The 58,268-nt window shown below is 33.6% G+C and overlaps 1 protein-coding gene across 1 annotated transcript; it reads right to left on the bottom strand.

Annotated features, from left to right (window-relative positions):
• Window positions 1-13,397: 13,397 nt before the first annotated feature.
• LOC132554769 (uncharacterized) lies at window positions 13,398-23,595 on the bottom strand. The gene is made up of 9 exons (XM_060219080.1): window positions 23,522-23,595; window positions 19,975-20,099; window positions 18,032-18,414; window positions 16,818-16,871; window positions 16,449-16,587; window positions 16,095-16,210; window positions 15,003-15,081; window positions 13,956-14,314; window positions 13,398-13,418 (listed from the first exon to the last, which is right to left on the bottom strand). Exons 1-9 carry the CDS (start codon window positions 23,593-23,595, stop codon window positions 13,398-13,400), a joined length of 1,350 nt encoding a protein of 449 aa, XP_060075063.1.
• Between the last annotated feature and the right edge of the window lie 34,673 nt (window positions 23,596-58,268).

Raw genomic sequence — 58,268 nt, 5'->3', positions numbered from 1 at the left:
GTACAGTTGATACACATATTTTAGAAACTCATTGGTGACCTACCTTTCAATAAAGATAGCTATGGACACCAAAACAAACACTTTAAAGAATTCGCAAATTCAAATACGATCATGTTGCTGAGTGCTGCTGATACTCAGTGCAATGAAATACGTTAATTACATATCTACGCTGATCAGTGAATTGTTCACATTGATTTCGGTAAGGAAACAATAACCGAGATATGTATATAACAACATATATACCTCATACAGACTTGCTTGCATAACAAACATATCGCTGTAGAGATTTACTGCACACAACGACTGTATTGCTTCATAATAACATCGGGCTCAACACATGGCGATCTCAGGACGTTCAACGCAGACACAATAATCTTTTCTGAAGCCGGATATTTGTTTGTTTCTAGAAATTTTATTATAATGCAATTGGTAACATCAATTAAAAATTAGGATTCTTTTAAGAGATTATCAAACAGGTCACAAAGACCTTGCAAAGTCGCTTAATTTCACTTTCAAACACATTGATGGCGTTTGTTTCTTTAAATCACAAGAGATGTAAATCCTATATAACCAGTAGAATTGGAAATCAGCATAACGATTTTTCCTACAAAGAAACCAACATGGATATTTTTTAGCAAAGCTATATGATACGCTTGATGATTTTAGTTTCCCTTCTGTGAATTTTCCCAATTTCTGGATAGCAAACTCCTGCATCCCCAACCTATGGTGTTTACACGTCGATGTGGATTCGATATTTAAGGGTCTGTTCCCATTATCTCGGTTTTCGTGCAAGAAATCGTCAAATGACGGACAAACTCGTAACGCCGGGCTTTAAAAGATACAGACTGATGAAAATTATGGGGAAGTTTTATGGTCGTCATAGTGACATCATCGAGAAATATTTTGTTTCTTTGTATGCTGTAAAGCTCCACGTGTTTTATGCTCATTAGTTTTCTCGTTGGTTCCGTTGTTGTTCACATTGTTCTCATTTCAGAACGTGACATTACGTACTAGGATTGACAAAAAATTACATAGCTAGTATCTCGTCGATGAAGCAGAAGACGATAACTCTTCCGGAACATCTGGTCTTGATTTCCTTGTACTTTTTCAGCAGTTTCATGGTAAATAATTCTTCTGTTCATATTTTGCAATAGTTTTATTGAATTTGAGTTTGGATTATGACAAGTTTTTATTGTTTATATTGCGTATAATGTCAATGTAGCATTAGACGCTTTCCCCTCATGAACACCTGGTCGTATTATCCTTGTCGTTTTAAGGGTATCCGTTATAATATCTCCATTGTTCATATTTTGCCATTGTTTCATCGATTTTGAATTTGAATTAAGACTCTGAACATGCCGTTATTTTCTTCGTTCTTTTTCCAGAATCAATCAAAACCCTATTCACTTTGCATTCACTGAAAATTAAAATCTTCAATCATCAAGTTTCCGTTTAAAGCAGGCTATAGGAAGAGAGTTACACATCTCTCGGAGTCTTATGGCATAAACGCTAATAAATTATTGCTTCTCGCAGGAAATAATAATCTTTATCATCCTCTAATAAAATGTTCTTTCCCGAATGAACCCGATGTTGACAAAAATAAAAAACAGTGAAAACTTTAGATGCCTTATTTGTTAATTAGATTATTCAGAAAAATGTTATGGAGTTGAATAATGGTTAGAAATATGATGTAAAAACGAATTAACATCTTATATGGTCGTATATGATGTATCAGTCAAATCCTTCTTGTCTCTTGTTTTTCGATGTCGGTTTTGTTTACGTGTTATTGTTTTCTTGTTGTTTAGAAACCAAACAGTAAACAAAGTATATAGCATTTACACACACACACAATAGTACATGTTAAGATATGCACGTAAACTATCTACAATTTACAAAACTACATGCACAATAACCGTAACATCAACAGTCGTACTGGCTTGTCAGACCAGAGATCATTATGCTAATTTTTTTGTCAACGACAAGCATGTTTTGTATTTATTCCTTAATTACAAAATATCAAGAAGTATTGATAAAAGTAGTTGAATATCCCTGATTCAATTAATTTAGATTCTTTCTATTAGGCTGATTATTAACAAACATTTTTCATCTTAGTTATGAAACAGATAAAAAAAGGAGCAAAAAAGTTTTCGCATAAATCATAGGGACATGTCCCTTAAAAGGAAGACAACAACATTACTGTTATGAGTAATAAGCTTGTCAGTGTTCTGAGCGGTTGTTCACGCAGAAACTGCAGACTCCTAATACAAAACACGCAAATAATTACCTAACAACATGGAAGTCTGCCCATTGCTGTTGACTACATAAATCAACCTGTTCAAGTTGGAATTATTCCTGTACTTTAAGTAGTAAATACAGTGGCATACAAACTAAATGAATCAACAACTGCCTTCCAAACATCTTGCATAAAATTTATAATGTGAATCTTGGTTGCCACAGGCGAGCCGTTATTTTATGAAACTGGAACATTTATCTATGTATTATAGAAGTGTTACCCTAACGCAATGACACACGTGTAAACGGGCATTACTGTCATTTACACATGGCTGTCACAGAAAATTCACAACATTAGCAACACATGACCTTTCACCTGCACCACTAACATGCAGTGTTATTTGACAGTGACCCCTTTGATTAATCATATCTATGTTACTAATCTACAAACTGATTTTATAGAGACCTGTTTGATGGTGGAATTTTCTTTACCACTATAGGATGTAAGGATTGTTGAACTCGGACTATATTGTCGCTGACCTGGTCTTTATGTGTTCGGGCAATGGATGTCCCATAATAAACCGAATCCTACCTTTTGATATATCAACAAGAAAAAAAGGTTTATTGCACATTCATACTGATTGAGGCGGTAAAATCACCGAAGGTTCTTCGTCTCGGAATAAGCATGTTATTAACCCTCTTGTTGTGCACAGGATACTGTCTTTTGTTTTAGGTTTGTTTTTCCAGTATATGCTAATTTTTCAACCATTCATATTTCCGAATAATCGTGAACTGAAAATTTAGTCATTTTAACAGAATAAATCTTTACTCTGTTATAAATTACCTATTGTGGACAGCAATATTCAAATAAAGACGAAACGAAGATGGAAAACACAAAAGAGAGATTTTTGCCTCTTTTTTTTTGGTAAAAGCTAGCGGTTGTAACGTTTTCATCAATAGGAATATACGTGTATTCTTAGTCAATATCAGCATGTGCACGAGATAAAAAATTAACAGCATTTTTACATGGATCTAAAATCATTTGAAAGGAGCTACGTATTTTGAGCGAACAGTTTAGATAATAAAAATTCTCCCTTGAAACTGGTCAGATTTTGTTTTCTAGTAACTTTTTATACGAACAGAAATTATATCTACGTTATAAATTGTTTCATTTGCTATAACCGTCACTTAAAAGTAATATTAAAACTTATTATAATTTTATGAATGATAACATATTATTAACAAGTATCCACTTGGCATGTGGCGTCCATGAAACAGAATGCGCTTTCTCATCCAACATAACTGTTCTAATTTATTATCTTGGTACGCTTTCAAGGGTCTCGTTTCAGCGATGATAAACAAAAAAAAACATTAGGTATATAATTAATAGCACATTTCAATACAAATGTACAATTAGATACTGTATAGCAAACATTATGAATATAAATCTTCACCATATACTTGTACAGCTGTTTCGTCCTTCTCAGGCTTGTCAGTGATGCTACAAGCCTTAAGTTTTCATACCTAAGATGCGGTAGAGAAAGCTAAAAATTGTTTTAATTAATTGGCAAAAACTAGATGGTAGGTGCAGCAACCCTATTAAAAGTGGGTAACTTTCATTATTGAGTTATTTTTAAAGGACAGCAGTACATGTATAAAATTAAAACCTTGCATGCGAGGTTAACTATACAAAGGTCTACAAAATATGTAAAGAATGTCAATTCAATGACTGTCTTCTTTCTGTTCCTATTCTGATCATTGGAATTAGTCTGATTAATCAGCTTACATCAAATCGCTGATATAAAATTAGACATTGTTTCTGTATTCCGAAGTGCGACTTTCGTCGTAGTTGGTGAATTTCCCACCAACTTTTCAGTGCTTGGTTATCTAATTGTTACGTCTAGTTTTGATGAATTACATCTCTGGGTAAACTCATAAATGATCCTCGCGTGACCTTTGTGGACTAGTTCATGCCTCTGATGCACACCTTGACAAATACTCTATCACTAGTGCCTTTGTTAGGTGTTTGTGGGCATAGATTCTCTCGCAAGAATGATTCCTGTTTCACGTTCTTGGTTTTTTTTGGGTTTTTTTGTGTAGATTAATGTTTTTTGTTGTGTTATGTGTTTTTATATGTGAGATAATTCATACATATTTGCACATTTAAATATGTGAATGTACAGAGTCCACGTGGAGTCATGTCTCCATGTTTCCGAGTCGTGAAGTCCGCAGCCATGTTCTGTCTACCGTCTTCTGTTAGCTGGTTTACACTCAAGAACATATGACTATGTTACTGCACTATGCACTTTAAAGTATTTAGTATGTTTAAGAATGTTGGGAACATGAAAACAGATGAATCATATTTCATTGCTATCTAAGATGTAGTTGTCACGCCTCTTATCTCATTTACTGTAAGGAGCCCATCCGTTCTTTTTGTGAGTTCTCTCTGATCCATTATTTGACTACATCGTTATTGACGACCACGTTTAGATATTGCGTACAGTTTTTTGCGTTGAAAGTTGCCTTTTTTTTATTGAAATGTGCCACACACTTATATGTTTTGCACAGATTTTGTACAGATTTTGTGTTGAAATGCGTTACTCTCACCTGTGTGTCTGTTGTACAGCTTTTGTACAGATTTTGTATATGTTTGTATTGAAATGTGCCACACATTTATACGTTTTGTACCGCTTTTTAATTCAAATATGTTGTTCACTGGCGTGTCTTTTGAACAGATTTTGTACACTTACTCTCAATGAGTCAAACTAAAAACAAATAATGAAAATATGGAAGAAACCCTACAAAACATTTAAATGAATGCATTTAAAAGAGGCGGAATGTCTAAAATGGTAAATATAGAAACCTGTCAAAAATGAAATCAGTAGATAATAAAAGTTTTGTTTCAGAGATTGAAAATTCCGTTGATATTCAAATACACTTGTCAGCCATAAGGTATATCGGTTTCATATATTGTAATTAAGTTTTGTTTCTCTGTAACATCACATTTAATTCACATTGTCGAGCAACCTTGAAAGTAGATATGTATAACTGTATACTTATATCCTGATAACAACCTTGTTACAGGGTCCATGAATTCGTGCTTGTTTCTCTCATTTCTATGCTAGTCTCCCATGGGCGTTACACAATAAGGTCAGACTTTGCCTCAATGTTGTGCGTGGAATTTTAAAAACAATTTAACTTTGGGATATACATACATAAGTGTACTAGAAGGACAAACAGCTGTATGATGCAATTTTTAATTCAAACTTCGTATAGAAAGATGTTATTCACCTTTATGTCTTTTATATAACCTTGAAATTACACACTGGTAGACACTTCTTTTGTGCTTTCAGTATCTGAGATTTGCCGTAATCGGCATGCCAAATGCACATGTCCTTGACGCTTTTTTGAAATCATTAGATAAAAGAAAATTACGAAATTTATGGGACGAGAACACCTTCCCATCTGACTTCTGAGAGAAATATTGTGTAGCACCAATGGTATCAGGTTTTGCTTATAATTACTGATGTATATTTGTTTAAAAGCTTGTGACCTAAGATTTCCTAGACTTTATTTTCACTTGGACACGGAATTGTGTCATAACGTCAATATTTATGTTCGATATTGCTACATCTATCACTTGAAAGCAGATTCCTTTCGGACTGGTTATTTTGTTTATTGTTTTGTTTTTTCCCCTCTAGCACCACTGAAAAGCCTGGGAGAGTATTCAGATAGTGGATTGTCTTCTTCATTATTCGGTGTAAATGGTGTATTACTTTCTAAGTGAGACATTATGTAAAACAGTACTAATGGGAAGTAAAATGACATATTTTAATATTCATGTATGCAGTTCTTACCCCCCTTTCCGACAGAATATTGAGACAAGCACATTAGAATGTTTCCCTAGTTAAATATTGGTGGATTTAGTATAGTCATATAAAGCAACGAAAGTTATCACTGTAACTATCCATTGCTACCTTGATTTGTTTCCCTATCATAAAATCATCAAAGTTTCAAATTCTACTAGTATGCTATTTATGCCGATTTTCATGCTTCCCGAAAATTTTCGGGGAAAGATCATGCTGCTTTTTCCCGTTTGTCCGTCCGTCCGCCCTTTATGTCCGGAGCAAGGATTATACTAAGACGTTGTGCCGTGACCAAATTAAGTATCTGCAATATCTCCGTTACAAAGTTTTGTTTCTTTTTAATTCAGCCCAATTATTTCATTTTCCCTATTGTGAAGCTACCATTTCTGGAAAGCAACATCCATGATCCTCTATCTATGGTGTTTAGATGTCACAATCGATTCAATACCCAAGGGTTTGTATCAATATGACGAATTTTGTGTGAGAAAGCACCAACTGATACGTAAACTTCACTGTGAAGTGTGTCAAAAGATGCAGGTTGTGAGTTTACACGGAAATGTTCTACGGTCCTCATACTGATCCTATGGGAGAAATCGTACTTCTTCGTTAGTTCGCCTATTAGCTCCGTTTTGTTTACCTTGTTCTCATTTGAGAACGTGACATTATTTACTTAATCAAAATTTAAATGGTGGACGTCGTCGACAAAGCAGAAGATACTTACTCTTCCGGAACACCTAGTCTTATTGTCTTTCCTTCTTTAGAGCTCTTTTCTTTGTCTTAACTATTGTTTCATTGAATTTGTGTTTGAATTAAGATTCTGTTAATATGTCGGTATTTCCTTTTTGTTTTGTCGGGCTTGATAAAAACCCAAATCACATCTGTTATGATTATGATAAATCAATTAAAACAATTAATGTAGCATAACTAGTCAAATACATGAGGTTAATGATATGTCAACCGGTGCAGAGGCTACAGGTCATCGTACATAAAGTGATGACATTGGAATGTAGTTATTGCTATAATTAATTAACCGCAGATCGGGCTGTAACATTCATATGTTAAGTTGGTTTTGTTTGTTCTCTGAATAATAGCTCAATAACCGACAAGTATAAGTTTTTTTAGATTATGTTTAATTGAAGAAACATCGTGACGTTTGACTGAAGAGAAGACACTAAGACAACATTGGAAACAAAACATGACACCATTTGATTCTAAAACATGACAGGATTAGTTCTTGTTCCTTTTGCTGAAGTGTTTTATCGTCAGTCATTTTGCTTCTTTGTCTAAATTTATGGCAATGTCTAACTTTTAATATCTTTGTTGCACTTTATAAGTGTTAATGACTTTGTTGCAGTATATAACCGTTGATGTCTGTTGATGTCTTTGTTGCAGTATATAACTGTTGATGTCTTTGTTGCAGTATATAACTGTTGATGTCTTTGTTGCAGTATATAACTGTTGATGTCTGTGTTGCAGTATATAATTGTTGATGTCTGTGTTGCAGTATATAACTGTTGATGTCTGTGTTGCAGTATATAGTTGTTGATGTCTGTGTTGCAGTATATAACCGTTGATGTCTGTTGATGTCTTTGTTGCAGTATATAACTGTTGATGTCTGTGTTGCAGTATATAACTGTTGATGTCTGTATTGCAGTATATAACTGTTGATGTCTGTGTTGCAGTATATAGTTGTTGATGTCTGTGTTGCAGTATATAACCGTTGATGTCTGTTGATGTCTTTGTTGCAGTATATAACTGTTGATGTCTGTGTTGCAGTATATAACTGTTGATGTCTGTGTTGCAGTATATAATTGTTGATGTCTGTGTTGCAGTATATAAATGTTGATGTCTGTGTTGCAGTATATAATTGTTGATATCTGTGTTGCAGTATTTATAGTTGTTGATGTCTGTGTTGCAGTATATAAATGTTGATGACTGTGTTGCAGTTTATATCTGTTGATGTCTGTGTTGCAGTATATAACTGTTGATGTCTGTTGATGTCTGTGTTGCAGTATATAATTGTTGATGTCTGTGTTGCAGTATATAATTGTTGATGTCTGTTGATGTCTGTGTTGCAATATATAACTGTTGATGTCTTTGTTGCATTATATAATTGTTGATGTCTGTAGATGTCTGTGTTGCTGTATATAACTGTTGATGTCTGTGTTGCAATATATAATTGTTGATGTCTGTAGATGTCTGTGTTGCTGTATATAACTGTTGATGTCTGTGTTGCAATATATAATTGTTGATGTCTGTGTTGCAGTATATCATTGTTGATGTCTGTGTTGCAGTATATCATTGTTGATGTCTGTGTTGCAGTATATAACAGGGTGGGATTCCTGATAATAGCCAATCTGGGTTAATTTCATTGTCTATGTTTAAACCTTGAAACAACTCTAACCTTCGTTATCGATAATTAGGACATTCGAAGAAGAAATGATAGGCATTTTCACAAGGAGATCCGCAGATACAGGCAGGGGTCTTGTTGATGTCTTGCGTGACGAGTTTCATAGTATTTTTCCATATGTGACTTTGGCGTACGAAATGTATTATCAACTTCGAGCATTTCACATGTTTTTATTGTCATCTGACATTTTCATTTTCTAAATTGCATCATTTTAGTTAAAAACAAAATAGATACCCACTTCTTCAGTTATATAGACATCAAGTTCTCTAAAACGCCACTATACCGTCCATTTTTCACATTGAATCGTAGTTACAATTTTCATAATGATGCTTTGATATCTGTACTTTTGTTTTCTGCATATAATCATTATTCTTCTAGTTTAACTATCATTTTATTGTAGTGTCTAACTGTCTGTTTGTCTGGATTGCTTACTGTTATATTTGTTGGCATCTGGTAATTTTGCTAGTTTTAATGTCACGCATTACGCCTGATGTGTCGACCTTATTTTACTGTTTTTGTTGTAAATAGTTATAACATTCAAACATTTCTAAGTCTATTGTCCTGGAAAAAATTGTCCCCTTTTCGCACTCTGAAGTATTAATAAACGAGATATTTTCTTACTTTTAACAGACGGTCAGCAAAATATCGTAACAGTCATATATCTCGCCTTTCACGTTACGATAAAGTCTTCCTACCCTATCAAACAAATAAGGTTTGCACAAATAAATTATTTTTGTCTTGTTATGGTTGGGCGGGAACGCAGTTCTTGATATTATACATTTGTAATAACAAAACACACATTGAAATTTGAATATCAATTATAATTATGCCGCGCTGATATATATACATTCCTTATCTGACACAGGCACACATAGTTAACCATAATTATATAACAGCTCCGGTAATTAAATTTTGACAAAGTAACTTGTAGGACACCGCGACAATTTTTGTAATTATGCCTCGCGGCTTCACAATAAGCACCTCTGTCAGAATTTTATATAACGAACAGCCAATCAGGACTAACGGACAAGGCGGAAATGGACAGACCGGAGGCAAGACATATCTTATCTGACATTGTTACGGCTTGTATTAACCGTGTTGTTTAAAGATAACACATGATAATTTCATTTTCTAGTAACAAATGTTTGAGACCATGGAAACACACGTAAATATTACATCGGGTTATATCACACTATATCCCATAATTCAAATACAGCCTGTATGTATCTTACAACAATTGCAAAATAAGCTATCAGCTTATATTAATCTCTCTTGTTTGCCCGAATGGAAGCGCTCGATGAATCCTACTGTGGGAGGACATCGAAGTACCCTGGGAAAACCAACGTGGTCAGGCAGGTGTTCACATACCTTTTCGCGTACTTTGAATTGAATTATTTTATAATTATGAAGCTTTACCAACTATAATTGCTGTTATAACAGAACAATGCATTTAACGCTAATCAATATTTTCTGCTTCATTTTTAAAGCGAAAACGGATTTACCTGGTCACCCGTAAAGTCTAGTAATGTGTTTCAAAAGTGTAATATTTAGTTGTTAATTTTACAATGTTGAAGATCAGGAAAGGAAATGATATGATCATTATTCATTTTTATTTAGCGAATGGCGGAAACCAGACACCGACAAAAACTATTTTAGAAATTGGTATATCAATGTTTTAATGATAATCATACCCCCAAGAAATTAGCAATGCGGACTGTATAGCTTCACGTCAGACTACGGAGCAATTATTATAAGGACAATATATATATATGTGAGTATATTTGAAAACTAAGTAATAGTTGTTAATCTTATACAGCTTCTAACTTTCTTTTCTACATAAAACACGGTCTCCCTCCTTGGCACCTCTCTGTCATGTTCCTAAAATTCTAGATGAAAAATGGGACGACGACTGGATTCGGACCGCGATGATCATCTCCGGAAGATATGTTCTTTGTGTGCTGTCGTGTATTAGCCTGACACATAATATTACCAGCAAGGCCATAAACCTGTCATTTTATCCAAGATCAAGCAACATTAGGGTAAGGATTCTCTCTTTTACATATGAAGTAAGATGTTTTTGGTGATCAATCAGCAGAAAATACACTGAATTTACTAGTGTTTTATCGTTGTTTGTATTTAATGGCCGTAGTTTCCTTGCTCAATGTCGATAGTTCCATGTATTACACACAGAAAGGTCAACATTCAACACCTTACCTTTTATCAGACAGGCGTGTGTGTGAGTAATACAACGCCGACGTACATACTCCAACGTTTAGACTTGTACGCAAGGATCGGTACAACATCCTTAGTAGATCAGCCTGTTGTTGCTATGTCATGTGTCAAACAGGTGTAACACAGAATCAAAGTTCCTTGGATTGAAGTCGGAACATCATTATGTAATGTTTTTTTTTTTATGCGTATTAGATTTTGTATCAATATATCCATATCTGAACCGTTGTTACAGTATTATTTTAGTATACAATATATCTGTAAATCTCCGAAAAAAAGACAAGCTCAAAATTCTCAGTTTAAACTCAACAAAGATGACATGATGTCAAAATATAAAAACAAAATGATTTACAAGGGAAAATGGACCATGTGTACCGGAAATGTGAACGTTTTATGCTTCTTCAACTAAACCCCCTTTCAATTCTGATAAATAGCATGTATATAACAGTTAATTTCTCAAGTAAATGGCTTTTTATTTATTAATTTTTGTTTTTGTTTTGTTTGTTATTAAAATTATTATCTTATTATCCTTTAACATTTTCCACCACAACTATTCCTGAAATTAAAATTCGTTTTCTTGCTGATCAGTTTTCTTCAAATGTTTTCAGTAATGTATATGAATATGTATGTATGTTTATATATATATATATATATACACGGTGAACTCTAATTTCAACGTCTCCCGTCAATACGTTATATATAAAAACGAAAGTTCTCGATACTTAAGTTTGGACACTTGTATTTAGGAACTCACTGAAGGAACAGTCTCGTTTCTCTAAAAGTTTTTGTGAGATTGCCAAGTTTTCTCAGAACTAACTTTATATGAAGGTTCGAACTTAGTGAAGAATAACATGGCTTGTATATCACAAACGAAATGACTACTGTATAGTCAGGAGATCAGCTCTGGATAAATTCGTCTAGGTTGAGGAATGCAATCCTTAAGAGAACCAACAATATGAGAACAACACAAAGTGGTCGATGTATAATATTTATTTTTCCTATTTATACATCTGATTATAAATTAAGATAACACAGTATCAATTTCAACATTAGATTGAATGACAATGAATCCACTCACACACGTTAACTTATGGCGATTTATTACAAGTCTCTCATTCTCTCCTCCTCACAACAACTAATAACGTAAACGGTTTATAATATAATGTTTCTATTTGAATAATTGAACACCGGTCATGTATACGTACACAAATTGAATTCTGTTCGTTGATTGCAAATGGAATGGCACATTTGAACATGCTAACTAACAAGCAAAGTGTTGTTTATAACAATTTCAGTTGGGCCGAACAAAATGATTCGTTTATAATTTGCGTTGGGTAGACTGAAATAATTCAGTACTGCAATTTTATCACGTTTTACAATGAAGGACAAAATCATGTCACTCCAATATCCTGAGACGAAAGCTAAACAATGCCAGTTAATGATACTGTACATTAAGCGGTAAGCGACAGTGTCAAGACAATGGTGTACAGTATGACACAATCACCGGGACCTTATCGATCTTCAAGACTTGATTTATACGAAAATAATAGGCCACTTACTAGTAAAGATTCATTATGTATGCATTATATATACCTATATGTAATTATCCGGAAATGACAGAACACAAAAAATTATCACAACTCAAGCATTTCTTACATTGTATATTTAAATATAATAGAACCTGTAATTTATTGGGTAGTCCAAGAATAACTATTAACAAATAACGAAAAGTAATTTATGTATTATGTAAAACAACACACGAACGAGAAAATTAGCACAGCTATGTATACGTATTTTATCATGTTTGATTGTATGGACCAAAAGGATAGCAAGGACTCCAAAAAGAAACAAACTTGATTTACGAATTTTAGTTTAAAGTGAGACTTGATTACTACAACATATTATTACTGGAAACAATCTTCGGTTAATATAGTGACACGCAGTGGCCCAGACTCTAGTCAGTGACAAGCAGGTTTTAACCATTCCGTTATCATTTTTTACTCTGATTTTTTAGGAATGTTTTGTTTTGTATTTTATGCTGAAAACAAACAATGCTTTATAAAGCTGTTATTGATGAATATAACTGAAAGTTAGCGGGAAATATAACATGATTTACATTCACGCAAGGAAAATAATTCTTTTGCATTACATAAAAATCCAATGATAGTACGACTGGCATTTCAGAATAACTATGATTGCTTTTGATAGGTGAATAAAGCTTTTCAATGCACAGAACATGAGCAATTTGCCGATCAAACACCGCTAGATTAAGTGCGTCACATACAGAAACCACACATTCAGTGAATTAGGCACAAATTGCGGCAACTCACTCTCGTTAGATCATCTGTATTAGTAACAAGTGTGCAAAAATAATGTGAGCATTGTTCTATAGCAGATATGTGGTCACATAGCTGCTCTCTAAACGAAGCGTTTCTGAAGATATTCCAACTAACAAACCACGATTCTTGATCTCTTTTCATTACTGCTTGTGATGAAGCGCCAAAGCACAGCCAATCTTATCGTTGTGAAAGGCATCACATAAAGGACCTTGCCTGAATAAGCAAGTTCACATGGTTCTCTTCGTCATTCTTTTGCCATGTGACTTTAGCACTATAGCCTGTGGTAAGAAAGTTTCTCCCAGATTGGTCTAAAAGCATTCCTCAAAGCTTCGTGAAAAAGCTCTGAAAGCAGACATTTGGAATAAGCATGAACATGATGCAGTATGAATTGATGATGATAAAAACAATTAAGCATTTTCCTGATTGTGGTTAGAGGACAAAGCTTCATAAACACACCAGAAATGCCAGCATAAGACGTGATAAATATAATATGATTGTCCGGTATTGACAAAGTTCGCACAAACTTAAAATCAATATGGTAAACTAACAATGTGCAGTTGTGTAATATTGATTACTCAACAGGTATCGTACGACATCAATTGAAAAAAGACTTGGCACATGCCGTTAATTTACAAAGTGCTATCTTATTTCTGATCAATTAACAATTAAAAAAGAAACAATAATTAAACTTGTCTGTAACTATGCACAAAACTTTAATTGGTGCATGATATCGTGTTAAATCATGGTTCTTTAGAACACTATATCAGGAAAAAACATATTTCTGAAAATATGTTCAAAAATAGTAGTGGCGAAGATGTTGGTTGACAATGATAATGGGTTACAAGAGAAAGTTAACATGGAGTTAGTCTATAATCTCACCTCTTCATTGGTTTTTGTCTCCGTCACCTCCTTGTAATTGGAGGATTCTTCATCTGACGCAAAAACAGGGTTATCTTTCACTAAGTTTTCCGTGCTAACAGGAGTATTGGGATAGGCAACAGCTGAAATACTGCTAGCGGTTGAAATTGTTCTTCCAAGACTTAAACAATCACTGCTACTGAAATTACTGTAGTTGCTATTTGGACGACTGGACAGATCAACGGCGGAATCCTCCTCGTCGGACGTATCATTGGAGGCAGCGTCTTTCGTTAAATCTGTTGAACTACTGACCGATCCCAACAGCCCGACTGAAGCCAATCTTGTTAGTACAGGCAATAAACTGCTCCTTCTCCTCTTACCTGTACACAAATAGAAAATCATTATATAAGTACATAATGCATTTAAATATAAAAAAAGCCCAGATTCTGAATGTACACTGAATAATGTTATATAATTTTTATTACACGGAATCAGCAGTGTTTTCTGTCTTTTAGAGTCAATGACAAAGTGATAGTGAATTGTGTAATGCCTGCATTCGATATATATCCATTATAAAAGTTGATGGATTAAATATAGAAATATTGTCTACTTATTTTAACGACGACTTAATTGAACTGATAATGAAGTGGATCTTTCAGTATTTTACTTATATTTTCTTTTTTCAAAATCTGAGATATAATACTAATGCGACGGTCATAATTGTTTTTTCTAAATCACTAAATTTATTTGTTTTTGCATTCAAGTAGTTTTGAAAAAATGAATATAATACCATTACTAAAGTGCATTAAATATGTTCCAAAAATGTCACATTCCTTCCCTCACTTATTCCAGATAATTACAATTTTGTGCAGTGTTGCATTTTGACAAACGGAATCTTTAACATGAAAGGAAAACGAGAAAGAGATTTAGTGAAACTACAGACACTTAATGTCGAGCCTCGCCAACAAGGTAATGTTATATTTATCAGGCATTTATTTTTTCACACTGACCAATTTACAGCCGTCAGACATAGGTTGCTCTGATATGTCAGTTATATTTGTTACATACCTTCAGGCGCACACTGTTGGATTTCACGATCTGTGGCCCCTCGTCTTCTACACAGGCTTTGAAGCTGTCTCAATTCGATCTAAAAACGAATGTAGATATATTATTACACAGTTTTGATGTTTCAAGTTTAACGTAACGGACACAAAATAAGTTCGCCTAAATTATATTTGATGTCTTGACATTTCAAATGAGCATACTGGTGATCTATAAAACAATTATGTATTTTTGTACGGGTGGTGTTAATGTAAATCAATGTAATTTGTAAGTGGATGAATTGATAAAAAGGTCTTTATTTTAATATGCACGTTCTGTTTTAATTTGTGTGTCAAAAATCTGTAAAATTTTATTCAGTAACTTTTTATCATTTATATTACTACCGTGGTCATCTTACTGCTTATATTGATACGTGGATAATTGTCAAAAGGTATTTCAATATTTGTATATTGATAATTTTGTTCTTGTATGATGTTTTTATTGTATCTACTATGGTTTGTCGACTTTCTCATCAGATCGAGCAGCCCCCTGGGATGTTCGGTTACCTCGGCCACTGAACCATAATAGACGACCGTTACTGACAAGTAATGGAGATCTTGTTGGTCTACCGTTTTATTGCAGTGTTCGGACAGTCGCCAGAATATTGCCGTTGGCCACCTAATTGCTTTTTAGATGCAACAGTATAAGAGGTGACGAATACTACTCAGTACAAGTGCCAGTCAAATTACCGAAAGTGATATCGCCTCAGGCCCCAATATGTTAACCCGTTTCACCTTGTAGACATACATTGTATCTATGTTTTTCTGACCTTGTAATATAATTATCGTTCGCCTCTCTAATTTACAAGTAGTGTAACATACTTGTAAATGTAATCTAGATTGGATTCCTGTGTATATGCTATATCTAAGGAAAGGGCTAATGTGGTCCGTAATTTACTCATGTGTTATAACCACAAAACATCGAATTTCTACATAGAAAATCATCAATGACTAACATATGAGTATATAATTTGTTAAAACATTTGTGATTATTTCGTGAGATCATCTATAAACATGATTACCATCTCATAGAATTAACATATTACTTTATATCACTTACCCTATATAACTCCACCTTCATTTTCATATCGCTTGCCCTTTTAACCGATCCCCTGTATTGCTGTTTAACAATCTTCAGTTGTAAATGATCTTTTTCCTGGATGACCATAACGAAACCTAAAACAATACAAAAGCAAAACATCTTTTCCATTTGACTTGCAATAGACATGATAAAGTTCATACCGTATTTAGATATCAAGTGGCTTTATGTTGTTATAAATGACAACGGATGTGCGGTTACAATGGAAGTTAAACACTCTAAATATTTACAGGAAAACAACCCACAGTTCAGATGCTGCCTAATACAAGGACTTGTCATTGCTTTGAACATTAAAGAATATCTAGACATACGTACTGTTAACAATCCTTATAACTCTCCAGGGGAGAATGAAGATCATGATATGAGCAGCCTCCGTCTCAGGATGTGCCCATAAACCTTCCCAAAATATCACATCTAGTGTCCACGAAACAGTTATAACAAATGCGTCAAACACCTGAAAGTACAAGATATTTGTAAATCAAATGATAATAATACATACGTAACATACTCGTCCTGAAATAGTTTTGCGAATTCTCAATGTTAGGTGAACACTACTCCTACAGTAATCAGGTAACAAATTACATCATCATCGTAAGAATGTTAATTGAGTACATTCATGAATCGTGAGGTATTAGTGAGCTTTATTCCTGATAACTGATTTTAATCGAAGTGGGACCGACTTACCTCCACTTTATGTGACAGGAATTTCTTTCCCATTGCAAATACTTTGAAAAATGTCTGAAAAAATAAGAAAGAAACACCAATAGCTTTAGGATCACGGAGACGTCCTGTTTTATGTATTGAAAATATTTCTTGGTATTTTTATCTTTTCATGTTTATATACGGAGGTGAACATAGATATAGATATGATATGCCACAATAGAGCACTTCCGTAAGAGTAGCCCCAAGCTGTAGAATGTCTCATTAATTATTCTGATATCATCCTTGAGCTAGTAATGTCAACACAATTGCCTTTACATTAGTATGCATTTTCATTCTCATTTGAGTTTTCTTGTGTAATATTTCCAAACTGATTACGAATTTATTAGCAGTACATTTTGTTAGACCGCATCTTATAAATGAAATAGATATCGTTTAGAAATAAACAGTAATGTATATATACATAAATTATATGACAGCAATTAAAGCCCGCGCCTACATTTATCGGTGCATGTCCGTGTCTACAATTACAATCTGATTAATTACCATATGTGTAAGACATATCTTTCTACTCAGTATAGTCAGCTTTACATGTCATTCCATACTCGTAGTTGATAATCAAATAAATTTGCCCTCCTTTCTTATTTTTTGTTTTTGTTTTCTTTTTGGGTTTTTTTTTTCGAATAAAATAATAATGAAATTAAATAAATCTATAAATGATATAAAAAGATTTATCAATACCATCGTCAGTGATTAGGATATAGACATATTACAAGTATCTTGTAGATTCTTTATCATAAGTCCTAATGTATTTAATAAGGTATTCAAACTTGACACCGGTGAATTGTGTCTTTATATATCAATTTGGTTATACAACCGAGGAACGACGCTTATATGTTTCATAATTAAATTATATGGAAACATGTATTTCATTTATAAGTCTGGTGTAAAGATGTTGCTTATACTGGAGCAATCTAGATATACGTTTTCCTCATATCTGAATGTATGGTTTTAAACCCAAAAAAAGGCAATACTTGCCTTAGCTGTATGTTTTGCTTGAAAATATTTGCTGGCAATGAAAAGTGTATATTCCTTATCGATATTATTATTCATATTCCATCTGGATTTTCGATTCATCGCATCTCAGATATTAGACTATATTTCTTTCACGAAATTTGTTTTATTTCACATCATTATGGAGTTTTCAATGGTATATCGGCGTATACACTAGTAAATACCTCAATGAGTAAAATGGTGAGAATGACCATGCTGCCGAGATGGAAAGCATGGGTAAGCTCATGAAGGATGTGGTGCTGGATATATTTATTTTTGTCCTGGAATGAATGTTGGTGGTTTCCACCTGCTGCCCGCTTATGTCGCCCTTTGACATGCTCCAAGTGGTGCCAGGAGTGAGGCGTGGTGTTGGAGAGTAACTTCTCCAACGCTATTCTCTTCTCCTGGATGTCCGTCGCTTTGACATCATCGAAACACTCCCTCAGTATAACTAGGATGTCTGACAAAGGCTTTTTATCCCAACTCGTCTTATTTAGACGAACTGGAAACAAGTCTAAGAGGACAGACTTGGTATAAACTTCCATCTGTTGCTTCTCCTGAAGTTCATCTGTAAACATATCACATAACTAATTATTTTCAGCTCGCCTTAATTGTTATTGAAGTGGAAATGTGGAATTCAGAGCCAACCAAAGAAATACTGTACTGTCTACAGGTGACATATTTACTCTACATCACAGTATTCGTACACAAATATTGTTTTTAAAGAGAAAAACTCACTAAATAAGACTATTGGAATGACTAGGCGAAATAAAACATTTACGATTTCATGATATTTTCCTTTCGATATTCAACATATGTTGGCTTTTAAATGTTTTGACAAGCTTAAGATAGGTATAAGTTGTTCAATATAGAATGTAACTCATACGGCCAATTGGGAAACGCTGTTGTAATGGAAACCGTTTTTATGTCTTTACTGGCAGGAGGATTGCGTTAGATAATGATATGTTTGATGACTATTGCACAATGTATTATCACGTAATAAGCCAGTGTGTCACATATTTGGTGGGAACGTTTATGGCGTGTTATGTTTTTACACAATAGAACAATGTAATAAACTTGTTTCTGTTGTATTATTCGTTCGCAGACATGGCATGGCATGTGCATAAACGCGTCAGGTGGAATATCAGACATGATCACCGGTTATAAAATAATCACCGAATACATAAGCGACCCATCAGAAACGATCATTAATACACCATTATACGTGCTTAGAACAATGGCGGTCATTATTGAGCCTTAAGGGGAACATCGGATGTTCTGACACGGCGAAGAGATCGAACTATGTATTGGCTAGGTGTACATTACGCACGTGTCAATGACAATAGTTTGACAAATTTACGCATATCTACTATAATGGATGATCATGTGGGTGATTGCTAGGTCGTCATTAGCATCGGATTCACATTATACACAGGTACGAAATGTTGGACGTGACCTACATATCTCTAACTGGACTGGTAGGTTTTCCTCATTGACGTTTTGGACACGTTTTTACATTAACATTGTCGATGGCACGACAGGTAATCTTTTTATTGTCCCTACCAGTGTATGAAGTCCCAAATTCTGATTTACTATTAGGTTATAGCCACTAAATTTATATCTAGTAGTTTTATATACAAATCAGTCTTTATGAAATGGCGAACCTAATTAAAAACTGTTATCTAGATAATTCAAAATGCAACACTGTAGAAAAACTATGTAGTGTTGTAATATTAGAATTAAGTTAAATTAATATATAAATAGATATTTTGATACTCGTTAATTTGCCTGATGGTTCCATTGTTGTATACCTTGGTCTCATATGAAAACGTGACATTACCTTTTTGGGTTTACTAAGAATTATTTGGTGGATGCCGTTGATAAAGCAGAAGATGCTTGCTCTTCCGGAACATATTGTCTTATTCTCCTTTTACGTATTCTGGTGTCTTCGTGTAATCATTTTTTTCATATTTTGCCTGAATTTTGAGTTTAGATAATGATATGAAGATATTTTGATAATCTTTTGTTTTACCATGAAAGATAATTTGAATTAAAATACCAATTTATGAAACATTGATCTATGCAAATTCTAATTTAAACAAAACAACAGACTTTACAATGGAAGTACCTTTCATGATAAGGATATCGCTGATAATTTGGCCGATGACACATCCTGCATCCATCACTGCCAGTGTACACAGGACAATCAGCGCTACATGGGTGTGTAGGATAGTGGACAGACGTTTCTTGAACCTTCAAACACAGGTCAATGTATATTTACAGATCACAGAAAACAAAACACGTCTAAATAATTTACAGATCAAGTCTAAACACATGTTAAAGTTAACTAACAGATGAAGCACAAGTGCAGTTAAAAGTCGTAAAGAAATCAAACACAAGTACAGGTTAAAGGTCACTTACAGGCTGAATGGAAACATAGGCTATAGTTCATTTACAAATCAACAGGAGGCATAGATTAATTTTGGTCTCTTAACTTTGAACTGGGATATATCTGTGTATGTTTTTAAGTGCTATTTATAATTCCATTAGTCATTCTTTTTTCAATCATTTATTTTTAAAACAAACGTGTCAAAAGAAAAAAATCTTAACAATGGTATAGTTACAGTTGGTCCTAGCACATGTTGGGAAAAATTTCATCAACTAAAATCAGACATGGAAGCTGCCAGATGAGGACAGTTTGACATATTTCACTTAAAAATGCCTACGTGAGGTTCACGACACTGTGTAGGTTGGCAGCGATACAAACGTTCACCGCAGTGAGTAATTAGTGTTATATACCAACTGTGTTGGAATGCAACTAAGACCCTAAGGATCCTTTTCTTGCATTAAAAATATTTAACAATTTGCGTCAAGAATGCAACAACTGGATATTGTTCTTTATTTCATGCCTTGATGAAATATCATTATGTTTCCATGAACATATCTGCGATACATTAACTAGCTATAATGAATCAGACGTGTCTATTCAGGGCGTCACATGTGTCAGCTCAGACGATAGCATACAGTCAATTTATCACTTTTACTGACCTCGCCATGAAGGCTGCTGCACAAAATATGCATATGGCACCAATGTGCACTAAGCAATACTCCTGCATGGCTGACAGCCATTGTACATTGTTCTTTTATAATGATATTAATAAGTATATGGTTACAATATTATTGACATTTAGTCACGACCTTGTTCATATATATGTAAACTAATTTTTAACATATTCTAATAAATTTAGAGCCAACAATGTTTTCATAGACCTGGTTGGTAACCTCTATTTAAAACTTAACGAAGACGAAATTTCCAGCTAACCTCGATCGTAATCATCGCCAACATTCTTTTGAAAATTATTCCCGTAAAATGCAAGAAACTCAGTGTCAATATAATTCTAATGAACGACATAGATTATGTTAATTACTTGCCCATTTTGCAGAAGCAATCTGTTTGCATTGCCCCTTAAATCGAGTAACCTTCCAGAACACATGGTTTTAACCTTTTTTTATCTTTTGCTTAAATTTCATATCCGTGTAATTTATCATGCGTGCTTTTTTTTTTTGCATACACAATGATATTCCCCTTATATCGTATTATTCTAAGGCGAATCGTGGCAGATAAATATGCAGCGATATGCATAGGACATACTCTCTTTCCCGGCCTTTGATCCTGCATTTATAGCAAATGAGCTTGACGACAGTATATTACTTACAATGTACATGGCTGATTTCACCTTAAGACGACGGAAGATTACTTAAATGGTGTACACGTGAGGGCAACAGTAGATTATACTGAAGTTGTGTTCATCGTAGCACTAAAATGCATTTAATTTATCCAGTATGTTTTATAAAAACCTGAAACGCATGCATGATTTTTTGCGAACTTAAAGTGTTTTATCATCACTTGTATAGTTCTAGAAGATATTGGTTATAATGACCACAGTTGTTGTGGTGTACGTTCCTCGTATGAAAACACCAGTTTTATCTGCTAAAGTTTTATCTGTTAAAGTTTTATCTGTCTACATAAACACAGAAGACTGCTTTACAGGGCTCTGAACTACATGTGCATATACACTAAATGTTTGGGTTTCAAGTATTAGACCTACAGATATTCACTAAATATTTGTCACAAGCATCAGAGAGGTACATATACACAAAATACTTGTTTAACAAGCGTCAGAGCTACAACTAACATAAGTCGGTTTACAAGCGACAGAACTACATGTATACTAGTCATCTGGCTAACAATTGTCAGAATAACATATACATAAGACTTGTTCAAAAATGTCAAAACTGCATATGCGCAATATTCTTTTTACAAGTATTTGTACGCTGTAAATATCAAAATTGGTAATATTCCAAGAAACATTTTCACAATCTTTGTCATTCAATCAGCATGCATTTCTTTATATTCTTATTAAATACCAGAACTGAATCTGAACGACAAAAATACCATGGTCATTACCTTAGCTTTACAATCTAAATAAGGATATGTTACTACCACCAAAACGTTCCCATAAGACACATCACGTCAGGGATATTGCAATCTGACGGGCACTGCAAATACATTACTGTCAGAACAGCACAAACACAAATCATGTCGCATTCTTTCCTGAGCGACCTGCACACAATACACTGCGGATATACAACTGCTGCTAGAACAACGTGCACAAGACTAACCCAACAAGTTACACAGCTTTGAATTGAGAACAGTGCAGATACTGTACAATTAGACATGTATACACAAATATATCCAAAACCTTATTTTCTTTTTGTGAAATATGAAAAACCATTTTATTCACTACTAAAGCGACGAGTACGTACATCCAAATATTACTTTAAACACGTTGAAGCTAAAAAATACAATACAAAGTACTTCATATATAGGACCACCTAGACGATATGTCCACATAAAACTATTAAGATCTCCTCGATGTCACATGACTTTGATATTTTACTTCTACGGCATTTAGATATGTAGCTCTGTAAACAATACAAGAATAGTTCGTAAAATATGGAAATTAAAGGTTCTAGTGCAAACGTTGGTAAAATTACGAGTATACACCCAAATAATCTACAGAAAAATACTGCATAAAACGACTACGAGAAGGTCAAGAATGAAAAAGAATGGCCACGAAAAAGTTATAAACACATGTTAAAGAATGAGGAACATTATCATCAAAAGCTAGTATCAACGTAAAAAGTTACTGAAATATTGATGATAGAAACTTTGAGAAAGTACAAAAACAATAACGCCAAAAACATTTTTGCCCAAAAATGTGCAAACCCACAAACATTGAAAGCCCTTACAATAGCTATGAAATAAACAATAACTTAAATTCAATCACACGCAAGTGATAAAACACTGATAACAGGAATAATTCCAAGCACACAAAATCGTGAAAAACACCAATACTATTTTTGCATCAAAAGATAGCGTGAACACACTGTATTATGACATATATCTACTATAGTAGTGATAGAACACCGCGTCATAGACATTTATACAGGCTGCAGATGGGCAACCACTTATGATCGAAACAACAAAGAAAATATTTAACAGTAACAAAATTGCACGAAAAGTCTTTCACACAATTTTCTCTTATCGCAAAAATCATTTTCTCTGATCGCAAAAATTACACTCACTAAAAAGATATGGTAACGATTCTTACCTTCCCTGATGTTTTGGTTTCCGTCGACCAGGAAGAGAGTTGTTATTACTTTCTGCTGAAGTTTTTGCTTTCATTTTGAAATCTTATGCTATTCCAATGCGTTGTTTTTCTAAATCAAAATGTTTCCGAAAGAAAAGAGAACATCTTTAGCTATCCATTTGAATGTTTTTGTTATCGTACTCGAATCTAATCAAACGGCAAGTCTAAATCCAATATTTCACAATGTTAGTTAAGTCCACAAAAGTTTGCAAAAGTTCCAGCGAAAGTTTTTTCAGCAACCGTTCACACTGATCGATATGTCACTTTGAAAGAATATCATTCAAGGTATCCAAAACCACTAGCGCAACTTCGAAATCAGTCCAAACCTGCTGACTCCAGACACTGAGAAGTGTATATGAGCCTAGTACCTGAGCAGTTTCTACCTGTGCCCTCTCCTCAGGACACCTACCTTACTCGGTGACTTATGTCAGGACACAAGCATGGAGTGACGGCTCCCGTTATATACGCCTGTCACAGAGCACCTGTCACAGAACCACTACTTGACGAATAAAAAACCTGTTTTGTCATGAGAATGACTGGCTCGTAATACGTCACCCACTTCTCCTGCTTATTCGCGAGTGAGAGGAATCTCTTTTTCCGCATATGTCTCATCTACTTATAATTATATATAATGCTTTGGAGTGTCGGTCTAGCACCACAGAACTAGGAAATACACATTATTTCCATAATTGTTAGAAAGGGATCACCTCTTTTCACCATTTGTGTTAAACAATACACATTTGTGATGGAAATTTAGGTTTATTAAGACGGAACTACCTTTTTATCATTACACGATCATGTCTTATACACAAAGGAACAAATAATGGCCGATTCTTGTATTGAGGTCAAAGTGTCTTTCTAAACCTTAATTATTTTTAACTGAGTTTCGATGATTTTTTTGATCAATTAAAACAACTTCTACAAAACAAGACATTATTTGCGAATTGTTTCATTTCTTTGACTTAATAGTACCATATATAACTGTTTAGGTCTTAACATGTAAAATCTTTGCGGTTGCTATATTTGTGATATCAATGAATATCGCTTTGCTGCTTTAAGATACGAACTCTTAAATGTGGAGAAGCGCGAGCACTTAACATTTATATTTGTGATATTTAGTTCTTTACTAATCAATGGGGGATTCTAAGTTAGGATACCTTTGTAATGACGCAACGTTGCATACCAGTTTTCTATCAATATATTCATCTCCATTTGAGATTAATATATCAGCAAAGTTTATTATCATTCAATATACAATAATATATGCTGGGCCATTATATTTGCTTTGTTAATTTTGTAATTTCGTTACGCTATATGTATAGATCATATTTCAATGATACATACATTATGAATCAGAAACATTCATTTAACTTAGATTAAAAAAATACCATATCAATACTTTACTAAATTGGTCAGATCGTGTGTGTTCTGTATATCACATAAAATGACATGTTCGTTAATCTTAACTAAAAATTAAACCCGGGGGAACTGTTGTTTGCAAGGAATACTCAAAAGATGCCCTATTAATGATTAATCGGCATAAAAGTATATATGATAAGTACACATGTAAAGGTACTTTTTACTTATATGTATTTTGTGAAATCATATATATGACTATTGATTAATGAGGAAACTTTGAATTATGAAATGTGAAATATGTCTGTGGTAAATTGCACCACAAATGCTCCCAATAATTGTATTTTATTAAATAATTGGTAGCGCCATTGTCAGTACATAACATAATTTGTGGTAAATTGCACCACAAATGCTTTCGATTATTTAATTTATCAAAATAATCGGTAGCGCCATTGTCAGTACATAACACCAATTATCTTATGTTACATACAATCGCTGTGTTACGTCAAACACTTAAGTTAAATCTGATGATGGATTAACCATCCCTCATGTCATAGTGCTACAGCTTAATTGATACGGAAGAACAAAATACGTCATACGTAATTTGATTTTGATGAATTGAATACATCATATCATTTGAAAATGATACCATAACAGTCATACATCTTCATGCTAATGAATATGCTAATGAGACACTGATAAAAGGCCCTGTACATATCGTGGTTTGATAAGGTAGTCGATAAGTGAATTGCATATTATCTGACAGTGATAAGGATGTCGCAATATACATACATATTTTCCATCCGTTTTTTACCTCTTGGAACCAAATGTTATCTCCTAGAAATATGAAGTTATTTACGTAAATTGTGTAGAATATTTTAAAAGTATTTAGGATTATAAATGATAATTTGCCTTCATGACAATACAACATGACTGAATCAAGGGCACTTGCAGATCCTTATCAATTCAACCACTTTGATATTATTCGAAAGAGTAACCAATTTTCACACCAGTCATATATATTCTGACTTAATGAGACTTACCGTTTTGGGCCATTCTCGAGAAACAGTTATTTCTATAACATATGTTTAACTTAAAGGAATAAGTGTTTATACCACGACATAACATAATATTCGTTTATATTACAGAATGTTTTCTTTTGGCGTTTCCTTAAAATTGGCATGGACGTCTTTCTTCAAAGCTGTATGATTAGCCTGATGAGTTTGATTTCTCTATCGGAACTTTCCCTTTTTTGGATAGCAACATCCCTCAATCCCAAAACTATGGTGTATACACGTCACAATTGATTCTATGATTAGGGCCGGTTCCAATTATTACGATTTTCATGCAAGAAGCAGTGAACTGATGTCTTCTGCTTCTCCCAAGCAATGTTATATAAGCAAAGATTTCATATTCACACACTGATGTTATGTATGCTGAATTCGATTAATTTTTTCGCTTGTTTTTTTGTTTATATATTCAAGTCATGAGATTTTTCCCGTTCCTGAATAAGTGCGTTCATTAAATAAAACTCTCCTGATAGAATCTTGTTAACACATTCTAATCATGTTTGCTAAATTTTACAGATGAAACGATTTGTAAACAAATTTCATACAATGATAACAACGGCAGTGCTTGAATGCCTCAATGTTAAAGAAGGCCAAATATTTATACATCTTTTCGTTTTCCTCTACCGTCAAAATTCACCTTATTTTCTTTTACAGGTATATGGGCGACTTGTGACAAAACGAAACATACTTATCCCTTAGTACGTGTTAGTGATTTTATTACATTGATATCTTCTATATCTAGTGGTAGTTTGAGTCAGTTGTCGTTTCTTTCACTCTAATCACAGATCCACTGAAAAGTATGTATTATCACAGCACAGAACATGTGTAATAATTCAAGCAGTTAATAGGTTGCATTTTTGCATGTCAAAATGATTAATTATAGAAGCAAATTAGACTATTGAAAGATGAGAAAACATTATAAATCACATGGGAAATTTAGTTGCTGGAAGAAAGTTTCATCTTCATATGTGACACAAATCATTATTTAGCTCGCAAAATAGAAATCTATTTCTTTACCTAATTCACCATTGTGTCCTAACGTGATATAACGTGTGTGACTTTTTTTCGTTAAATACAAAAACTACTGGGAACTTTCTAATTGCAAAAAAAGTAATTATTATGAATTGAAGTAAAATAGGTACAAATAGCGTTCGAGAAATACAGAATCATTTGAATCACAATGGGAATCTTGTTAGAGATAAATAAACAGTTTTTAGATAATGGGTCAAACATGAATGTATCATTCAGTTAAATGCATTTTGAAGAATATATTAACACATGTTAATCGGTACTCTTGTATGCTTTTTCTATGTGGAAGATTTTCTCAACCAAAAATTCCTGAATAATATACGTATACTTTAATGCACTGTAAATTTCAACAATAGGGTTTATCGAGATGTTAGCTGACCACTTCATTACGTGTCTATTGATCGCCTTAAGATTTAAGAGGCCACTTTTGACTGTAAATCTGTATTGTTTCTACTTTAACTTTTCTGTCAAATTGGTAAGGATAATTTAATTAATTTAGCTTGACGTCACATGAACCTATAAATTACAAAATCACTTCCCTACTGACTCATGACTGTTATTAAAGCACGGACATAGATAGCTGTAGAATCATGTTTACATTTAATTGTTAACGACGTCAATATGTCATATCTATTTATTTAATTGCCATCTTATGTGGGAGTCCTCGACGGGAACATTTGATACAACAGCAGTACTTATAGGCATTTTAGAATGTGATTTTAGTGTGTGTAAGAAGTGTCTCGTATCTTTCGGGTTCTGCCATTTACGTGTTCATTCACTTTATTACATTTTTTATATTTCTGTTTTCATCATATGATTTCTTGTCGGGTGGGTTAAGATTTAGTATACTGAAATGACTCCGTTGTCCCTTTGGCACCTGCTTAAGATTAGATTTGGTTTGCCGCTATATTCTTTCTTGAATGATTTTAAATTTGTGAAATGAAACTAAAACCATATCTCGGTTTGTTTTACTCATATTTAGGCTTTTTCATATTTCGTGTTAGTATCTTCGTCCAATAGCAATAATATGGTATTATCTTATCAGCAAGTTTCTTCAGTTTTTTGTTCAAACTGTTATCATTACAATGACGAACGTTGACGACGGTCGATTATGGAAGAGAACGTCCACAGGTTTACCATAAGAATAACAGACATTGCCAATGTTGATTCCGGTAGTATGGTATACATTGTCATAATTACAAAGACTGACGTTAACGGTGGTCGATTCCAGAAGTGACCGTTCACACAATCATGATAACGATGACTGTCGTTGACGATGGTGGATTCAAGAAGATTTTTCTGTTATCACTGCAATGACGGACGTAAACATTTACATTCTACCATAACAATGACAGAAGTAGAAGATTGTCGATTGCAAATGTGAACGTTTGCAATGTCGCTATGTCGCCGAAAATAATTAATTCCGTAGCCGAAATTTTATGTCACTTTATTATTTCTAGTGAGTTTCAATGCTTCTTTTGCGATGACAATAATGAGACAATACGTAGGGCTCACAGCATTTCAGAATGTATGTGTTAAATCATCAACACTAGCAGTACCTTGGTTGAGTGGAGAATTAACTCAGCACTACTCGGACTTGTCCCTTGCGGATACATGTAACACCTTAGGAACAAATATAGCATGCCATCTGTATCTCCAGTAAACACCAGGCGACCTTTGACCGACTGTGTTTTTAAAGTCTAGCTTTCGCATTCCTTCTCTACTGTAACATATCGGTTGTTTCAGTGACACTTCTGATATGCATAAATCTTTACCTTCTTTCTGAGAGTTGTACACATGCTTTAAGTCTATTTTTGGTAAAGTGAATTATGGTTTTATAATAACTGTACTTGAAGTATTTTAAAACAATGCTATTCTTTTTGGAAACGTTAGGTGCCAAGAGAAGCTGATAAATTGTATATATAAAAAACGTTATTTAAATGATACCGAGTGCAATGGATGCAACTTATTATCTAAGAGATTACTTTATATCTGTTTAGTTGACGTAAAGCGAATTTACAAAATATTGCTAGTGCAAAGTTAGGTGGGGTTTTTTCAATTATTTGTATACATCCTTTAGAATGTATTCCTTTGACGTTTGACCGGAAGTAAGACATGATTCAATTTATGATTCTACTTATAAACTTAAAAAGGGCGATATTTATGAGTTTTGAAGAGATTTCACTTCTGGACTGCTTTTTGTGATGGCATAGTTAACGGCGTGATTCGGATGATATAGTCAACAAACAACAACATTAACATTTTCTTGTTGCTAAAGTACTTTTCTCGAGTTTAACTTTTGAGGTCTTGGGTAGGTTTCAACCAAATTTGCATGGATTATCACCATAAATCTCAGATTTCAAATGCGTAAAGTTCGACTTAGTCAAAGCAAGTATTTCAGTTTGTTTCTTGATCTCAGCAAAATGGCAATTAAGATAAAAATTGCAAAATTTAATGTACAGAGGCCCCCTCTTTTTAAAATCATGAAAAAGTTTCTCCAAAATTTTGTCTATCCAAACATAAAATCTTTTTTAAAAAGTTTGGTACTAGAAGGTAGTCAACTAAAGAATATAACTTATTTTTGAACATTTTTATTTCTTGGTTTTTTCTGGTTTTCGCAGATCATTTATTGATGATAATTAATTGTCAAAGAAGTTATGAATAAGAAATAAAACGAACACTTGAAGATTGAACTTTTCTGCTTTTCTCATTGTTTTTACACCAATTTTAATTCGTTATACGTTTATTCTTCATGGTGAGTATAATGTTTGAAACATACTAGGTTACATAAAAAAAATGGAAACAATTGAAGTTAGGTATCAGTGGAAATGAACAGAATACTTCATGCTCAGGCACAGGTATAATATGACAAAGATGCAGGTTTGTACTGCCAGCGTACTAAGATACACTTACAAGGAAACACACAGGTCGTTGGGGTGTCTTCAGCGCCTGCGGTTTGTTGACATGGTGTCCTCGGTCCATCGGCTAGGTAATAAATTGTCTAGTCATCACATCGTACATTGTTTCAACCAGGTGAGGTCCATGGTACATAACACAAATGGACGACATACAATTATATAGACTCAGGAGGCATAAATGACAGAGCCACCATATTTGTATAAAAGACAGTAACAGCGGGTGAACATATTGTTAGTATTGACAAAACAACTGATCTGAAATATCAATAAAGTTTTAGACAAATATTTCAATTTCATAAAACAATGTTAATTAATTTAAGTGGTTGAAATAACAGGTATATCTATAAGCATATGTATTTGAGGACAAAATCATTATTTGTATTCGGGGAAATAGGGTTTGAATGTATACTTGTATTATGATATTCCGGTTACTGTTATGACGTCCTAGAAAATGTGCTTTTTTACCTTGTGTGTCTTTCGGTCTGATGAATGTATCTAACGTTCACTGATAAAAACGTCATTTCATTTATAATCATTCTTATCATGCGTCATCATGGAATCACATTACTCGTGTTTCTATCAAAATCTATATTAACACTCAAATGCGGTTTTGACATAAGAGTCAATAACTAATCGTCACACTCAGACTGCCGAAGTATAGAGAGTTTCACGAACTACCTAGATATCAAAACCACTCATTCCTATATATTAAATTTTGTAATATATCTAAAGGTCTTTCATTATCTGTCATTCTTACAATTGAAACCAAGCAATTATGGCCCAATATTGTATTGTGAATGAGGTAGAGGGAAACTACATGAAAGAAACGATTTACGGCAACCTGTAACCTGGAATTTTATCGATCCTGCCTAGATCTTGGATTTGTTCAGTTATCTAATGACACATTCTGCATTAACGGTATAGTAGTTGCAATGATGTACTGTTATAGTATATATGTGACTATGTAACTGTTTCAAATACCTACAACAACATTCAGTTAGTAAGAAAAATAACACATGATCTATTTTATAATCCATGTAGGTGTCCACAAGAACATTTAGGACAACTGGCAAGGTTACAGTTATTAATGCATTTCCTGTGGTATATTTAGGCTTAGCGAAGCTTCGTCAGTAGAATGTTCGGTCCAGTGTGGAAGTATGTGGGTTAATGTCCAGCCCATACAATTCACACCTGTGTTCGCCTGCCATTGTCAGCTCTATCGTAACCCGATCTATCATCCACTGACCAAATGCTAGATTATGGATTGACGTAACACCTATATAGACACATTCCAAACCGACATGCAGATTACATTGGGACTGATCGACAATGAGACCAATACAGCCATCACAGATTTGTAGATGATCATTTGGCATTCAACCTTATACTGCTATGTGTTTTCAGATTTAAGAACTTTTATCCATATACATATTCCTTAACAGTGTAGTTAAATTCAAATAAATAAACGATGAACATTTGTTTTATGGCTTAGAATGGTATATGTATATATTTCTTTTAATGCAATGGTTATGAAATAAGAATTCGAAAAAGTTAATAAATGACATGAATACACAACAATCTGTAAAGTTACCTGTGCATGTTCGTCATGGAAAAATATTGTTTTTTGAGATACATATGTAATTGATTTTATAAATATGGTAAACTAATTCTGATATCTCCATGAAATACTTGTTGTTTAGCATATATTACACTTCATCACTACCTGTGAACATTTGGTCGGAAAAGACAAGCCTTCATCTTGTCAATCAGTTCTTTTTCATATGTTCACACAGATGGAAATTTCAAAGGCGGATGTGAGTGTATTTTAACAATCTCTCCTCCTCCTAACACGCAAAATGTGAGAATACAAAATGAAGGAAGACTGTATTTACTCCAATGGGTACATGTGTATAACCAATTAACCTACTCTGGACAGGCTGTTCTATACAGTGTCGTTGATTAATAGGGACTACTGTAAACAGTGTGTCTACAGAAAGGACTTTGACCATCTCCCATTCAGATGTACACACAATTACATACACAATTTATACACGGGGAGTACAGGGTCGTTATTGGAACAAGCGTTTAGGTGACTTATATCAACTGTCAAGTGCTTGAAGGACAATGAAGTGGAAAAGTCTATTTATAGTTAAACAGCTATATTAATGTCGAAATATTTACATAGACTGCTGAAACGCATGATTCATTCTCTTCGTAACATAACGTATCACATATTTTCAAAACTGTCACTTTCTGTTCTGAGAATGCAGTCTGAATATAACTAACATATTATGCTTTAACAAATTATGAAATTATTAATCCTGCGCTGTATTGAAAATTGTTTTAAATCAACATCTTAATTTATGTAATATATTTTTTTTTGTTTTTTTTTTTTTTTTTTTTTTTTTTTTTTTTTTTTTTTTTTGGGGGGGGGGGGGGGCATTACCTAAATATTATTTAAAGGACATGTCCATTCAAGAAATATTTGAACGAGGTAAATTATTAAAACTAGTAACTGGTAGAGAAACATTACGAAAACGATGGGTATGGACGAGTGAACTAAGAACATTATGTAAAAAAAAATGTGAATCGAGAGATGCGGATTGTTGCAGAAAAGCTAAAAATGATATGGTTACAACCATGATTTCATTGTGAAATATTCGTTTTCCTTGTACGATGTGAGGTTAGATGTGTTCAATGCTTGTCCTATGCCTGATCTTTTACGTTGTTTTAATTGTGGTTCTGATTTGACATCAGATTGATGAAGATCTAACAACCCTTGGTCTTATCCTACTCCTTCTTTTATGGGTCTCCATGTAAATATTTCTTCTGTTCACAAGTTACCTTTCGTTTCACTGATAATATTGAGATGGAATTTAAATTCTGTCAACATATCGGTTGTCCTTACATTTTTTATATACCTTTCTTCTTGTATTTCGCCTATTGATTCAAAACCTCAGACCATGGTCATCCCTACAAGAATTAATCAACTAGTTAAAGAACTTTAATTGATAATTTGGCTACTCGATCTAATTCTTAAATTAAACCGAAAAATGCATTTGATGACGAATCAAATTGCAAATAGGTACATTTTGGATGTTAAAAATAAATCGTTGTCATTCTTGATAATACTTTCTTCATTTCAAAAACTTTATGATAATATTGAACTGAATGAAATTAATTTCATTTCAATCCCTTTATTGTGATTTTTCAACTGCATCATAAAGCAGGTTATGATACTTTCTTGACATCACACTATTCATAGGCATGTATACGTTACTTAATATATCATTATCGTTTCTAGGTCGTAAGAACTTTTCGTATGAATGGTAATGCATATATACTAAACAAAAAACGGTAACACTACTTTATTCTATAATTAATTAATTAACCCCTTCATAAATCTTTACCAATCATGTACGAATAAAGTAATTGATCAATTCTGATAAAACTGCAGTCATGGTTCATTATAAAACTTTGCGTTCAGTTGATTTTATTCGACTGTATAGGACGTTGGGGTCAATTTCAAAGGTAACACCTTTAGTAACGGGTATGGCCAACGTTTGCGAAGTAAACAGCATTGCAGCGTCGTCGCATGGAACTCATAAACCGGCGGATAATTCGAGGAGAAATGTTGTTCCATTCAGCGATCAAGACATGCTCAATCGGTGAAAAATCAGGTGATTTAGATGGCCAATCTAACACCTGTACGTTATTCTGCTGCAAGAAAGTTCTGCTGACGCGACTGGTGTGCGCTGGTGCGTTATCCTGTTGAAAAATGGCGCCAACGCCATGGCGTCTTAAGAATGGCAGAACCACTAGTCTAAAAATTTCGTCCCGATATCGAATGCCGGTTAAATTGCCATTTAACACAACAAGCCTGGTACGATTCCCCCCACAAATACCACCCCAAACCATTACACTTTCGCCGCCAAAGCGGTCCCGTTCTGCGACGCAGCAGTTCGCAAAACGCTCCCCTAGTCGCCTCCACACTCTGCGCCTTCCGTCACCGTGTTGCAGACAAAACCTGGACTCATCTGAAAACAGAACATTGTTCCATTGTCGTAAGAACCAACGACGGTGAACACGGGTCCAGTTACGCCGATTATTACGGTGACGTCGCAACAAATTGGGTCCAGTGTAGGGACGCCGCGCTTTCAATTGGTAGGCCCTCAACCTATTGCGGACTGTTTGGGGAGACACACGACGCCCAAACAATGTCCTTGTAGTCTCTACTGCGGTTACGAATCGATTGCGCAAGTGTATCAATCGTACACGACGGTTATCCCTGGCGGTCGTTTTACGGGGTCGGCCGCTTCGGGGATGATCGGATGTTGACCCAGTTTGGTTTAAATGACTTACCAAATGGCAAATTGTCTTAACACTACAACCAAAATGCTGTGCAATTCGACGGCGAGACTCCTCAGCCTGGATCATGCCTACAGCCCTTTCTCTCTGTACTTGTGACAGCCAGGGCATAATGATAAATTTGATAGATAGCAAGATTCGGTAATTTCTTAGTCCTAAGGATCTAAGGAACAGTTGTCAGTTTGAATGTTTATGAAATTCAAGCGAAGATACAAGTTTGTCGCAGAAAACCTTGTGCAGCTCTTTCGCTAATACAGACTTTCACGCTTGAATGATTTTGGTAACCCCCTTGAATTTTGTAATGTAAAGCATTACCATTTTCTAATATTGCACAAACGTCATTTTGTTTTCATTCATTTACAGGTATTCGCGAAGGAAACATGTTAACCCTTCTTTTTTTGTTGAGTGTATATATATATATATATATCATTAAATTTGATTATATGGAATTATGATATTAACTAGTAACATATAAAATTATAATAACATATGTACATATGTATTCAATAATGTATCATCATTATTTGACCTGTAAAAGTTCTACTATCTAATACGAAATTCAAATTCTTCTATCTTACGGTTTTCATAAATTTACAAAGAGCAGGGAATCACAAAATGGGTGAATCCCGGAAACTACTAGTTTTATTATCACTCATATAAAACTATAAACGTGCTAAGTATTTGCGGAATAGAATTTTTGAATTACAGCTGTGAAAGTATACATTTATCACACCTGACACTATAATCCCGGATTGTGACTCATTCTTCTGTCTTTACTTCCGTATTCTACAATGAACGCCTAGGATTCCATGATTGACAGAAAGTAATACGTAGTAGTGTACTTTATAGAGTATCAATCGCTGTGATCAGATGATCTTTTCACTGACCCCTGTCGATACTTACTGTCTCCTACGTCAATAAAATCATCGCCATACCAGAACATTTTTGTTACAAATGTGACAGGTTGTGGCGAGATGAATAGTACGGACGGTGTGAGTGAATTAAAGAGACGCTTTAGTAGTAATATTTATCATGTGCAGTTTGCAATTTGTCATTAATGTATTTTGTTTCGATAGTATTTTTCTTCCACTTCCCTGAATTGATGAAATTTACCCTCCATTCCTTCCTTTAATAACGTTCCTTGTTCATATCCTTTTGCGATAGTGTTCCTTGATAACATTTTTGTGATAATGTTCCTTGTTCATATCCTTTTGCGATAGTGTTCCTTGATAACATTTTTGTGATAATGTTCCTTGTTCATATCCTTTTGCGATAGTGTTCCTTGATAACATTTTTGTGATAATGTTCCTTGTTCAAATTATTTTTTGGTATTATTCCTTGTTAAAATCCGTTTTTCGATAATGTTCCCCAGTCAATTATTATTATTTTTTTTTTTTTACGATAATGTTCCTTGATCATATTTTTTGATAAAATCACTAGTTCGTGTCCTTTTTGCTATAATGTTCCTTATTCATATGGCTTCTTTCATCTAGTTATTTAATATGTAGTATCGCATTAAGTCTGTAACCCCTACTTAATAGTACAAAGAATGAAAGTAGGTGCTTAGATAAAAGTTTGGTTGAAGACAAAAATAAATCTTACTCGACTTCCTGTTTACAGAAGAAATTTTAAGATATCTTGGAACCCTCATTGAAAGTCCCCGTGCAGTAACATTTTGCTAGAGTACAGTGGCTTTCCGTAATGAAATGCTTAATAGACAAGACCTCTTTTAAAAATATCCAACTTTGATTCAAAATATAACCAGAAACAAAGAACAGACATTATGCATGTCCAACCAATTAATTAAAGTCATACATTCACCAACAAACATATCTTATCACAGATATTGTTGCATTATTTGACGTTAAAAGCGACAAAAGGTCAGGGTCATCTCCAAGACAACAATCATACATCATAATATTTATTTACCTTGTCGCAGGAAATTTTTTTTAACTTTTCCATATGATCACCTGTTTACATAAATATATATATTTTAGGAAACGGGATAACATCTTCATCAAAAGAGTAACTAGTATTCAAAAAGACATACATTTATTATTTCAAATACATTTTGACAATCATGATGCTGAAATTTTATTCTAAAAAATCAATTACAACAAATAAAAATACGACTTCCAAAAACGACAGAACTATGTATTGAGGGCAATTAAATCGAAACAATGGGATCTTGTATCTCGCTAATTAGATTTTTCAGGTAAGCACATAATTATGCTTTATACAACTTTTCTGTATTCTTTGATTCCAAAATAAGGCAGAGTGACATTTTCTCAAAATATTATTCCTGAAATGTCTGTCTCTGCCAGTACGTGCAATGAACGTAAACGATATCTAGGGCTTCCGGTTGTCTAATAGACGGAATATTAAAATGCATATTAATGAAAGCATCATAAAAAGTGATAGACGCGTATTTCAAATGGAAATATCCTTATATGGAGGTAGAATCGTGGCGGATTACGTATGTCATATAAAACCAGAGGACTGCACAATAACATCCTTTTAAACAGTCTTTTTTTTCATAAATCTAAAATATGTACAATAAACCAATTCACTTGATAATAACATATTTAACTCAGATTAAATGTCGTTTGGTGTGGAAATTGTGGTCAGAACGGTAACACCTGCAGAAAGCATGTCTATGCAAACGTTTGCCTGACCTTGCTACCGAAGCCTCCTAGGCAATTTTACCTAAGCGCTGCCGCCTTCAAAGGTTGCATGAGTGTACATGTGATATCAGCTGTTTTACATCTTTTATTTATCGGTGACTGGAAGCTATTTTCTAATTAACCTAGTGAGTTAGATTTACAGAAAGCTGCGTGTAATCACGATTTCGCTTATACCATTTTAAGGACACGTGGTCGCATTATTACGTCATCTTGACATAATATGCAATATTGTACATCTCTTTATTAGAACTTGTTATTATTGCAAATAATAAAATTGTTAATGTACTATCTCTTGCAATTTCATTTGAAAATATTTAACACAAGATATTGCAGATGTCTTCGTGGATAATCTTGTCAATTCATGTAGAGGGATAGATGGATAATATATATCATTAATCGGCACAGTTTTGTACAGCATGGATTTAAATAGTTAAACTTAAATGGGACGTAATCGTGTTTAAAGTTTTTTCAAATTGACAAAAAAAAGGTGAAAATTGTACTTTTAGTTTTTTTTATGTAAATCACACTGAAATTAATGCATAATTACGACCAACCATCCATAGAATGAAGAGCTAGACTCGTGAAAACGACACAATTACCTACCACTGTCATGAGTTTGGAGAAGGGGTCATTAACTTCCTTTATCACCTGAATTAGGACTTAGATTTTAAATCTCTATCTTTGATGCTATAATTAATCTCACTTTGTTCATATCTGAAAAAATAACCAGTAATTTGATAAGTTCTAAAGACAATTTTAGAAGAAAGAAAGATTGAGCAAATATCATATTGTTAAACATAATATTTAAGAAAATAGTTTGGGAAGTGGTGCAAAGTAAAATGTTGAATTAAACATGTAGACAGGTTAAACATTAAAGGTAAATGATATTACGTTTTTTATTTCAAGTATACATAAAATGCCGCGAAATATTAATTTTAAATACATAGATATTTGAAAGAAGTTTTCAACCAGATTTATCAAAATGTCTTACCTTCGACATGTGTGTTGTTGAGAATAATTCAAAACAAAATAATATTTTTGTCTATCTTTCATTACTTTTTAACTTTTACTTTAAATTTCACCTGATCTCAAAAGACGTTCTGTGAATCATAACGAATACAACAAAGGTTTAGATACAGAAATGTCGTTCGATCTTTTTTTAGGATTTCGCATGCTTGTGATCAGATGTAACATAAAAATTGAGTTATTGTGTAAATATATGTGTCATCTTTTATCCAAGTTGATCCAAGTTAAATGCAATATAAAGCATACGCTTTGCTATTTAAGATCATGAAGGAAAAGAAATAACACGTGTTGTATCATCTGACACACATCCGTGTCACACCGACCACAGAGGAGGGGGGATGTTAGTAAAGATAAATGACGGAATCAGACGTCTGTAACGAAGCGTTAAATACTGATAATAAATACTACCATAAAGACACGGAGGGGGTCCACTGAGTCGCGCGCCTACGTGTGAAATAGACAAATGGCAACCATTTATATTCCAGGACGACCCTACAGATATAAGGGCTACTATGAATATGTTATTTACTATTGATTAGAAATGAACATAAGGTATCCACCGACGTCTGAGCAAATGAGATAGATATGCTAGTTTGATGATTGTAACTTTTATTAATATGTGTGGATTTTGTACTTAATGCTCGATATTCTAAAGTAGATTTTTATTGTGTAAGAAAACGTTCTTTCTACAATTTTTCGAAGACGTATATTTCATTGTTTGTTGATATTTTTCACAGAAACGCCTATATGATAATGATTATTCTTTTCACGCGTTTTTCCCCTAGATACATTTAAGATAAAGCCTGAAGATGGATGTTGATTAATGTTAGATTTGGTTTGGAAACAAAGGCCAAATTGTGTGTAATATTTTTATCGGATTTACTTTTTTTACTTACCGATAAAAAGAACAAGAAGCGACAGCTAAATCCAGAATTTTATATGGAAAGGAACTCTTAACATGTCCGATTTGTGTTAAATAGAATGCAGGAAAGTAACTAAGTAATATTCATGGTGACATTCTTTTAAACACAATAGGTGTATTCTTATTATTTTAATAAGATTAAGGTAATAATGCAAATGAATTGAGGTATCGCCGTAAAACCGTTTTTAAAAGTAAACAAATTATGAAATAGACTAGGTTTAATATAAGAATGCATTGCATTAAGTTATTCCGATATAAAAACTATCATTTAGGAATTTCCACAAGAATAATTTGTGTTGTTGCCTTAAATTCCTATATCCGAAAGAGGTAACCACATTTCCTTATCAACAGAATGCAAATAGTATGCATTGTAGAACATAAATACTACCACATTTCGACAAATTTATCTAGATACAGAAAATAAGAAACTAATGGCCATGAGTCACCCCTTTCCTGCTAGGAATTTTATTCGTTATTTTAATGTATGACAGATCTTAATTAGTACCCTCGTTGGCGTGTGTCAATCATCGAGCTGTTAAGTTTATGCTAAGTATCGTTAATCTGGTGCCAGACAATACCAATATCCAGTTGGATATTGCGTAACGCTCATCGAGGCGTGTAATATCTTATACATATATAGTGCTGAAATTCTCAAGGTGTCGACAAATTTTTAATATTTAATATAGGACCCGCACTAAGTGACATACCATGAAGCGATATATATACAAGAAATAAAAATCAAAAATTGAAGTCTCCTTTGTTTTACATTTAATTTTCTATCGCCTTCGAGGTGGTGATATGAACATGAATTGCAAAGGAAATACGGTTATTTATATTAATAATATATTCCATAATGATATCCTTACGTTTCTTTTCATGATGGTAATTACCAGAAACCGCAAGTGTGAGATTAAAGTAGTGCATCATCATATAAAAAAACTAGAGGTTTTTGTAGCAAAGAAAAATATGTCAAGAAAAAAAATTGACAGAGTATCACTCTAACGGCAACAAAACTATGTCTCAATCAAAGTCGGTTTCGGACTGTGAGGAACAGACATTAAAAAATATGTTTAACTACAGCCTAAAATAATTCCAAGGAAGCGCAAAGGACAATCATTGTTCTACTTTTAAGTTTGAATATGTTCCAACTGGCTATTGGCTATGGAAACTGGATTATTTACACCTGATTGACTTGACATGGTTAGTAAATGTACCTCATTTAGCACGTTATTGCCTTGATATAATTTACAGAAGATCTCTCATGATATGACGCTATCAAATGATACCGAAATTGTACCATACACTTTAACGTAACAATGGATGCAATACCAAATATAGAGCCAAGATGACTTCAGGTTTGACATGGTAATGTATGTTTTTCTGCAATAAAAAGATTATCACTGCAAGCCCTACTTTTAACATACGATGCTTTCTTTTTATCATTTATTTGATTTGTAAATCATCTCAAGGGAACAAAAAAATGAATAGATTAAAAATCTCACTCAGTTTGCGCATGACGTAAAGTGTAAAATTAAATAATCTAATTGCACTAACCATATCACACTATGAATTGCATTTCCATAACACATCCTGGTGAATACTGTTGATTACTTATGCTTCGCTTGAACTCTATTTTGCGTTCCTTCCTTTCCGTACCTTTTCGCGAATACATATCATCCTCGTTTATGAGATTTACTACACTAGGGGAGTCAGATAACATCAAAACCAATCTGGAATCTGTTTATTTCAATTCCGAATTAATTTGTTGTACATTACATTTTTGTGTCGCGTTATTTTGAAAATTGTCCAGGCTGAATGGTCTACTTAAAGTGTTTTAGTGTCATCTGAGTTATTTATGCGGAGGCCAAAATTGTCTAGTCTGTTGGTATGAATAACCAGTAGATGAAAATTGGTGCTGTTGATTATAAACCAAATAGCTAGGAAGAATGCTTGTGAGGTAACTATTTTATATAAGAGTAAGCATTTTCTGTTTCATTGACGACTCTGTCAATGAGAACAAGGTGTAAAACGTATATCGCAAAAGAAACACATGTAAGTTACGATCTCTATATGATTCTATCATATCACTTAAAAGGTAAGTGGAGCATGCGGAATCGTTGTTGAGTGAAGTCTTCTAGTTTCACTTTTTTGTATCACTTAATGAATACCATTTCAAAGCTAATACACGCCATTGAATGGCTAATAAAATAGATTACTTGATTGTGTCGCCAGGACACATCACATACTAATTAATATCGTCAAACGTGTGTACATAATGTTAATGTTAAGCGGCTATTGTTTCTGTGATGAAATAAACGGTAAACATCGATTATTACAGAGTCGTTAAAGCGACATCAAAGTACAAACACATATTTAGAAATTGAATGAATATGTTAATTAATGTGTTATACCATGTGATCGTGCGCAAATAGGCACTATTTAGAGACGGTATTATATACTGTGATAGTGCGTTAATAGACACTATTTAGAAAAGGTGTTATATCGTATGATAGTGCGTAAACAGACACTATTTAGAGAAGGTAGACACTATTTAGATAGGCGTTATATCGTGTAATAGTGCGTAAATAGGCACTATTTAGATCAGGTGTTATATCGTGTGACAGTGCGTAAATAGGCACTATTTAGAGAAGGTGTTGTATCGTGTGACAGTGCGTAAATAGGCACTATTTAGAGAAGGTAGACACTATTTAGATAGGCGTTATATCGTGTAATAGTGCGTGAATATGCACTATTTAGATCAGGTGTTATATCGTGTGATAGTGCGTAAATAGGCACTATTTAGAGAAGGTAGACATTATTTAGATAGGCGTTATATCGTGTAATAGTGCGTGAATATGCACTATTTAGATCAGGTGTTATATCGTGTGATAGTGCGTAAGTAGGCACTATTTAGAGAAGGTAGACACTATTTAGATAGGCGTTATATCGTGTAATAGTGCGTGAATATGCACTATTTAGATCAGGTGTTATATCGTGTGATAGTGCGTAAATAGGCACTATTTAGAGAAGGTGTTATATCGTGTGATAGTGCGTAAATAGACGCTATTTAGAGAAGGTAGACACTATTTAGATAGGCGTTATATCGTGTGATAGTGCGTAAGTAGGCACTATTTAGATCAGGTGTTATATATCGTGTGATAGTGCGTAAATAAACAGTATTTAGAGAGGGTGTTATATCGTGTGACAGTGCGTAAATAGACACTATTTAGAGAAGGTAGACACTATTTAGATAGGTGTTATATCGTGTAATAGTGCGTGAATATGCACTATTTAGATCAGGTGTTATATCGTGTGATAGTGCGTAAATAGGCACTGTTTAGAGAAGGTGTTATATCGTGTGATAGTGCGTAAATAGGCACTGTTTAGAGAAGGTGTTATATCGTGTGATAGTGCGTAAATAGGCACTGTTTAGAGAAGGTGTTATATCGTGTGATAGTGCGTAAATAGACACTGTTTAGAGAAGGTGTTATATCGTGTGATCACTTTAAAATTCCACAGAGGGAAACCTTGAATTTATTTTTGATACGATAGTGTATACTAATATTCACTTTGATGATTGGCCAACTTAGGGGATTTCTGTACTCGGCAGATAGCGAGAATGTGGATGTATTACGGTACAGCAGTTGTGGTTGAACAGAAAAGCTGGACTGACACTGATCGTTAAATAACAAAGAGTCATTTTGTACATTTAAAACTGACAATCAATGTCAAATGTTCCAGAAATATAGATATAGAAAAAAAAGTGTAAGAAACATCCTTACATCGTTACAAGAGTTCTGATATAGTTATATACATACAAAGACAATGTTATCACTTAAACTGAAAATGAAAAAAAAAATATTGGAACTCAAAATATTAATTTGATAAACTTGTCAGGAGATACAATAAACACTTTGAGATGAACCGGATGTGTATCCACCGGATGACACCTTTTTTCGACTTTTACATAACGTAGGTATTTCCGAGGTCAGCAGATAATTATTCATTTGCATAGGGAAGCGATTATCATATCTTTATAGCGTTCACTGTCATAAAAATGAGTTGATTGATAATATAACACTTAATTAGTGTAGTATTATTGCCCACTAAGTCGTAATTACGACACACATTTGATGTGAAAGATATATTGCATGGTAACGGAATGGAAGCAGTGTAAGGCGTGTCTAATTTTCTTTATATTTGTTAAGGCTATTTTATATCCTTAACGTGTTTGGATCAATTTAACTTTAAATAAGGAAGTTGGAAAGTTAAAGCTGATATATGTTATGGTATTAATAAAGAGCTTTGGAACCAAACTAACTCGTATCAGGAAAGATTAAAATCTTACAACTTGAAATTATTAGTATAAATAATCATTTACATGGAATTTCAATCACGTTAAAATATTTAAGATTATTTATCGTATTCATTGTTTTCATGTGTAATCTCAGTGATACAAATATGAAACCTATAGACTCTATGATGAAGATTTTAAAAAAAAATGCTTCGTTGGAAAATCTGCAAAGCCTGATGGAGATAATATCAGTTCCCGTGATGTACCAACACATTGACAATATCGGTATTTCAATAGGTTTAGCGATACAAAATTGACCAATTTACTGCTGTCTCTCTGTATAAAGTTGCTTCATGATCATATACTGTATGTATTATCAAATGATAGATGAAAGCCTTCCAAGAGTTGTTGGAATGGTACATATTTCCTGAAAGTGAAAGTGAACATGCCTTGTAAAATCTGTCATCTATAGAACCGTACTATTGTCACGACTCTTTGTATCTAAATAAAATGAGGTATTGCAATCTCAACGACATCTGACGGAGCATCATTTGAAAAAAAAATGGCACATGACATCCAGTTCAGATAGCAGATTTCGGAAGATTTTGTGAGAAATCCTACGAGAACGAATTCGACAGTTGTCAACGAACATTTTTTACCAAGGCAACATGTCGGCATGCGTGTAAACATCAGTATATATTTATATCAGAAAAGAAATGCCTTTTTCATTTGGTGTTTCCGTCCGATAATGATTGAAATATATTTCTTCACTCTGTCTTTAGAAGTTCGAAAAGATCTTCACCACTTCAAGACCCAAAACCACGTAAACACATATTCCGACAACAAACCTAAACAAACTTGGAGAATTTTCCAACAACTTCAGTACTTTTTTTCAGAAACAAACATTTTTGACAATGTGTACCAAAAGGTGCCATTTACTCTTGGGAATGATACATATTGGATATGGATGTTGCAAAAGTGATTCCTACCCAGAACCACAATATGAAGTAGAGAGAAAAGCAACATACTTAATGATACTTCAGTATGAAAGCAAAGTATGGACGACGGACAATGCTAGTTCATATACAACAAGGTAGCTACCAGTTAGTATTCGTATTTATCATAGAATTAATAAAAGCGTAAAATGGAAAATACGTGCCGTAAAGTGTCTTCAGTACCATGAAAAGGTTACATTGTACTATAATAATACATTGCACTCCGGCAACAGCATAACATATACATTCGAATTTCTTTAATATAAAAAAATTAAGCACTCTGACATCCAAGTTCTTGTCAGCGCTTTGGCAATTCAGTTATTTATTGAAACCATAGAAAGGGGGAAAACTTCAATTTTTCAATGAACAGTAATAATGAACTTGGAAAATACTTTTCAAGTTTGTAAAATTCATCAACTAAGTTATACTATAATGTGTTCGTTAGTTTAAAACATGAATTAATCAAAAACTTATTATCTCCATTTGTTACACTTAATTGCCTCCCTAAATATTCATGTTAATTACCTCAGACCTGAAACATTACTATTTGAATAAACATGTTTATGAAACGTCATCAGGCCTATTATGTAGTAGTTATTCAAAACAAGAAACAATCATTGTTTTTCCAAAGGATAATTAACTCTGCTACAAATGTTAAATTTTATATATCAACATACGTCACCTGTAAAATATGTTTAATAAGCACTTAATAATTCCTAGACTTCCATATTCAAAATCGAAACATCTTGGAATATTACTGCTGAACAGGCATACACCAATATACCTCAGGCAAGGTATATTTCTCAGGGAATTGAATTAAAGGTGGTATCAGTGAAGCAGGTAAACTTTATTTATAGTCATACAAAACGAAAATTGCATTAGACTCATCTATCATTCAACGACCTGTGAAATCAGACAGATGCTGTTAATTGTTTCGGTGGCTTCAATTATGCATATGATTCAATATTCATTGACATTATCTGTATTATCGGCATCATTTCTATTTAGGAACTTTCTATTTCTTTCCCGATTAGACCATATGAGAATAAGATAAAAAGAACTCCGAATGTATTCTGCAATACCGTCTATGTGTTATGGCACCAGTATTTGGCTTGCAAGTTTTTCAGTAATCCAAGTTTGCATTTTACATTAAATTAAAAAAGGCTTTACTTTTTGGATTTCAAAACTGTTATGCTGTAAAGAGATTAACCAGCATGCAGTCCGTACTTCATGTAGGATCTAACAACACAGGTCGGAAATAAGTCTAAAATGATGCTTTTAAAGCGATAGCTCACTCAACATTAACCAGATGTGCTATCATTTGTACGTTTGATTTTGAACATTTTAGTTTATAATCAGGAGAAACAAACGTAAGAACTGTTTAAACAAAACTTGCTGAAGAATTCGAGAATACACCATGTAGATAATCAAAATAACACATTTTGATTATTTCATTACTGTCAATTAATAAATTTAAATGTACGAGGGTTTTCATTCATTCATTCACTCTTCTAACAGATGAGCCGTCTTGGCTCTAATAATACCGACACTTTTTTAAACAAAATGATAATTTCTGTCGTGTTCACGAGAGAACAACGTTACCTAACAGCCTAGATTTCACCACATCAGTGACACGTTCTCCGACCAAACTAATTTGTCGCTGACACATTTTAAATACCCATCGTGTCCTACGACTAGTGCTCCTAATTCGTTTCAGCAGCTATTAAATATTAATGGATGGAACAATTACTGATGTTCTTACTTAATGGTCAGACATTACCTATGTAGGTTTTTGACAATATCACTTTACGAATACATACTTGATGGACAAAGAGACATATTTTTATCTACATCCTGTCCGTTTGTTACCACTTGTTGTCTATAGACCGACGGAATATACTATATAAATTCATTCATTCATTCCTATGAATATATTTTCTAGTGTCCCCGGTTTGAATTTCATTTACTTCAGAGTGAGCTCGGATCTGACATGGACATAAAAATAAAATTTATAATTAATTTCTTTTGTTTCAGTTTGGTTTTAGTTTTTTCTTATTGAACTAGGAATAATTTTATAAGGATTAATATAACCTACTTCAGGGGTGGTGACCAATTAAAGAAATGCTACACGTTATGATTATAATATGCATTTCATTTTAGTGCATAAGGTTCGCCTTAAAGTTATTGATCGTAAAAAACGGTATTTGCAACGACAACGACTTGGGGAATCAATTTAGATTTTCATTATGTTAAAGATAAGATTTAGTATATTGGAGTTCGGTAGTATGCACTGAAATGTGTGTTTCTTTCAATGAATGATTAATGCTTGAAATATGTATGAAGCTGTTACATCTGAACCAAAAAGAAAATACCATAATCAAATCGAAACTCAAACTCGGTAAAACAAGGGCAAAATAGGAAAAGAGGGATTTACAAGAAAACTCTTGAGTCAGGATTTAGGGAGAATAAGACAAGTATTCCAGAAAAGTCAGCGTCTTCTACTTCATCGACGACATCCGCCATGCCAGCCGTGGTCAATCCAGGTAAATCATGCCATGTTCTCAAATGAAAACAAGGTATACATCAACAGTCCCAACAGGCATTAAGTACGTCAAGCTTTATAGATCGAAAAAGGAATAGGATCTCTCTCAATGAGACCGCTATGACGACCGTAAAACTTTCTCATAATCTTCATCTGATGTTATTTATATAAAGTTTGTGATGTTTTTTTCCCGGTGATATATCACGAATTATACCTATTTGATATATTCATAGTATTGACTAATATGAACTCAGACTCAAATAGATCGATAGTAGAATAGCCTTGTTCATCTGTTTTAAGAAAATTCACATTTCTTAGCGTCAGTGTTGATTTTTCTTTGGTTTATAGAGTAAATTATTTTTAAGTTGACAAGTCGATCATTTTGTTGTTTCTGTTTGTCGAATCTTAGATCAAGGAGTTTAAGTACCTCTTACCCAATCGTCACTTTGACTACACATGTTCTGGATATAATTTTACTCAAAGTAGTGAAAAGAATAAGATGGTTTTATGTCTAAAATTATTTTAAAATGCATTAAATCTTAAATGGTAATTAACTTAATTAATTTATCACAAAATATGCATAACCAAGGTAAACGTAGGAACATATTGCTGATATTGTCCATTATGTGGCATTTTGTGTGTACGATTAGAGAGTCAATGAGGGTATATAATCATTATCTTCTTTCATAATAGATTGAAGGAAGTAATACAGTGCTGTAAACGTAGAATTAAACAAGGAAGATGACTTTTATTGTGTCACGTCTTGTTTTAAGTATATTGTGAATCTCATTTCATTCTCCAGCTAAATCTTTATGCTACCATGAAAACAGAATAATCTGGTCATTCAACGAGATGTCACCATTTAATTACTTTTCCAAGTGTCACTCTATGTAAATATCTTGAGTGATTGAAGCTACTCCTTAACGTTGGATTATGGTGCTATATTATTTAAAAATAATGACTATTTCGGGAAAAGATTTTAGGCACATGACAATGATAATGTTTCAATCGAGGACACGACAGACTCTTCTACATCAGCTGTTAAACTTGATCTCTTCCTACAACGAAACCAACGTGAACAGCTTTCCACCACGCTGTATGATAAGCGTAATGATTTCAAATTCCCCACCGGGAATTGTCCATTTCTAGATAGCAACATCCCTTCGTCTCAGACCTATGGTGTTTATTTGTATTCGATGGTATACTCCAATTATCAAGATATTCGTGCAAGAAAGAATGTTTTAACACAAGGTTTCAAAAGATTAAGGTTGATGAAAATTATGGGAAAGTTGTACGGTCGTTGAAGTGATCTCATTGACAAATATTCTATTTTGTTGTGCGATAAAAAAAACTGGACGTGTTTGATGCCTGTTAGTTTATCTGTTGGCTCTGTTGTTCTATTATTGTTCTCATTTGCGAATGACATTACTTGGATAGATTTATATGGCGTTTTGTCGTCGATGAAGAAGAAGTTTCTTATTCTTCTGGAGCACCCGGTCTTATTCTTTTTGTACTTTTCAGGAGATTTTGTGTAAATCTTTCTTTTGTTTATATTTTGCAATAGTGTTATGGAATTTAAATTTTGTTTAAGATCGTGATGCCGTGTTGGTATTTTCATATTTTCTTGTTTCTTGTTATCCTTGTATCTACATGAAAGTTGCCTCCTTCGTTAAAGTTTTCCTCTTTGTACTGTATGTGTAACATATTTTATTTGTTCTTGGTTATTTTCGTATTTTGTTTATACTGCCTTGACGGGAAAGTTTATACACTATATGGCGGTTATGAAATGACCTACTTATCTATTTACAATTGTCAGACACATGGCCAGGTCACCGAGGCAAATATCGCCAGGTCAAATGTTGCTTAATCGGTAACAAACTACAATACCGCGGCTAAATAAGTCATGGGTCTATAAATAACATTTGGGACATCGCCAATCTCTTTGTTTTGAACATAGAATATACATGAAAATAACACAGACAAAATGTCGACGTTTGTATTTGATAGAACCCATTACGTCTACAACTTATTTTAATGTCATCCAAATGCAGACATCGAATTCATCTGACAAATGATTTAATTTTCTTTTAAAATGATTTATTTCGCATAGTTATCATGAATTTTTATCTGGTGGTAAGATAGTTTGACCTGAATTAATAGTACTTCGTATCTTCATAGCCCTTTATGCATAAAGTTGTTATTATTAAATCATTATTATTATCATTATTACAAGATAGCCGTACCTACATATAAACGTACTTAAAATGCAGCCGTATCTGAGAAATAATAATTTCTTTCAAAGCATCCTAATATTTGCCAAAGGGTCGGATGACACATGTTAAAGCGGTAGTGGTGAAACAAACAAAAATAACCATGTGCTGGGAAACGATTCTGTAAATGATTTGGTATTCAACAAAAAGTGAAAATCAAAATAAAAAAAAAATTGACAAAAACACCCCTAAATAATTAAAACAAATCCCTGACCATAACCGAGTTCCTTGTTTAAAACTAGATATTTATGATACCGTAAAATTATCGACTGCTTGCTCCACAATACATCAGCTATTTTTTAAATAATCTGGATGTAGCTTACGTCTCTGAGGAAAAAGTAGCCGATAACATTTTGGAGTAACTGTGAAATATTTGTTCTACTAAAATAAATTAGTTTACACAATGGATATACAGTGTATCATAAATAAGGAAACAACTGTAGTTTTTGTCCAACGTTATAACAAAGGAAACATCAACGTTATGGAAACACATGACCTCGTAATGAAAACTATTTATTCAACAGTCAATGGCATGTTCCTAACATCACACCTTTCGTGCAAGATGTTGACAGTTGACAAATAAGGTTTCGAGAGATTCACGTTGATGGAGACTATAGGGAATTTTTTTTATGATTGTCATAATATGTTTCTCCCTTTCTTTCTACTCATTACGAAGTTAGTTAACCATTTAACTATTTATAAATTTTGTATTAATGACTTTGATTGGCCAAGATTTATATGACGTATGTTGTCGATGACGCTTGTTGCAGAGGACGCTTACTCATCAGAAACAAGTGGTCTTACGGCCCAATTCCGTTTACTTATCATGTGCAACCACACCATTACGCCTGTTGAACTTTTCCGCCTGAAGTTACTATATAGATTATTTTTTAACTGAAGCTATAGTTCAACTAGCTCCTATGAGTGAATGCAATATAATCATTATATATAATAGAGCTTATCGTAAAAATGTTGTTCAATTGTAATCATATGGGATACATAATAGAATCCGAAGTAATCAGATTACTTTGTACGGATTCATGTTTGATAAGACGTTTGCTTACGTCAAATTCCAAGACAAATGTTAGCAAATATACAACCTGAAGCTTCAGACATCAATAGTAAGGCATCAAACTTTTTATTTTATATATAAATATAGCAAATCTTTAGAAGGTAACTGGATGCCAACCGCTTACTTTCTATTATCTTGTTGGATATATAAGCATTTTACACAATTTTTTTCAGGCCAGTCTGAAGTCAAATATCTATTTGGTTAGCTTAAAACTTAACTGTTTATTGACAACAATCTATTATCTGCCTAGAATATGAGTTTAAATTAGCATAAAGGTTTATGCATTAGATGTATAGTGCTTTGCAGATGAACACAATAGAACTAATTGTTTGATATATTTTGTTCCATGTTTGTCCCATTCGCTGTTGGTAACTCGTAGAAATATGCAGTAGTACACACAGTAAATTTTCGATACGCAATTATCACATAATAATTTGTTAATGTACACTTTCCCTGAAAGAAAATAAAATGAAAACGGTATCAACAAACATAGTTTCAATACAGTCATATACATTATAGCTACAATACATGGCCAGAAGCCTTGGACCAAGGATACACCGAATGCTGTTTTCTTTTAAGTTGATACACTGAAAGGTCAGTAATAGACTGAAAATATCCTTAACGTGTGCTAGGTTTTGGATAGCTTGTAAATACTACAATTCTTATCTCATCTCTGAATAATTGTATTGATTATTTTCTCACTTATTTGGATATTTGTTTTCCTTTGAAACTCGGCCATTTTAAACTATTTTTGTAATTTTTTTTTTCGCTTTTAAAATAATTCAAATGTAAACAATTCTACCGCTCCCTAAATGTAAATGACATTTGCGTTACTTTTAATTCGACAATTCCTAATGCTCTCGTGATCCCTGCCTTAATAAGTCTCCTATAACTCTATTAGGCAACTGGTTTATTTGTGAGCATGAGATATTACACTTGTTTTGTTGGAAATATCAATTTTCACCTCCAATACGACCACAACAGTCCATTCAATTACACACAAATGTTGGAAAAGGAGGCATGGTTCTGTGCCCACCTGTTCTGGTGTTTGGTCATTTGTTTTACATAATAATACATAATTAAGAACACTGATTATAACTTATTTTGTAATCTCATGTATATATTATACTTTGAATTAGTAATAAGTATCATCCATTGAAATAAATATTCTAGCCAGGGAATTATAAGATAATATATTTAATTATGCATCGCTAAACCTAATATCGTCGCTTCAAATAATATATACAGATTGTTCCCGGTTGAGCGGAATGTCAACAAGATCATTAATGTCCTTTTTAACCAGGTCATGACACTCTGCAGGTTTTTAATTTAGATCATTTTGTCTCAGCAATCATGAAAAAAAAGCCGAGAACCTCAATAAGTCTTCCGACACTCTAACATAGACTAATTGTCCAGGCAAAAAACCTCAGACAAATCGTTTAAATATTAGATCTAGTACATTTCGTAGCTTGTAGACTAATATCTATAAAGCCCCTCTCTGGCATAAGCCGAACAATTTCTCTTTGTGATTAATTTCAAATTGACAGGAAAATCCGACATGTTAACAGAATCGGGATTCGATCAAAACTTATATTAATATTATATAATATAATATTGTTATATTAAGAATGGTGTTTCTATTACTGGTATTATTATTTTGATATGAAATTGTTGACAAAAGGCGACTTAACTATTTGAAAATAAAATACCCCGTATTTGTCATTTACACAATTTCTCAAACTTCTACATGTGTGATACTGAACTGTCAACGACCGTAAACTGCTGATTACTGAAGTCATCTTTAGTGTCTATTGGAGTCAAACAGTGTCGTGCACTCAATAATACGGAAGCAATTAAAAAGTTATTAATTTGAGCAATTTATCGAAAATCAAAACACTACAGACTGTGTTTGTAAACTAACAATGATGTCATTTAAAACCATTCTTAAAAGACAGCAGGGAATTCCTTCCTCAAAAAAATAAGGCGTAGCTTTAAAGTAGACAAGAAGACAATTGATTGTGTATAACACAATTTTGTACCAAGACAACAGTACAGTAAAACGATGAAGTGCATCATACAGCTGTGTGTCTAATGCTAGGGGCATAGATTTTGAAACTGAAATCCTATGATTAAAAGAGAACATCCGTAGTTTTAAAATCGACGTGAGGACATTTGATTGTAAACAACAAATATTACATCATGTATTTACATACAAACTCCTTAAATTATGACAACGCAACATATTGAATACAAATGAAAAACATTGAATGCAGCTGCTCTCTAATGAGTATTATGTCGGCAGCTCGCTGACCTAACACGTTGATCTATTGTGGATTCTTGAGACCCAAACTGCATCGAAACACTTCTACAAATACCATATAAAACCTGAAAAACGTTAATTGGTTTATGAGCTTATCACTAATTCACTCTAGTCATTATCATTTAAATAGTATACAACATTGACCTAACATGGTTGTTTCAACAAATATCTAAAATTGTCTGTTCCAGACGAATGCATTTTAAAAACGTTTCAAGTTTCTCGGGCGGCGACATGAGTCCAACTTCTTTGTGTATTTGGTAGACATGACAAATGACGAAGGCTAAAAATAAAATACTGTGTTAAATTAAAAATTTGTCAGCTGTGATACTTCTTACGTTTTGCACTGATCTTTCCTGACAAAACATGCCAACCACTGTGATGATATAGTGTATCTGAATGTAACTAGTCTCTTGAATTACAACTTTTAGAACTAGAACTGGTCTCCAATAGCTATTACCCATTTCCTATTTTAGATATGAATATTTTATTTTCATTTCAGCCATACATCCCTACTTTACAACTTAACAAATCTGAAAGAACACCATTTTTTTCCTGATACAGAAAAAATTCATTTTACCTTATCAAAATAAAACAAAAACAAAACATTCGCAAAAGAGCACGTCCGTAAGGTGGTGAAAATAACTTTGTTAAGCAGAAAGCTTGATACACCATAACGAACATCTAAACCAGTGCATATTAAACAGATACAATACACACGGGTGATATGAGTATAAACCTAATCAAGTGTCAAAAAGGTTTGGAATAGCCTAGGTAAACAATATTGTTAATACAACACAAAACTTACATATGAACCTCGCTATCTCGAACTCGTATAATTCGAAGACCCCGTTTAAAACTAGTTTTTACACAAAACATTCGAACTCACTGTAATCGAATACCCAGTTATCTCGAAGTTTCCCCATGGTTTCACCGAGTTCGAGTTAATGAGGTTTAACATGAAATGTTCACTTATGGTAGTATGATTAGGTAATAAGTATAACACTTATCATATCGTGGTAGGCTCCATTCCTTGAACAAAGTCTTAAACGTATTTAAGTGACTTGACGGATAAGACAAATGGAACGTCGGGACTAATAGTACATAAACGTTCTTCGTGTTGACGTTTTATGCTGGCTTACATTTGACCAATTTGTATGTTAATGTATTCCGTCTATGTTGTCAGAATATCCTTCAAAAACCGTTGTTCAGAAATGAATTATCGTCTTTAAAATATACGCAATTTAGTCAGCTTAAAATAATTAATTAAATGCACTATAAGAATATAGTCCTAAAACAAATTATATATTCTAAAAATCTGAACTTCAGAATTTCTACAATGTCATCGTTATGCTTTCTGCTATATGTGCATTCCTCTTTATTTCTTTTTCTGATACGATAGAGTGCACTAACATCAGAGGGGCCGCGATTGTTCCGTTGGTAGTGAGTCGGCCTACACTACCTCTGGCTGACATGCGACGGGCCTCACCTATCATGTTCAGTGAGGTAACCACCAGCTATTACAAGGAGGACTCAATCCAAAATGACTGACGACTCTAGGGCGATAAAACCAGCAAAATATTACGTTCTTACGGAATTGCTTTCAGTATTAATCGTATAGATACATAGATATGTTTTACAGCTTAACTCTTTTAGCCACCGGTCTAAATAAACAGCTTGCATTTTCTAATTAAGCTAAGTTTAAAAATTCATTTGTTGTGTAAACTGAACGATGGTGATGCATTATTAGGAGCCTGTTATATACCATGTACAGCAGTGGGTCCAGTAAGGTGGTATTCTAATCAGTTATGCGCATTAATGTCCACATCAGGAACACCATGTTGTACATTCTTAGTCTTCCGGTCCTGTCATATTTTAGCCCCTTTTAACCTTTTAACGATAAACAAGAACAAAAGTAGACTAGATCACGTTTGTTGTTTGCCTGACATTTCAGAACAAGGGCAGCTTTACAAACAAGAGTAAGGTCAACTCGACAAGCTAGAGCGTATGATTGAACGCGGTAAGAGATAAGTCACCGTAACAATCTGGAGTTTCTTCAGGGCAAACGTAATTCTGCTTGTGTATACGTGTTCTCCTACAGAGCTACATTTGCACAATTAGTCAACTTTGTCAACATTTTTCTCACTCTCAGAGCTACATGTGCACAATAAGTCAACTTGGTCAACTTTTTTTTCACTCTCAGAGCTACATTTATACAATTAGTCAACTTTGTCAACAAGATTTATTTTCCCTTCAGAACTACATTTGTACAATAAGTCAACTTTGACAACAAGATTTTTTTTTCACTTTCAGAGCTTCAATAAGCCTATTCAGTCAACAATAGTTTTTCTCCTTCAGAACTACAATAAGTCTAGTTGGTCAACAAGAAATGTTTCTCTTTCAGAGCTATAATAAGTCTATAGCTACAGAAGCCTGCTTGGACAATAATAATTTCGCTCCTTCAGAGTGAAGTATACATGGTCAACCCTTGTTTTACTCATTCAGAACAAAATCTATTGTGTGAACAGGTAAATAACTTATTCAGGTGAAAGTAAATTTGCTCCTTAAGATCAAAGACATCGTTACAGGTCAAATGACACACAAGATTTTAGCACTGAAAAAGATCCACCTTACACACAGGAATTTCACGTCTGACGAAAGAGATCAGAGCTGTGTGACCTTACACATTGTATCATAGAACGAGATTCAACCTCAGCTGTATATTTACATAAGCAAGCATTTGGACGACATAATCTAGACATACTGACAATCAATGTAATTATTATTGATATTGTCTACACAAATATTAGATATGGTAATAACGTTAAATGTATGATACACCCACTTAAAAATCTGATGAAACTTTTTAGAAATCGGTTTATTTTACAATTATGTTTTTGCTTTGTTAACTAAACAGGATGATAAATATTAATTAGACTGAACATGGTTATGATCCGATTTTGTTTTGAGCCCCACCCAAGATGTCTTAAGTGTGGTGATTTACGATTTTGTGTACCACTGAATTCTTTTAACATGAATAGCTTGAAGTTTTCCTAATGAGAGTGAATTAACAGGTTATTGTTGTGTGTTATGTTTGTATACCTCAATGATACTGTTTTATGATAGAGCTGTTTATTAAGGGAACAAAAATCAGAAAAAATACATATAATTGCCAGTTGATTCCATTGCTGTATATCTTGTTCTCATTTAAGGATGTCGTCGATGAAGCAGAAAACGCTTACTCTTCCGAGATACTGGGTCTTATCTTCTTTGTTCGTTTTCAAGATTTTTCGTGTAAATATTTCTTTTGTTCATATTTTGCTCTAGTTTTATTGAATTCGAATTGGAATTATGATTCTGATCAAATGTTGATATGTCCCTGTTGTTTTAATTATGGAATATCTTATCATTGTTGTTACAGTGTAAACTATAATCATACATTTAATATAAATAGACTACACTAAACTGTCAATACAGAGATGGCAAATAATTAATGAACAATCAGAGAAAAAATATTAATGCATTATGTATCACTAAAACTACAGACACGTTATGCCCATGTCGTTTTCAACACCTAATACAGACACGTTATGGCCATGTCGTTTTCAACACCTTATACGGACACGGAATGAACATGTCGTTTTCAACACCTTATACAGACACGGAATGAACATGTCGTTTTCAACACCTTATACAGACACGTTATGGCCATGTCGTTTTCAACACCTAATACAGACACGTTATGCCCATGTTGTTTTCAACACCTAATACAGACACGGAATGAACATGTCGTTTTCAACACCTTATACAGACACGGAATGAACATGTCGTTTTCAACACCTTATATAGACACGTTATGGCCATGTCGTTTTCAACACCTAATACAGACACGTTATGGCCATGTCGTTTTCAACACCTTATACAGACACGTTATGCCCATGTTGTTTTCAACACCTTATACAGACACGTTATGCCCATGTCGTTTTCAACACCTTATACAGACACGTTATGCCCATGTCGTTTTCAACACCTAATACAGACACGGAATGAACATGTCGTTTTCAACACCTTATACAGACACGTTATGAACATGTCGTTTTCAACACATAATCAGACACGTTATGCCCATGTCGTTTTCAACACATAATCAGACACGTTATGCCCATGTCGTTTTCAACACCTTATACAAACACGTTATGCCCATGTCGTTTTCAACACCTTATACAGACACGTTATACCCATGTCGTTTTCAACACATAATCAGACACGTTATGCCCATGTCGTTTTCAACACATAATCAGACACGTTATGCCCATGTCGTTTTCAACACATAATCAGACACGTTATGCCCATGTCGTTTTCAACACATAATCAGACACGTTATGCCCATGTCGTTTTCAACACATAATCAGACACGTTATGCCCATGTCGTTTTCAACACCTAATACAGACACGTTATGCCCATGTCGTTTTCAACACATAATCAGACACGTTATGCCCATGTCGTTTTCAACACCTAATACAAACCAAAATAAACATATTTTAACATGATAAAAGAGGTAGGTGCGAATTTATGTTTACACAATTAACGTAAACAAACTATATATATTACATTACAACTGTTGAACCTCAAATTTATACAGAAATGTAAGTCCAGTTTTAATGTTTACTTATTTACACTTAATTGTTCAAATTAATGTCACGTGCACTTTTAATCGGCTTGTAGACACATTGACAAGATATGTAAATTATCTGTGAATTTAAAATTTGCCTGTTACACTGTTCTTTTCTTTGAGTACGTTCAATTTAATGCAATCTATGTGGAATATATGTATATATACATGGTCTACATGTGGAGTTGAAAAACAATATTATTAACAGATAATTTTTAAAAAGCGGAATAAATGTCGACATATCAACAGATCACCATTCAAACTGAAATATTCGGTGAAACTAGAGCAACGTATGAACAAAAGAAACAGAAGAAAGAGACAATGACCTTAAAATCATATCTCAAGGTCAAACATTCTAAATTGAGATATAAACATCATGTGCTATCATGTACCTTTCATAGTATCCCATTTATAAGGAAATCATACCGAGAACGGTATAGAAGGGAGGTTTTGACAGGTATTTATCTCGTTTAGTGTTTTAACACTTACGCAGTGTATTATGTTAAAATACAAAATACCTATAGATACATATACGTAAAATCATTTATCTATAGGTTGTGATATTCAATGTATCACTGACTAATACAGGAAGTATTTGTATCTTTTTAGTTGTATCATGGTTATAATGATTGACTTATCACAAAATCTACCTGCAATAGGCATCTTTTAGTAAATAAAGGTAAAGGTTTCTATCAGAATTAAATATTGAAACGCTGTTTCTGATATCACCTGAAACTTTTTTTATTTTAATAAGGCAACATTAAAAGTAGAGAATCAGTGGTCAACGATTGAACACGACAGAGAATATTAGAATTATTTTTTCTGTAATCACTAATAACGTAGACATCACTACCTGGAAAATGGATAGGCGCAGTTTGATAAAGAATGTAGGGATGTGTATGATAGCCACGGCGATCTTGTTAGAAAATGTTCCCAAGTTAAATCTTGCTTAATATGAGATGTATCCTGTCTGCCTGTTACTCTAGAAATGTATTATTTCCTACTGAGATTGGCCAAGACTGCATCCCCGTTTTATCAATATTTTGTTTGGATTGAGGCCTACTGTCCTACATCTATGTCATTAGTAATCTGCCATGTATATGCATGTGTTCAGAACTGTGGTCTCTACTATACAGAACTGAGTCCTTCATTTAAGTCTTCAATATTGATCC

The sequence above is a fragment of the Ylistrum balloti genome, unplaced genomic scaffold (genome assembly GCF_031769215.1).
Source record: "Ylistrum balloti isolate Yb309-2 unplaced genomic scaffold, AGI_CSIRO_Ybal_v1 Utg370442, whole genome shotgun sequence".
NCBI lineage: Eukaryota > Metazoa > Mollusca > Bivalvia > Pectinida > Pectinidae > Ylistrum > Ylistrum balloti.
Note: the sequence above shows the minus strand (reverse complement) of the source record. Positions and strands in the feature narration are given on the sequence as shown.

What these genes read in the sequence shown, in the direction of transcription:
- LOC132554769 (XM_060219080.1), bottom strand. Translation starts at nt 23,595, where the DNA reads ATGAAAGCAAAAACTTCAGCAGAAAGTAATAACAACTCTCTTCCTGGT. An exon ending in TCCTGTCACATAAAGTGGAG is followed by an intron (nt 16,588 to 16,817) that starts GTAAGTCGGTCC and finishes TTGTACTTTCAG; the next exon opens with GTGTTTGACGCATTTGTTAT. An exon ending in AGTTATAAGGATTGTTAACA is followed by an intron (nt 16,211 to 16,448) that starts GTACGTATGTCT and finishes GTATTGTTTTAG; the next exon opens with GTTTCGTTATGGTCATCCAG.